Source organism: Rhipicephalus microplus, chromosome 9, assembly GCF_043290135.1.
Source record: "Rhipicephalus microplus isolate Deutch F79 chromosome 9, USDA_Rmic, whole genome shotgun sequence".
NCBI lineage: Eukaryota > Metazoa > Arthropoda > Arachnida > Ixodida > Ixodidae > Rhipicephalus > Rhipicephalus microplus.
The window spans coordinates 84,368,822-84,440,910 of record NC_134708.1 but is presented as its reverse complement, the minus strand read 5'-3'; positions in this window follow the sequence as shown (position 1 = coordinate 84,440,910).

Here is a 72,089-nt window from a genome sequence, read left to right as displayed (position 1 = left end):
TTTCACGTGGTTGCAATTATTTCATTCAGAAATTCCTCCAATTACCGAGAGATCTTGCTGCCTCATATAACAGGTTGAATCAATTTGTTTAGTTGAGTGACAACGCATCATGTAAGGCAGCATAGATGACGCATTTCTACAGCTTCACCTTCTGTAAACTGCTCATGCCACCTTTTAAGACACCAAGTGCGTGAGGTGGGTCACATTATTGCCACCGCTTCTCAACTGGTAGAGAGAACTATGTCAGCCGCAAATGGTGTCTATCGCTGAACATTTATTCATGTTAGATCGATGCAATTAACATCTGCTGACACAAGAGGTTCACTGCAGCGGAAAATGAAGAGACGCCACATGATGGAACATTGGGCGGAGGCTTCTTATTCGTCTTCGCCATTATATGAAGGTTGTTTCCTATTTTTGTTCTAATTCCCACTTGATTTCGGGTGCAAATGTAGTCTTTTTCAATTTGTAACATGAGGACACGTGATCAAAGAGGTTTGTCGTTAGTAGATTTGTCAAAAAATCTACAGCCCACTTCTATACTCTCTTACTTGCTCATATCCTGCTTCGCACAGTAATGTTAGTTTACTTCGCGTCCCCCCTATACTTATTTTCCAAAATGGCTTTTTGTGCAGCTTCATAATCATTTCTGGATGGCGCAATGGGTGTCAACGCCCTGAAATCTGTTGTTGAGGCTATGTCTTTACCCTTTAAAGACCCACAAGCATGCCATCATGGCGGCGTTTTTTTTTTCTTTCTCTGAAAAGGTGTATAGGCAATGGACACAGCAAGAAGGGTTTGCATACGTGTACCACGTCTCTTTTCCCGGTCATTGTCATTTTTCCAGTACGCTCTTTCTGAAACAAGAAAACCTATTACAAAAAACAAGTTGTCGCGCAGAAACGACACATGAGCCTGGCTTATAGCCAAAGTCAGTGAGTGACTGCCTGTGAAAACTTGCAATTTGTGTTGCCATTCAGCGTACTCATCTTATAAAGACATGCCCAAAATGTCGGCTCATGCTGGTCTTCACACAGTACCTCACTGCCACTTTTTTTTGACAGATTCATTGTCATTGTTACGTGGAACCTTGCGTGAAAACAAAAACTTGCCCATAGATACACTAGAATAAACTTCTACGCTAGCGTCTGTGAGAGCTGCAATCCACGCCGCTTCTGCCTGGATGGCAATGATGGGCAGTTTACGCACCTGTCTAATCTCCGTTCTTCTGGCTCCGTTTAGCTTTGCGTGGCCTGGAACTTGTTCAACCGTAAATGTTCAACAGTTACGCTGTCCACGTAAAGTTTATGAGAGAGAACGTCGGGAGGTTGTCAAATAAAAAATAATAAAGATTTCTGAGTCCAAGTAAGGACCGAACAAAGGCCTCTCACATGACAATCAGATGTTCTACCACAAAGCTAAGCGCCTGCTTGGGAACATACTTAAGGTATCTTCCTCTGCTCGGAAATTCTGTGAGAATTTACTAGCCATTCAACAGAATGAAGCCACATGCAAAAGTTTCACTGATACAAGCTGCTTAGTAATTTAGCAGTTACATTGTTGTAACCCGTGATTCAGTGTACTCAATTACCATCATACAATCAAAAGTATGCGCTAAGCGTTATGAAGTATGCACTAGGCACACAATGGTGCAATCATGTTAAGCTCTCAACTGTGAAGCTAATGAGTCTTCGGATTTATTTCTCTACACAGAGAAGTTATACCACTTCAGATTAGCTAAACCATGAAGCCTCGCCCCGAGACGAGGCTTGGTAAACCTAAAGCAAGAAAAAAAAACCACAGCATGTCCACCGACTTGTAATGATGGGTGGGGCAGAGAGCCTGTGCATCCATCTGTTTGGCTGTCACACTAGAGAACGCATCCTAAACGGATGGATGGATATGGCTGTACCCTTTAGATCGGGCGGTGGCTAGCGCCACCAAGCCGTAATACTTAATGAACCAAAAACTAGATTTATTTTTTTTAAGTGAGTTTGAGGAGTCGTACTTTGTAGTGAAGAGTTTAATTTTCACTCGTGCCATGACTTTAGCCACCAATCAGATAACCTCCTTCTAGTTAAGTCTACCCGCTTAAAGTCTATTTTGCCCTCCCGGTCCCTAAACCCCAGTGCCTAAACCCAAACGCAGAGGGCGCCCCCGCGCCATCTAGTGGCGGAATCTTGTACTAGTAATTTGATCTCCATCTAGTGAACACATCGCGTACTAGTAGTGGCTACGATAGATACCACAGTGGTCACGGAGGAAGCAAAGCTAGGAGAGGCCTGACGTCACTCGTTGTCAAGCCGCGATGAAGCCGGAAGTCAGCCATATTGACCGGCCAAATTCTCCTCCCTTGTTTACATCCGAATGTAAAGCAGAAGGCGCGACTCTCTCTCTGGCTCGAAAAGCACGTGCATGGGCTGCGCAGCGTGTGTGTCGTGACGATCCGAAACTAAGGGAACGGGGCTCATCACTCTGAGCTAGCGGGACACCTTCGGTGAATTCATTTAGTCCGAGTAATAACAGGGAGTAACGGCTCGCCGGCAACGAAGCAACTACAAGAGAACGCGCGCTAGATGCACTGACAATGGCGAGTGTTTTCACGTCATTAATTCAGCAACTGTACAGATACACGATCGGTCGTGCGCCTTCTACGGTTATATTCCGTAACGCGGCCGACGCAGCGTCTGGCCACTGTGTCCGTGTTCCACGTGAAACTCACCGGCGTCAGCATTCCGCGACCTTGGTAACTTTGAGCACGGTGCAAGTGGCACTTGAACGCGGTTGCTGTTACGTTGAGACTACATGCAATGCTGGTGGAGAGTGTACGAAGCGGAACAGAAAAGGTGTTTTAATACGCACATGCAAGTTGTTACTGCACACACACACACAAAACTACGTATGTGCGCATGGTCCTCAAGACGTCTTGCTGGGCTCAACAGCGTCGTCCGTTGTCGCAAGCAGGAGTAGTGCTCAACCGTCACTGACCTGCAAGGCGTTTGTCGTCGTTCAGGTTCGTCATGGTGCCCAACGCGATTTCACTGAACACTAACTGCTTCCTCCGCGTCATCCGCCGCACGACACATGAATATGCACTCGTTCTACGCACTGTTGAAACTCCGTGATGGACAAAGAGTTTGTAAACGTTGCTAAGAGTACAGTAACTGCGAGGAGAACACTGCGTAACCAATAACTGGTGCAGAGTACGGATATTGTCCACCACTGCTCCGAACGAAACCTGAAGAGGCACACATGCCGCCGCCAGCCGTGGCCGCTCACTGCTAGACCAGCTCCACTGCGCAACACGTAACCATAGCAACGCCGCCATTGTGCCCAGTGAATATGGGCGCCGTGATGTCAATTCCGCCACACTTTGCACGCCGCGCGCCGGCTGGGCATGCCCTCTTCTACCTTTCCTTCCTCCGTGACAGTGGTAGACAAGCTTGTGCCTCAAAGAGCTTCGTCCTTAAAAAACAAGCCATTGTTGAAGTCACCTATTACGTCACCTCGCCATGACGTAATAGACATTAGGGCTCTCTCGAGGCCTACATAATTATTAGATGGTGAAAATGAAGCTTATTTATCCTCTTCTTTGAATAGACACTGCCGAGATTAAAGAAATCTTGTGGGGCTGTAGTTCGGATCAGTCGTTCTCAGCCATGGATGTGTCGGGGACCCCTTATCGACTGGTGAAAGTGATGGGGGACACCTTGCAGCAGAGAAGTGGATGGAGGGTAGGTAGGTAAATTAACACACCTGGAGCGTAAACAGGTACCTTCTATGCTTTCAAAAACATAAATCAAATGTGCGACATCACTTCATTTTGGGCAGTTCAGTACGTGATTCAGTCGGCGTTAAACAAAGTTTAAGCACGACTTAAAAAAAAAAGCGGGTGAGGATTTCACGTAACCTCTATAGTCAGCGGACCCTCAACAGAATTACCGGTCAGGAAAAACCACAAAAAAACTCTTCTAATTGAAAAATTCACTGTAAGCCCTCCATTTGTCTTTCGCAAAGATCCTATAGTTGTAAAATTAACGAGAATAAAGCGCTCAAGAACAATGTATCACTCAAAAGCAGGGGTCGACAACTTTCGCAGCCAGAGGTCCACTTCGCATAAAAGCCGATTCAGCGGAGGCTGGACGGAAAAGCGGGCGGTGTTGGAGGTGCGGTCGCCTCTAAGGACAAAAAAAAGTATTGTCAGCAGCCCACAGACTCGGAATAAAAGTTATGTTTATTTTCTCACGCATTTAACAAGATTGCAATGTACAAACATAGGTTAAACGTGCAAACCTCATATCTGATGAAACATTTGTTTGGGGCAGTGATGAGGCGGGTGTGGTGCAGGTGTCCTGGCGCGGTGGGGGGGGGGGGGGGTGAGGTGAATATATACCGCATTTATACACATTCTGCGGCACCTTTTTTTTTTGGGGGGGGGGGGGGTTGGGGGGGTCATCTTAGCAAGGACTCGCGTTATAGTCAGGGGCGCGTTGGAATTGGGTAAATACAGTAATACCATAGGCTGTGACCCCTGCTATATGGTGTTTCATTGATTAGCGACTGTTTCAAGCTCACTCTACGCCGGTGGCCAAAGAGCGTGCTCCACGTTATAATTGCGAAGCATACTTCTTAGCGAGCTTCGGCCACTATGAGCGTATCTATCTATCTATCTATCTGTCTATCTATCTATCTATCTATCTATCTATCTATCTATCTATCTATCTATCTATCTATCTATCTATCTATCTATCTATCTATCTATCTATCTATCTATCTATCTATCTATCTATCTATCTATCTATCTATTTAGCCGCTTACGGTTGGGTGCTCTCGTGGTCACCCCCATAAGTTGGCGTTACACGTTAGGGGGCTACAAATTTTTACTTCGGCGAACTCTTCTTGACATGCTGTTCAGACTAGGAAAAGCGCCATTGTGATGTTTTCATCAGCTTTCCTATTTATATTCACTATCATTTGAAAGAGATAGTCAAGAATGTTTCGCCCACCGTGATTTCCAGCCAAAACGAAAGATTGAGTGCCGCATTCACTGGACGTATACAAAGCCTTCTTTTCAGGCCTACGCTATACAGGAGAATGAAGAGAGCAGACTGCTGCGCCGTGTGCTATTGCGGGGATGACTAAAGTTCCCATATATTTCCCTGTTGTTTCTTAAGTATCCACAGCCATTCAAGCTCCATTGTCGAATCTCATTAGGTTTCGCTCGTTTTCAGCAGCCGTGTTCTTCTTAACGATTGGCCAGCACCCGATGAAACTAGATCGCTCACTAACGACAGTGTTCTGTCCGGAGGAGAAAGGCACGTCACGTCTGCTGAAAGATGTGTGAATAATGTGCTTAGACATGCGTGGCGTTGTTTCTTTTTCAATTTGAAAAAAAAAACAGTGGCACATGCCATTCACTTTTCAAAGAGGGCCGGAGAAAAGGCCGTCGCTGGTACCTAGGTGAAAAGAAAAAAAAATCTAGAGGCTTTAGGGTGACATTTAGCCGAATTCCAGGGTTCTGCACAGAAGCATCCCCGAAAGAAATGTTTCCAGAAATTGCGTGCCCTTGATAAATGTACACAAAAAAGGTCCCCATTCGCGTTCTCAAAAAAGAAAACGTCTTCTTAAAGAAGCCTTGCAATAGTTTTTGAGCATGGTCAGAAAACGCTGCCTATCGGTAGTAGAGGCTCCCGACAAATCGCGATCTAAATATTATACCACAGACCGCGGCCTGGAATTCACAATAAATTATCAAAATCAGCTAAAAATTGCTTTGTCTTTTCTCGACAAATGGTGGAATATGGCGAAAAATCATAAGCGAATTACCCATTTATGAGCTATTGCCTGATTTGAACATGGCGCGCTCGCTCATTACAGAGATCACCGCGGGAGGCCGTGACTTGTTCACGCGTTCGCGCGTGATCACTCGGACACAGCGGCGCATTTGAAAAAAAAAAGAAAAAAAGTGCTCAAGGCCACGAGGCGCGTGTGACGTTTTTCTGTGGTCTTGCCGTCCCTCCCTGCTTAGCCTCCAGCGCTTTCGTCGGGACGAGAGAAGACAGAATGCAGTTGCAGCATGCGACAAACCATTGTAACTCTACTCGCACTGGACGGATACTTAAATTTTTTTTCGGTGTTGAATTCATGAGGCAATAAATTTTTCCAGTGAATTCATTCCGTTGTTACTTGAAAAACCGTTTCAGGGCCCCTTTAACAAGGGGCACCACCTCATGTTGCGCCTTCAAGTCACTAATTCTTTATATCTGAATTAAAAAAAAGATGTTCGCAAAGAAAGTGGTTTCTTGAAAGGTTCTAGACGAAGCGCCACAATGAGATACCAACTTTCCCTACTAATCTGTACAAGTGTAAATTCAGATGCAATATCACATACAATGCGCATGTCAAATACATGTCATCCAGCTATGCACACGCCTGAAAAAGACACAAAAGGGGCGGAAGTTCCGCGCCCTTTGTGTGGCGCGGAACTTCGGATCATCTTGTGTTCTTCGACGTACACTGACATGGCACAGTACACGTGCCTCTACCATTTGACCTCCATCGAAATTTGACTTAACGACCAGTATCGAATTGACCGAGGCGGACGAGCGTTGGTGTTCTGTGTTCAGTTCGTGTTTTCTAGGGTGTGAGCACCTGCACTGTGGCTCAGATCTGCTGACAGTTTGTCACGGAGCGCTAGGCTGTGCATATTGCTCTGGAAGAAACGGGACGTCTTTTTGTCGAGAAACCTGTTTTGTGCACTGCAAGGCAAACAAAAGCCTCCCCCCCCCACCCGTTTCAAGGGTGCGTGTTGGCAGGGCCCGCACAATAGGCACTTGTATCTCTATTGACCGAGCTACCCTACCATGTGCGGACGCTGCATGGAGTGTGGAGATGTGCGCCCAGCTGCACCTTTGGGCCTGGGCATACATCAGGCCTTGAGTTTTAGGGACCACTATGAAAAAAAAAACACGCCTGGGAAAAAAATAAGGAATACTAACAGTATACGTGGCAAAAAAAAATCCTAGAGAGAAATGACAAAGATAGCGTGAAAAATAAGGGCAAGACGCCTTGAGCGCCAATAAACTAATCCTGAACTTACATTTTTTAAATATATAGCAAGAGTAATTTATTTGACGTGGACAGGGCATTAGGCCGACTTAAAAAAAAGAACAGAAGTTTTTTTTTCTCCAGCACGTCATCGAGCCATTATGAAGAAACGTTTGCTGGTGATGGCATCGATAGATCCTCTGCAAATAATAAACCTCAAAAGTGGTGCACACTTCTACGGCTAAAGAGGAAGTGCTGCCTTTCTGTACCCTTCGGTGTAAAACCACGAGGGAAGCAGCTGTGCAGTGCTGTCTATGGAAGTCCGGGAAAGAGGGGGAGTGCGCAGGAAATCTCCAGTAGTTTTTCCCCTTTGAATTAGCACGATGCCTTTCAAACACGTTTACCGGGCGGCCAGCCATGAAGACGACTAAGCGAGCATTCCTTCATCGCATTACAATTTACAGCATTCTGACATGCGCCCGGTTATCCATTGTAACAGGATTAGGAAGCCCGTTTTGTCTTGGAGATCAATTCGTTGCGGTTAGCACCTCGTGCCTTGGATAGCCACTGCAGATTCACCTTTCATAGTTCACCTCGCTCTGCAGAGAAAAGAACCTTTCTCTTTTTGGCGTCTTGTCCCACTCATCGAAGAAGGGAAAAAAGACACCAGATATACCACAGTGTGCTGAAGCCCTACGTCAGTTAATCTTGTGCGTGAACTCACATTCGTCGTTGGCAACGGCGTCGGGGGTGTCAACCCTGAAAGCCCCGAACAAACCTGCGACGACGCGACGTGGTATTTGACAGAGGTTTTCTTTGCCGGTGTGTCACCGCTTCCCGAACATGAACCGTGGTCCAAGACGAGACTTCGACTGGGACTATATGGATCAGCTCTTCCCTCCCCGTCTGAGGTGAGGTTTTTCATTTATTGCAATCGCCCATGCTATGTCAGTTCACGAACTGTAACAGGTTTTTAAAGTAATAACGTCGGCCGGCGGGTAATTATCGATCTTATTGGCAACGCATTTCAACTATTCTAAGGTAAATGGTGCTTTTCAGATTTCTTCCAGAAAGAGGTAATGAACGTGTTATTTTCTCGATGGCCACTTCTATTGGCGCTGTTATTGCCACGCTGCTCACTCAGACACTGCCACGTACGTTAACTCTTGCTACGAGTTTTTTTTTTTTTTAACGATGGCGCGAGCCATGAGGGCTGGCCTCTTCAGGTCGGCACACCCAGAAACATGGTGCCGAAATTAACTGTAACGTTTGATGTTTAACTTGTGAAAACCACGATATAATTACGACAGACACGGTGGCTGGACTCTATCAATTTGCACATTCTGGCGTTCTTTAACGTGAACTGTAATCGCAATGGCTTCTGAATATTCTCCTCCATTAAAATGCGACCGCCGCGGCGGCGATCGAACCCACGACCTTCAAGTAGCGGCCAAGCACCATTATCACTGCTCCATAATGGCTGACGAGTAACTGCGCCGCACAATGGTTCACGGCGTAAGTTCCTCGACTCGCATATTCGTGAAATGTCGGCCTAACGCAGTCCTTGCGCAAGGTCCGTGTATCAAAACTCGATGCCGCATCTTATCGTTCAGTAGGTTTTCGTCTCTTGCTTTTGAACGCGCATGTACTATAGAGTTTACCCTTGAAAAAAAAAACTAGACAATTTCTCTGGTTTTACATGACAGAATGGGATTACATCGTGCGGCCCGCCGTACGGGGGCTTCGGATTCAAGTCGGCGACGGCCTCACTCTGGTGGCACGAACAGACAGTTTTTGATACCTTTACAACTGATGGGTCAGCTGTTGTCCTTGTTCTACATAGTTAACTTATATTGGCCTCGATGACATGCCGTGGCGCTTCCTACGTGATGACGTCTCTCATAGAATACCGGGTTGACTTTGTGCGCTAGAACTGTGCATTTCCTGCGCTTTTGCTGTGGGCACCATGCGTGCTTCTCTGTGTTTTGAAGCTCAGTGCCTCAAACAACGTTAAGACCTGATATTACGGGCGAGCAAATTATGAATCAGTGCTCCCGGTGCCTCTCCCTTGTCTAACTTGTATCGTAAAATGGCGACTAAGAACCACTGCAACCATGGGGGACGATCTAAGTGGTGTCGCCACAGCAAAGCTGCATGCCGTATTCCACAACTACGAATACTATCTGTGACGCCAAAAGGATTGCAGCGCTGGCCTCTCAAGGGAGGCCCTCGCGGCCAATATAAGCTTGATCTTAAAGCATTATCTCTGTACATTTCAAATATGTCTAATAAAAAAACTCAGCCATAGCTATTTTGGGATGGACAGGTTAGAATAGGTGCTAGTTACACGGTTTACGCTGACTGTGCCTCAGCTGTGACCATTTTCTTCAAAATCTGCCGCATTTACAACTGTTTTTCTGACAGCACATTACACATATTTGATTTTTGCTAAACGTAGCAACTAGGACTTTTACTTATTGTAGCTCATCTTTCAGAAAACAGCCAACTTCAGCTATTTTATTGGTATACTGTGCTCTTACTAATCCAACGAGCCAGTTCAGTTTTGGAGACCATATAGAAGATGACCCCTTCGGAGTGCTTCATTTCATCAATTCTATGCGTAGTGCTGATTTTATGTGGTGGTTGCAATTGGCCGATGTCCTGAATAATGGATCCACAGTGGTCCACTTTTGTGGAAAACTGCTCAAATTCTGGGGCTGGCTTTGCACATTGTCGAGCTACAGCGTCCGATATAATTTCTCATCGTAACGATTTTTTAATAAAGCGAGACAAAGTGCGATACGAAGCTCGCAAATGGTGTTGACTTATCGTGCTCCAAACAATAAAGAAACTACTGTAGTCTTCAAACTACGTGGATATGTCAGCATGCATAACTCTATATAGAATAGTTGCGGTGTGCTGATATAACTTACACATCACCCACATATTCTGCAGGACCATAGAGAATTTTACATTGCAAACTAACAAAACTAATGTGGTGAGGGGGAGAGCTCTTATTCTCCCAGAAGGTGGCGGGGAAAAAATTACCTTAAAGTTACTGTAGTTGCTACGTTTAGGTAGCGTATCGACTATTTTATAGACAGGATTCAGTTCCCCTTTAGAGAGTGGTTGAGTTTTGTGTGTTGCAACAACTAAACAAAGAGTGTTACGGCCGGCACACGCGTTTGAAAATTGTTGCATTGCGGCGTACCATACTTCACGAATTTATTCGTTGACTTAACAGTCCAACACGGCGGCACCCAGAGGTCTAACTCAAAACAGTCTGTACAGTACATTTACTACAGCAATATAGTGAGCGCCCTTATGCGTAGAGTGGCCCAGATTTCATGTGTGCGCTTTAAAAACACGTTTGAATGTCTTTCCTTAGTAAATCTTTTCAAACCAGAACACTTGTTCCCAGAATGCTTTTCCAGTTGTACCCCTCCACATTCCCGTGAGGGTAGAGGAGCGCCACAAATGCTTTTCAAAGCAGACCTGAGAAATGTCACACCTCACTTCATGTTGATCCCGCGAAACAAAGAAATGGGAAAAGCGGGATAAAGAAAAAAATGTTTGAAAAAAAAAGCTTGCGGGCTAGCGTGTGTGAGAAGCTAAGGTTCCTAGATTTTTCCCTTTTATCTAAATACCAAAATAAAGGTTTTTCATCAATCAAACAAAAGATTTTCATCAATCCATCTAAATACCGACAAACTGCCTTCTCTCTCCGCCCTCTCTACACACAGTGTACGTCTGCCGCCATTTTCTTCCCTACTTCAAAGATTTAGAAAGCTACGTATATTTAAGTAAAATAGCCCCGCCTCTTTCAGAAGACGCGAAGCGCCGTTCTCCACCGGAAAGTGTCCCGCCGCTGGTCAGCGGGGGACTCTATTCACCTGATGCTGGCAAAGCATTAGGAAGAATACTGCTGCCGAAAACAAGCGTTAGCAAATGAGGTTCGTCAATGAGACTTCCATGGTTGTAAACACTTAAAAAAAATGGGGAAAACCTGAGGACTTTAGGTAGCGCCACACTGCCGATGCATAGTTTGCATTCAAGTTACCATGCCCGCAATCTAGGGCATCCAGCTTGTTGAATTTCTGGGTGAGCTTGAACGCTGATTTTAGATTAGCGCATGGTGATTCTTGCGTTCCTTTGGATGCTCCCGTGCCGTGGAATGAGAAAAGACTAAAATGGGAGAGCATGAAAAAAAAAATAAACAACGCCTGGACCGATTGAATCCGTGTCCTCCTCTGAACCGACATGCTGTAACGAGATAAAAAAGACACGTTTACCGCCATTCTACGGCGCCCACCATAGGGAAGATGTCTGTGACATTACGTTAACAATGTATACAGAGACAGGTGTCAATACACGCCGTTTCATACATAAGGTGGAACGCGATCGAAGCTAACGGGGCTTATTGCAGCATATATTCTCGCCTAAAGAAATAGTTTAGCGAGTTTCAGAAAAGCGATACGGGGGGGGGGGAAGCATTTGTTACCTCATACCCTCCGCTTGCGCCGACCCTGGTCCTTCCCACGCTGTTTTTTTTAGCTAAAAGTACGTTCACCGCTCCACATTCTAGTGAAGGTGTGGACGAAACAAAAAGCCGTTTGAAGTCACAATAAAGCATTGGGATGCCTAGTTGTCTCTTCGTCCTCGTGCAAAAAAAAACAAACAAAATGATGAAAACAAAAGTGTCAATGGCGAACGAAAAAAAAATTGCAGTCTAGCTTATGGTGAAGCCTATCTGGTGGAAAGATCTTGCATTCGCAATAGCTATTTTGCAAACGGTCCACTAGAAACAGTATATACTAAGAAAGCGTTAACCTATAGCTAGCGAGCGTGTTTTTGCTGTCTGTGACTAGTTCGTACTTTCTTTTTGTTTTTTTGTGTACCGTGCTTTCCAAAATTACTTAATATCAGCCCTATCGATGCGGCATAGGTTTGCTGACCGATTATCACATCAGAATCTAAATATTTTAGCGATGTTTCATAATCCCTCGCCACACACAGTCACACATGCTTCCATTGAAGAAACACATATCAGACACAGTGCTCACAACCAACTGTGTAATATGCGTGACTGGCCATCTCATACGGATAGCTTGCACTTACGTCACTGAGAGCGCATGCGGGAGCCCCTTTGTGTGTGGATGCCACACTTTCAATGTGACATTATTGTCGTCAGAACATAACATGCGCATTATTTCATTGTTGAAGCGAAGAGACGTCACCTTCACACAAACAAAACGCTTTTCTAATCCAAGCTGCTTTTGTGGAGTCTTAGTTCCTTTCATAAGCCGCATCCATGACCTCACGTGCAAGCCATCCATACGCGCGATTGTTTTGAGGAATTACCAAGATGCACCAAACTACTTTCCTTATGATGAGCCACTAAACCCAAGTTTTGATAGGTTACCACAGATCGCACCACCCTTCCTATTTTGATAAAAAAACTTCGCCACATTCCTAGGGCAATCATGAGGAAATGCGAATGCATTTGTTTGGAGTCCCTAACGTCGTTTCGTACGTGAGAATCCAGCGTTAGAAGAATAGTGTTTTTTTTTTCTTACATCATGCAGGCAATAGCGCCATTCCCCTCACGGGGAGTTGTCATCTATCGTGAAAAACGCAGTATGCTTTCCTGGACCGTTGCCGTCACCCATGCGCCAATAATCAGGAGAGTGCCGCCTACAGAGGTCAGGAAATGGGGAAGGGGGTTCAGAAAATCTCCAGTACTTTTTTTTTTTCTTTCAGTAAACACAATGCCACTGAAACATTTTTAACGCGCTCCCATTGGAAAAGCGTGGGGACGAAAACACCAGCATTCCCTTGTAGTTAGGCTGCTGGGTACATGCTTCACAAAAGTTGCTGACGCGCCCCGTTATTCATTGTAACCGGTTTCAGAAGCCCGTTTAGTCTTAGAGATCGATTCGCGTCGGTTAGCACCACGTGCCTTGGATGGTCACTGTAGATTTACCTGTCATAGTTAACCTGGCTTGGCAGAGCAAAAAACCTTGTTTTCTTCAGCGTCTTGCCCCCGTGCATCAAGGAAGGAGGAAAGATACCAGATATACCATAGTGACCGAAGTCCAACTTCGGTCTATCTTGTCCGTGAACTCACACTCGTCGTTAGCAATGTAGTCGGAGGTGTGCACCCCGAAAGCCCTGAAAACTAACGAAGACGCGACGTGGTACATGACAGAGATCTTCTTCGCCGTTGTGTCACCGCTTTCCGAACATGAACCGTGGTCCAAGACGAGACTTCGACTGGGACTATATAAATCAGCTCTTCCCTTCCCGTCTGAGGTGAGATTTTTCATAGATTGCCGTCACCCATGCTATATGAGTTCACAAACTGTAACAGATTTTAAAAATAATAACAGTGGCCGGCGGGTAATTATCGACTTTTTTGGCAACACATTTGGATTCTTCCGAGGTGAAAGGTACTTTGAATTGCATATAAATTTGTTTTTGTGTTTGCCTTCCGGTTTCCTCCAGCAAGAGGTAGTACGCATGCGCAAGTTGTTTTCTCAACGGCCAGCGCAACAAAGTGTGGCCGCCGCACGTCAGCACATCTAGAAACAACGTGCCGAAATTACCGATACTGTCTGGTGTCTAACGTTCCAAAAATACAGTATAATTATGAGAGCTGCTATGTGGTGGGTGGCTGAGGCAGTTTTGTTTCGCCGCTTTTTTTTTTTTTGAGTTGCATTGAAAATGCACATAGCCAAAATGTGACCATTGCAGCCACGATGAAACCGGCGACGTCCGGGTCAGCAGCCGAGAACCATGGCCACTGCTCCACCACGGCGGACGACTAACTGCGCAGCAAAAGTGGTTGCCTGGGGAGTGTGTCAGATTGCATTTTAGTGAAGATTTTGTCCCACGAGTGAGGCTAAGCTGAGAGAGATCACAAGGCGAGACGCTTGCCGTCGTTGAGTGAGGCGCCTCGTGTTCTTTGCTACTGAAAATATTAGGTAACGCATGTCCTTGCAAAATGTGCGTGCATTTAAACTCGGTGCTCGTTATTATTGTTATAGTTTGATAGCTCTTGCCTTTGAAATAGCTCGTAGTGTCGCCTTTTGCGCTTAGGGACTTTTTGCACTCGAGGAAGGGAAGTCGGCTGAACTAAGGCAAGTTGTTGTACATGCATAGGCGAGGTTAAGGTAGTATTACTCGTGTCACTGGTATTTCTGCGGTTCTCACTGACGAGCTCCATACGGCACGCCGTATAGGGGGTTCGGATGAAGTTCCATGACGTGGGTTATTAACGTACGCTTAAGAAGAACTTTTAGCAAGTTATGGCACTTCGCACCACCCGTAGAAATTCGCACCACACAGCGGATAGAGAGAGAAATGTTTCGAGCAGAACAGAGGACGACGCGGCGCTTTCAAGTGGCTGATGCAGCCCCTGCCATGCAAGCACAAAGTTTTTTCTTAGCATTTTGCACGATCGAATGGCATGTACCGGGGCAGAAACCAGGCTATTCGTTAAAATATTCTCCCATTTATCCGAAAGTAGAATGCGTGATGATTAGATGTGTGAGAATTTATAGGCAAGTCTTCACGGATTCAATACGGTTAATTTTGTGTTATTCACAGAAGCGGGAGAGAGAGAAAAAGAAAGCAGGAACTGTAATCGTGCACATAGAAAACTAAGGAACATGCGCTACATTAAACCATTTTAGTGCCATCTCTGGATTCTTAGCACCGTTCAGTTAATAGCTTTACAATATTTCGAGGTCAATTAGGTTGAGTATTGCGAGATTTAGGATTAAAGCCACCATGCGTTTACAATCACGCACGTCATCCTTAATCAAATAAACATCTATGTTTCTCTAAACAAACTGCAACATTTAAAAACCACCGACACCGGTGCATGGTATGTTTCACAACCTTAATGCTTAATAAAAGTTATTTAAACCTTGGCATTTCTTTCACGTGGTTGCAATTATTTCATTCAGAAATTCCTCCAATTACCGAGAGATCTTGCTCCCTCATATAACAGGTTGAATCAATTTGTTTTGTTGAGTGACAACGCATCATGTAAGGCAGCATAGATGACGCATTTCTACAGCTTCACCATCTGTAAACTGCTCATGCCACCTTTTAAGACACCAAGTGCGTGAGGTGAGTCACATTATTGCCACCGCTGCTCAACTGGTAGAGAGAACTATGTCAGCCGCAAATGGTGTCTATTGCTGAACATTTATTCATGTTAGATCGATGCAATTAACATCTGCTGACACAAGAGGTTCACTGCAGCGGAAAATGAAGAGACGCCACATGATGGAACATTGGGCGGAGGCTTCTTATTCGTCTTCGCCATTATATGAAGGTTGTTTCCTATTTTTGTTCTCATTCCCACTTGATTTCTGGTGCAAATGTAGTCTTTTTTATTTGTAACATGAGGACACGTGATCAAAGTGGTTTGTCGTTATTAGATTTGTCAAAAAATCTACAGCCCACTTCCATACTCTCTTACTTGCTCATATCCTGCTTCGCACAGTAATGTTAGTTTAACTTCGCGTGCCCCCTATACTTATTTTCCAATATGGCTTTTTGTGCAGCTTCATAATCATTTCTGGATGGCGCAATGGGTGTCAACGCCCTGAAATCTGTTGTTGAGGCTATGTCTTTACCCTTTAAAGACCCACAAGCAGGCCATCATGGCGGCGTTTTTTTTTCTTTCTCTGAAAAGGTGTATAGGCAATGGACACAGCAAGAAGGGTTTGCATACATGTACCACGTCTCTTTTCCCGGTCATTGTCATTTTTCCAGTACGCTCTTTCTAAAACAAGAAAACCTATTACAACAAACAAGTTGTCGCGCAGAAACGACACGTGAGCCTGCATGAAATACTTATAGCCAAAGTCAGTGAGTGACTGCCTGTGAAAACTTGCAATTTGTGTTGCCATTCAGCGTACTCATCTTATAAAGACATGCCCAAAATGTCGGCTTATGCTGGTCTTCACACAGTACCTCACTGCCGCTTCTTTTTTTGACAGATTCATTGTCATTGTTACGTGGAACCTTGCGTGAAAACAAAAACTTGCCCATAGATACACTAGGATAAACTTCTACGCTAGCGTCTGTGAGAGCTGTAATACACGCCGCTTCTGCCTGGATGGCAATGATGGGCAGTTTACGCACCTGTCTAATCTCCGTTCTTCTGGCTCCGTTTAGCTTTGCGTGGCTTGGAACTTGTTCAACCGTAAATGTTCAACAGTTACGCTGTCCACGTAAAGTTTATGACAGAGAAGGTCGAGAGGTTGTCAAATAAAAAATAATAAAGATTTCTGGGTCCAAGTAAGGACCGAACAAAGGCCTCTCACATGACAATCAGATGTTCTACCACAAAGCTAAGCGCCTGCTTGGGAACATACTTAAGGTATCTTCCTCTGCTCGGAAATTCTGTGAGAATTTACTAGCCATTCAACAGAATGAAGCCACATGCAAAAGTTTCACTGACACAAGCTGCTTAGTAATTTAGCAGTTACATTGTTGTAACCCGTGATTCAGTGTACTCAATTACCATCATATAATCAAAAGTATGCGCTAAGCGTTATGAAGTATGCACTAGGCACACAATGGTGCAATCATGTTAAGCTCTCAACTGTGAAGCTAATGAGTCTTCGGATTTATTTCCCGTACACAGACAAGTTATACCACTCCAGATTAGCTAAACCCTGAAGCCTCGGCCCGAGACGAGGCTTGGTAAACGTAAACCAAGAAAAAAAACCACAGCATGTCCACCGACTTGTAATGATGGGTGGGGCAGAAAGCCTGTGCATCCATCTGTTTGGCTGTCACACTAGAGAACGCATCCTAAACGTATGGATGGATATGGCTGTACCCTTTACATCGGGTGGTGGCTAGCGCCACCAAGCCGTAATACTTAATGAACCAAAAACTAGATTTATTTTTTCTAAAGTGAGTTTGAGGATTCGTACTTTGTAGTGAAGATTTTAATTTTCACTCGTGCCATGACTTTAGCCACCAATCAGATAACCTCCTTCTAGTTAAGTCTACCCGCTTAAAGTCTATTTTGCCCTCCCGGTCCCTAAACCCCAGTGCCTAAACCCATACGCAGAGGGCGCGCCCGCGCCATCTAGTGGCGGAATCGAGTACTAGTAATTTGATCTCCATCTAGTGAACACATCGCGTACTAGTAGTGGCTACGATAGACACCACAATGGTCACGGAGAAAGCAAAGGTAGGAGAGGCCCTGACGTCACTCGTTGTGAAGCCGCGATGAAGCCGGAAGTCAGCCATATTGACCGGCCAAATTCTCCTCTCTTGTTTACCTCCGAATGTAAAGCAGAAGGCGCGACTCTCTCTCTGGCTCGAAAAGCACGTGGGCTGCGCAGCGCGTGTGTCGTGACGATCCGAAACTAAGGGAACGGGGCTCATCACTCTGAGCTAGCGGGACACCTTCGGTGAATTCATTTCGTCCGAGTAATAACAGGGAGTAACGGCTCACCGGCAACGAAGCAACCACAAGAGAACGCGCGCTAGATGCACTGACAATGGCGAGTGTTTTCACGTCATTAATTCAGCAACTGTACAGACAACACGATCGGTCGTGCGCCTTCTACGGTTACATTCCGCCACGCGGCCGACGCAGCGTCCGGCCGCTGTGTCAGTGTTCGACGTGAAACTCACCGGCGTCAGCATTCGGCGACCATGGTAACTTTGAGCACGGTGCAAGTGACACTTGAACGCGGTTGCTGTTACGTTGAGACTACATGCAATGCTGGTGGGGGGTCTACGAAGCGGAACAGAAAAGGGGTTTTAATACGCACATGCAAGTTGTTACTACACACACAATACACAAAACTACGTATGTGCACATGGTCCTCATGACGTCTTGCTGGGCTCAACACCGTCGTCCGTTGTGACAAGCAGGAGCACTGCTCAACCGACACTGACCTGCAAGGCGTTCGTCGTCGTTCAGCTTCGTCATGGTGTTCAACGCAATTTCGCTGAACAGTAACTGCTGCATCCGCGTCATCCGCCACACGACACATCAATATGCACTCGTTCTACGCGCTGTTCAAACCCCGTGATGGACAAAGGGATTTGTAAACGTTGCTAAGAGTACAGTAACTGCCAGGAGAACACTGCGAAACCAATAACGGAAGCAGAGTACGGATATTGTCCGCCACTGCTCAGAACAAGTCCTGGGGAGGCACACATGCCACCACCAGCCGTGGCCGCTCACTGCTAGACCAGCTCCACTGCGCAACACGTAACCATAACAAAGCCGCCATTGTGCCCAGTGAATATGGCCGCCGTGATGTCAATTCCGCCACACTTTGCACGCCACGCGCCGGCTGGGCATGCCCTCTTCTACCTTTCCTTCCTCCGTGACAGTGGTAGACAAGCTTGTGCCTTAAAGAGCTTCGTCCTTAAAAAACAAGCCAGTGTTGAAGTCACCTATTACGTCACTTAGCCATGACGTAATAGACATTAAGGCCTCTCTCGAGGCCTACATAATTATTGGATGGTGAAAATGAAGCTTATTTATGCTCTTATTTGAATAGACACTGCCGAGATTAAAGAAATCTTGTGGGGCTGTAGTTTGGACCAGTCATTCTCAGCCATGGTTGTGTCGGGGACCCCTTATCGACTGGTGAAAGTGATGGGGGACACCTTGCAGCAGAGAACAGGGAGGGGGTAGGTAGGTAAATTAACACACCTGGAGCGTGAAACAGGTACCTTCTATGCTTTCAAAAACATAAAATAAATGTGCCACATCACTTCATTTTGGGCAGTTCAGCATGTGATGCAGTCGGCGTTAAACAAAGTTTAAACACGACTTTTGAAAAAAAAAGCGGGTGAGGATTTCACCTAACCCCTATAGTCAGCGGACCCTCAACAGAATTACCGGTCAGGAAAAACCACACAAAAAAACTTTTCTAATTGAAGAACTCGCTCTAAGCCTTCCATTTTCTTTCGCAAAGATCCTATAGTTGTAGAATTAACGAGAATAAAGCACTCAAGAACAATGTATCACTCAAAAGCAGGGGTCGAGAACTTTCGCAGCCAGAGGACCACTACGCATAAAAGCCGATTCAGCGGAGTTTGGACGGGAAAGCGGGCAGTGTTGTAGGTGCGGTCGCCTCTAAGGACAAAAAAAAATATTGTCAGCAGTCCACAGACTCGGATTAAAAGTTATGTTTATTTTCTCACGCATTTCACAAGATTGGAATGTACAATGATAGGTTAAACGTGCAAACCTCATTTCTTATGAAACATTTGTTTGCGGCAGTGATAAGGCGGGTGTAGTGCAGGTGTCCTGGCGCTGTGGGAGGAGTGCATATGCCGTATTTATCCACATTCTGCGGCACCTTCTTTTTAGGGGCGAAGCTCCTTAGGGCGTGGGCTGTGCGTCCCCTGTAGCCTGTATGTAGCCACCTCTAGTTTAGTTCTTGCAGCGTTCACTAGATGGCGGTGCCGTCCCCTGTATGTAGCCACCTCTAGTTTAGTTCTTGCAGTGTTCACTAGATGGCGGTACCGTCTCCTGTATGTAGCCACCTCTCGTTTAGTTCTTGTAGTGTTTACTTGATGGTGGTACTTGTAGCTGATGATGAAAAGATGCAAGATGTTATAAACTAGAAAGCGGTACTTGTAGTTGATGAAAGACGCGAGATCTTATAAAATAGGAATGATGTCACATATGGCGCGTGTCATTGGTTGAAGGCAATCGTTCGATTTAGTGCGGCGACGTACGCTAGGGGGAGCGTTGTAATAAAATCCGTTCGCTGTTGGCGCGCGCTCGGAGTCACCAGATGGATAAGGCTGCACAGCGGAGAGAGCGCAAGGCGGAAGCAGCGCGCGCTCGCAGACAGAATCCCAATGTGCGAGCGCGCGAGGCAAGGGACATCGCAAGCCATCCATCGTCTAAGAACAAATAAAAGTTGATTTGTGTATATACGCACACAGCGTTTCTCACGTCTTTACATGATGATCGACTGGGCGAATTACACGGAAGATTCAGAGTTTACCGATGAATCCCTCCGGAGCTTCGCCCATTCATCATCATTCACCCCGTGAATATGCCGTAATTTTTTTCTTTTTTTCTCCACCCTCTTAGAACATTCTGAATCACTACCACCCAACTTGAAATAAAGCAAGGACTGCACTCCTCTGCTTTAGAGTTTTTTTTTTTCAGGCTACGATTGCCAACAGGGACACATGCCACCACCAGGAGATGACGTCTTTACTAACCCCCTTGAAACTAATATGCCAAGGATGAGAAGGCTAGGCACTTTTGACGAAGATAGGTTCTCCTATCGAAACTTTGGTCAGCCTATCTGAGGCATTTCCACCTGTCGGCTCTCATTTTGATTTTGTTATGAAGAGTGTGTTTTTGAGAAATGGATGCTGTCTGTATTACCTAGAAAGATGCTGAAAAATAAAACTTGAAATTTTAATATGTCGTGAAGCTTCATGGGGTGAGGGCTGATCTGTTAATAATCTTTCTTCAGCCACTGACCTTACGTGTTCGAATATTGGTGGCAAACTGCTCTAACTGTAGTATGTATGAAATATAATAAATGTGTTTGCTTCCAGTTGAGAGAAAACCTGTGTTGTGGTACATGTACTTGACATTTATCGTACGCCAATATATATGTCTACTGAATATGCCGTAATTTTTTTTATTTGGGGGGAGGGGGGTCATCTCAGCAAGGATTCGCGTTATGGTCAGGGGCGCGTTGGAAATGGTAAATACAGTAATACCATAAGTTGGGACCCCTGCTATATGATGTTTCAGTTATTAGCGACTGTTTACAGCTCTCTGCATGCTGGTGACCAAAGAGCGTGATCCAAGTTATAATTGTGAAGCATATTTCTTAGCGAACTTCGGTCACTATGAGCGTATCTATCTATCTATCTATCTATTTAGCCGAGCCGCTTACGGTTCGGTGCTCTCGTGGTCACCTCCATAAGTTGGCGTGAACCAAAATTAGCATGGGAGGGCAAGATGTTTAGATAAATATGACGCGCTGACATGAATAAGTTCACAATCTCGTTGCGTACGTCGTCAAACACTTCCCGCCAGACAGCGGCACATACCCATGCGCGGTAGGTGCCACTGGTGTGCGTGTATGTGCCGCATGTGTTTGACACTTAGTATCTATTCAGGAACGATGAGAATCAGACTCGGTCCATTTTAACGCGCGAGCATTAAGCAATACACGCCATAGGGAACGTCAAGCCAACAAAAACATGGAATAAATGTCAAGGTTCCAGCTGGTATCGAACCCGAGCATTTTGCGCGGCAATGAAGCATTCTACCCCAGAGCTACGCCAGGTGTCCGAACTGCTTTTCAAATACACGCTAGTCTTCGTGAAATGCCAAGAAGGTTGCAGTGCTGCCCACATAATTTTATAAACATTACGTATGTACTCCTTTGATACAGCCATCATGTCGGGTTAACGACAATTGTGATTACTCGCCATACACTGAAGTCGATTTATGTAGAAGTGTCCAGGGTCCGATCCTCGCGAGCATCAGTGCTTCAAACAGCTTCTGGTGATGCAATTACGCATGTTCCAGTTGGCATCGTTGCACAAGTGCAAACAACTGGTTCTATAAACATCTGCAACTCTTTGACATATGTCTGTGCGTTCAACAGTTATACATATATTCAGCGTCATTTCATGACGTTTCGCTAAAAAAATTGCAACATGGTCACATTCCTTTCGTATACTTCGCATAACGTCGATTTTCAGGTACGTGGGATCTGCCGAATTTTTTTTCGTGGGGGGGGAGGGGGGAGCTTTTTTGGTATTGCTGCTTCACGAATATGCAGAATGAAGTAATAAATCGTTAGAATTATAATGAAGGAATGATGATAACAAAAGGAAACAGCAAGCATCATCGCAGAGTAAGGCACCACGAGATCGGCGCTCGAGCTCCTCCATCTTCCTCGTCCTGTCGCTATCTCCAATCTCCGACCTGCCCGTTTGGTTCGCCCAATAAACCTCTTTACATTTGGTGGATCGTGCTGGGTAACCACATCGCCTACAACCTGGAACTCCGATCTCGCACCCTGCCGTCGACCATGCAAGTTGACGCTGCCCAACAAACAATACCTCTCGCGGCCACTACTTGCCCCGGCCCGGTTCATCAGCGAGACCCCCCGATCTTTGCCGGCACCGAAGACCAGGACGTCGAGGACTGGCTGTCGTAATACGAGAAAGTCATTGGACCCAACAGGTGGGATGACGCTGCTAAGCTAGGCACTGTCAATTTTTATCTCACCGACGTGGCCAAGCTGTGGTATACGAACCACGAAACCGAGTTCGCGAATTGGTCCGCCTTCAAGGAGGCAATACGTGCCGTTTTTGGTCGTCCTGCCTTACGGAAGCTACGCGCCGAACAACGTCTGCGCACACGGGCACAGGAGCGAGGTGAAACTTTCACATCATATATAGAAGATGTGATTGATCTCTGCCGGCGCGTCGATGATTCTATGAGCGAGAGTGCGAAGATACAGCACATTATGAAGGGCGTCGACGATGACGTTTTCCAGATGCTTCTCGCGAAGTCTCCAAGCACTGTGGCAGAAGTAGTGACTTTGTGCCAAAGCTATGATGAATTGCAGAGGCAACGAGCTCAGACGCGACGCTCATTCCAGACAATCCAACCAGTGACCGCACTGGACGCTATGGCTGACCAGGCAAACCTTCTCGCACAAATGAAAGACTTCGTGCGAGAGGAAGTGGCTCGGCAGCTTTCTCTGTTGCCTTTTGCTCAACGCCAGGAGCTCTCGCACCAACAGCCACTGCGACACCCACCACCATTGGCTCCCATGCTCCGACATGTGGTCCAGGAGCAGATTTCCGAGGCTATGCCGGTGCCCTTGCAGCAGCCCACCGTCACCGCGCCTCTTACTTACGCTGAGGCACTAAAGCGGCAGCAGCGACACCACCCCCCGTCGTTCCAGGGACAGCCGTATACCTCAGCCCGGACTCAGCCGTCCACCGCCTGGGTTCCTCCCATTGCCACCACAGCCTCGACACACCCGTCTGCCGCATGGACTGGTCCCCTCGTCGCCAGTACTTGGAGAACGCGCGATAACCGGCCCATCTGTTTTGCGTGCGGCGGCCCTGGCCATATCGCCCGTTACTGCCGTCGTCGCGTGCCGGGATACACAGACGCCAGGACACAGAACAGCTTCATGGACCTTTCTCCATCCCGTCTGGAAAATTCTGACCCTCAGTCAAGCTCGTCTTCACGGGAATGTCCGCGTACTATGTCTGGTCGCTCACCTTCACCCCGTCGTCGCTCCCTGTCACCCATGCGTCGTCGGCCAGCTCCTGAACACGAGGGAAACTAACCGCCGCAGTTCAGGAGGCAAGAACTGCGCTGTCGAAATGCTCAAGTCCTCGGACATTGCCGTCGAATATTGTCGAAGTTTTTGTAGAAGGTACTCGAGCATATGCTCTAGTGGATACTGGTGCTGCCGTTTCCGTGATAGACGCTAAACTTTGCCGCAAGCTCCGTAAAGTGACGACGCCTCTTAACATGATGTCCTTGCAAACAGCGAATGGGGACCCGGTTCAGCCTGTAGCCGCCTGTACTGTCCGACTGATGATCGCGAATGACCACTACACTGTTGAGTTTATTGTCCTGTCGTCATGCTCACACGACATCATACTTGGATGAGATTTTTTATCGCGTAACCATGCCGTTATTGATTGTGCAAGATCGGAGCTTGAACTTTTCCCGTTTTACGACCAACCAACCAGCCACATTCAGCCCGCCGTACACAAACTCGTCGTCAAAGAAGGCACTGAAATTCCTCCGACAGCAGCTGTGTTGCTCCCCGTGTTCTGTGACGGCATTAGGAACGAAGCTGCATTCTTTGAGCCATCAAGCCTCTTCCTTAGTCGAAGATCACTTCTTCTGCCTTATTCAACCCTCTCTATTTCTGAAGGAAACAGTGCTCTTTGCCTCATCAATCCCCTTCCGTATCCCGTTGAACTGTTTCAAGGTGAATCTCTTGGACACGTGCATGCCATTGATAAAGAACAAATTTTTACCATGCCGCCAGATTGTTCCGGTGACTACGACGCCATAAGTGCTCTCAACCCTTCCAATATACCACCTTGCGAGCTTTTCGATTCATCGATTGCCGACGGACTATCGCCATCTGAACGCGCTGAGCTCCTTCAGCTGCTCTACCAGTTTCGTGAATCCTTTGACGTTGCTCAACCTACCCTTGGCTGAACTCCCAGTTTTTTCCACCGCATCGACACAGGTTCCAACGCGCCAGTACGACAGCGACCATACCGTGTTTCCGCCACAGAACGTCAGGTTATCACCGAACACGTTGACGATATGCTCAAGCGCGACGTTATCCGACCTTCCCAAAGTCCATGGGCATCACCTGTCGTTCTTGTTAAGAAGAAGGATGGTGCAATTCGCTTCTGCGTTGATTACAGGCGCTTAAATAAGATCACTCGCAAAGACGTATACCCTTTGCCCAGGATTGATGACGCCCTTGATTGCTTACAAGGTGCCGAGTTTTTTTCGTCGTTAGATTTGCGTTCTGGGTATTGGCAGGTGCCCTTAGCAGATGGTGATCGTCCAAAAACAGCATTCGTGACACCGGACGGGCTATATGAGTTCAATGTCATGCCCTTCGGCCTCTGCAATGCACCGGCCACATTCGAGCGCATGATGGACTCGGTTCTGCGGGGTTTGAAATGGAACATATGCCTCTGCTACCTCGACGATATCGTCGTCTTTGCACCCGATTTCGCAACACACCTTGTACGCCTGAAACATGTCCTCACGTGTCTGAAGAATGCGCAGCTCCAACTGAATCTAAAGAAATGCCACTTCGCTGCTCGGACGCTCACCATTCTCGATCACGTCGTATCAAAGGATGGTGTTCTTCCCGACCCGGCTAAACTACGCGCTGTTGCTGAATTCCCCAAACCAACGACTGTAAAACAGTTACGCAGCTTCGTAGGATTGTGCTCCTACTTTCGTCGGTTTGTGCGCAACTTTGCCTCCATAATTGCCCATTTGACCCAACTTTTAAGCAGTGCCAACGACATCTCATCATGGTCTTCCGAATGTGATCACGCATTTACCACTCTTCGCCGTCTCCTGACATCACCGCCTATATTGCGCCACTATGATCCCACGGCTGCAACTGAAATCCATACAGACGCCAGCGGTGTCGGTCTCGGTGCAGTTCTCGCTCAACGCAAGCCTGGATCCCCTGAGTATGTCGTCGCCTACGCCAGCAGAACGCTCAACAAGGCTGAGGTAAACTACAGTGTTACCGAAAAAGAGTGCTTAGCCATACTTTGGGCAATTGTGAAATTTCGCCCATACTTATATGGCCGCACCTTTGCTGTAGTTACAGACCATCATGCCTTATGTTGGTTGTCGTCGCTGAAGGATCCATCAGGTCGCCTTGCTCGTTGGGCTCTGCGACTTCAAGAGTATGACATCCGCGTCGTGTACCGTTCCGGCCGCCAACATGCTGATGCTGATGCGCTCTCGCGATCACCACTGTCGACTGAGGCTGCCTCTATATCTTCTATGGAACACGCGCTGTCCGCTCTTGACATCGACACAATGACCTCTGCACAGTGCGACGATCCATGGATAACTTCGCTTCTGGACGTCTTATCTGGGGTACCGACACTTCCCATCACTCGAGCAATGCGACGCCAGGCTTCGCACTTCACCATTCGAGGTGGCCTCTTGTACCGGCGCAATTACTCACCAGACGGCAGGAAGTGGCTGCTCGTTATTCCCCGAAAGCTGCGCTCTACAATCTGTGCATCATTTCACTCCGACCCGCAATGCGCTCACGCCGGTGTCTTCAAGACCTACGAGCGTTTAAGGAAGCGGTACTACTGGCGTGGGATGTTTACTTTCGTTCGACAGTTTATTCGCGGCTGCCACGAGTGTCAGCGACGAAAACAGCCACCGAATGCAGAAGCAGCTCCACTACAGCCGCTTGCGTGCCCTGACCGCCCATTCGATCGCGTCGGAATCGACCTTTATGGACCACTGCCATTGACCACAGCAGGTAACCGGTGGGCTATCGTTGCTGTAGATCACCTGACACGGTACGCCGAAACCGCTGCTCTTCCTACGGCGACCGCTCAGGACGTCGCATCTTTCATCCTCCATCGGTTTGTGTTGCGTCACGGCCCTCCTCGCGAGCTCCTCAGTGACCGGGGCCGTGTATTTCTATCCGACGTAATCCAAGCACTTCTCCGTCAGTGCCATATTGTACACCGGATGAGTACTGCTTACCACCCTCAGACTAATGGCCTGACTGAGCGGTTTAATCGGACCCTGGGTGACATGCTCGCGACGCATGTGGCATCTGACCAAACGAACTGGGACCTGGTTCTTCCGTTTGCGACCTACGCGTACAACACCGCTACCCAAGTCACCACCGGCTTTTCTCCATTCTACCTTCTATACGGACGTAACCATCGCACACAATTGACACTTTGCTGCCATACGCACCAGATGTATCTGAGTGCACGACCGTGTCTGAAGCCGCCCGTCACGCCGAAGAATGCCGCCAACTAGCGAAGCAGTTTACTACGGCTGACCAGCAACGCCAGAAAAAGGCCCGCGATGACGACCACCTTCCTGCCGCCAAGTTCGCCCCTGGAACCCTTGTATGGCTGTATGTACCACCCTGTGCACCTGGTTTGTCTACCAAGCTACTTTCAAATTACCATGGCCCATACCGCGTGGTAGAGCGCACATCGCCCGTCAATTACGCCATCGAACCGCTTACGCCACCCGGTGACCATCGTCGGCGTGGACACGATATTGTTCACGTGGACCGCTTGAAGCCGTACTTCGACCCGCTCGTTCCTACTTGTTAGATCGCCAGGATGGCTTGATCTTTCTCGACGGGGGCAATTATAATGAAGGAATGATGATAACAAAAGGAAACAGCAAGCATCATCGCAGAGTAAGGCACCACGAGATCGGCGCTCGAGCTCCTCCATCTTCCTCGTCCTGTCGCTATCTCCAATCTCCGACCTGCCCGTTTGGTTCGCCCAATAAACCTCTTTACAGAATGAACTTTGCATAGTTTTGTTTGCCTCGCAACTTTGTGCTTGCAGAGTTCGTGGGTTAAAATTTTAAATAATGGCTACGAAGCACCAGAAAGGGGGGTAGTAATAAGGTTCTTTTGAATGGCATTGCAACATTCCAGCTTCTGAAATAATTTATCCATTGTGGCGACAAGTTATGCGTAGACCTAAACAATTTTCTCATTCATGCAGTGGGTATTTACCGTTTTTTGTTTTCTGATATTTCGCTACATCTTTCCCAATGTCCCGTAGCAGATGAAGAATACTGCACAATTATCGCAAGTAATCTACGTTCAGCCTTGAACAGCGTACGCCTTTTCATCGTTTGCGCCCCGCCGCGGTGGTCTAGTGGCTAAGGTACTCGGCTGCTGACCTGAAAGTCGCGGGATCGAATCCTGGCTTCGGTGGCTGCATTTTCGATGGAGGCGGAAGTGTTGTAGGCCCGTGTGCTCAGATTTGGGTGCATGCTAAAAAACTCCAAGTAGTCAAAATTTTCGAAGCCCTCCACTACAGCGTCTCTCATAATCATACGATGGTTTTGGGACGTTAAACCCCACATATCAATCAATCAATTTTTCATTGTTGTGAGCGTGCGTCACGTTCAATTCATGTATGCGCTGGGGAAAGTATAAATGAACCCTTACCGCATCTTAAAAGTGCCACTCGAAGCAGTAAGGCAGCGAATGTCTTAGAAAAAAATTAAATGATGGAGCTTGAAAGGGAAACATGTGACTCTGCATGCGGTGGCTGCATTTGTGTGCACGACGTTTTACCTGTAGAGCAACTACAAAATGCGATATGGAGTAAGGATCTGGTTATGAGACTATTTTCATGTTCTAGTGGCATGAGCTGACATGCGGTCAGAGGTATCGGTGTCGATGCCACGTTGAAGAATGTCGTCGACACTATTCTGCGTGGCGCTCATGCCACTGCATTCATAGGTCTTGCTTTGGGCGATACGCGCGCCCTGTTCGAAGTAATTGAAATCAGCTTCTTGCTAGCCTGTACACATAGTTTTCTATCGTTTCTTCTATTTTATTAGTCCATGCATTTTCGAATCATATGAGGTACTTCAATCCTAAACGGTGCTGTACAAGCCAACACAGAGATGAATGTAGTCGCCGAAGCTATCAGATTTCTTGAATGAATGGTCTATTTCATTTCAACTCATTGTCGGAAGTAAGGAAGAAAATCGTAGCAGTGCAAAGGATGTTGGTTCGGCTGCTTTCGTTTTAAAATCATTTGAGTATTGCGTGAGATGCTAGCAGCTCACCTGAGAAATTCGTGCGACAGGGCTTCCACATATTCATATGTTTCCGGAAACGATCGAGTCTGGCTTTAGGCTGAAAGCACGTAATGGCTCACAATCGCGGCTTCCAACCATGCTTCCGTCCGTGCTCTGGAATGACGCCAGTCATGGCCTTTTTCTTCAGAAGACCAATGGGAAAATCCTAACTAATGTTTCTGCCAATTTTCGCACATGCACGCATACATGCTTATTCACTCCCTGTCTCACTCACTCACTCCCTCACTCACCTGTCACTCGTATATACTTGAACCACGGCATGGCACCGTGTTCATGTGTCCGGCAGACGGTGCTTGGTGTGGTCCCTAGAATTCGTCGATGAAAAGCGCACTGATTTCTATGTTAGCGGTTTTTTATTGCTGACTCAGATCAGCTGGTTTGAGGATACCGCCTACGCTGGCAGTTGTAAAGCTATTCGTACGCCTTTTTGATTCCAAGGCTGATTTTGGTGCTTGGAAATTAGGGCGCCTAGCGACAGATATGGTTTCTCATTGCGGAAAGCGGTGACGGCACACTACTAATGCAGCTTCCGTCACGCTTCGTACGGGTTTTCAATCAACATAATTTATAGAGCCCATCTCTATATCGGCGTCGTGATGCCGAAAGTGCTGAAAAAGAACTCTTTTCGAGGTTGCAGAACACATTCTTTGCATACCTGATATTTTTGTAAACTCCGATAACCTGGTCGTCAATGTAAGCTTCTGTAATGCGTGCGTTGTCTTCTGTCTGCTCCCTCCGAAAGGGTTCTTGGGGAGAAACAAGTGGTCTATATGTGACGTGACCTAAAGTAATATGGCACTTGGCTGCTTATTGACACTTGGTAGCCACTGGTTTTCAAGTTGAGCTTCTTTTCTTATAATAACGCGGTGGCCACCGCTGTTTCGTGATCTGATAGCGCCGCAGACAGGCACAGTAAGGCTGAGTGTTTCGGAACAGCATCTCCAACAGTGTTATATTCTTCCTCTTTGCGCAGCGAGGAGTATGGTGCCTTTCAACAGCCGAATCGGGAAGGTGCGGGCCGCGATGAAGGAGATTCGGGAAGACATCCTCTCTTCAAGGCCCCTGTCAAGGTAGGTTACGTATAGAACGACCAAACATGGTTGTGGTCGGTACCACTGTACGACTGAACGGTGACTGTGCGAGGAGACTCAGTAAGTTTTCCAAGAGTGCACGAGCATAATTTTATTTGGGAGACAGTCTTCATAGTAATCGGTAGGTGCTAGAAGTACTGGGTTCATGAAGAGTTGGGAATCAAATTCTGAAGATGCATGACTTCTCGTTGTGCTTACTGAGAAGGTTTAGCTTTAGCTGCTGCATTGTCACAAAAAATATTAAAATCAATAATACTACATAACGGGGAAAGTGTGTTGAAACCAAAAAAGGCAGCGATGTCACAAATCTACGCCACATTAGTAAAACACAGTACACATATGATAGGATCATGAAAACGACATGGCAGTACCGTTTTACGATGTGTTGGGCTGGCGGAACTCCTGAAAGCTTGACATGGCCAGCATCAGTAAAGCTTTCGAGTTGAAGGGGGATGTTGCGTGTGACATCACAAGAAAATGGTAGCTTGCATTTAGTCCCTTATGGGAAGACATGATAAAAGAGTCTGCAACCAGTTTTTGATAATTCATTTTCAAAAAAACTAGCTGAATAAAAATGTATGGTTTGAAAAATATCACTAGGAAAGAAAAAATATCGTGTATAGAAGTTTACATTAAAAAAACAAAAGAAAAAGTGCTATAAGGAAAAGTTGAGGCTGGATATGATGAGGGCTCCTCGGACAAGCTAAGCACTGACTACCTTGTCGAAGGCCGGTTAGCTTATGACTAGGTTTATTTCACTTGTTACCATTAGGTACATAAAAGATTTACAAGGCTGATAAAACAACAGGGTATGGCAGTCTTTTTAACATTGCTGTTCACAGTGACACATTTTTTTTTTGTTTTATTTCCCATAGTTTTGGTAGCATTTTTTGCACATGTTTGGCGCAGCAGCAGTTGTATGAGCGATGTTTTAGTGGCTTCCACTCGTAATTGCTGTAGTATATTGTGCTTGGGGGCCGGTATGCGACCACCTTGAGACGTCTTCCTTCAAAAGCTACCAATGATACTCGTGTAAGCAGTAGGCAGAAAGATGAAACACGAATACAAAATAAGTGTTGTAGCTATAAAATTTATTATCGGTTTCCCTAAAATGAGCAACTTTAGTTTCGTTTTCTAGGCAACGAGTTAGCCAGGTACGAAGTAGTTTAGGTTACTTGCTCAAGTCATCACACGAACATGTGACGCACGTCATGCTGAGTAGAGTCTGCTCTCGCACACACGTTCCACAGAAGTATGAGCAAAACACAACACGTCGGCAGTTGCCATCACTAGGGATCACTGGTGATACTTTGCCAGTATGTTCGCGACTGAGCTCCGGAGGTCACTTACGTCACTACATATTTGGTATGGCGTCAGTACACCTTTCGCTGCCATTTTTATGGAACTACATCAGTGTCGGGCGTCCTAGCGATGAGTCTTGATCGGAAGAATGAGCACGCCCCGTGGCAGAGGTGTAGTGGGTAAGGTACTCGGCTGCCGACCTGCTGGTCGCGGGATCGAATCCCGGCTGCGGCGGCTGCCGTTCCCATGGAGTTGAAAATGCTATAGGCCTGTGTGATCAGATTTGGGTGCACGTTAAAGAACCCCAGGTGGTCAAAATTTGCGGAGCTCTCCACTACAGTGTCTCTCATAATCACAAAATGGTTTTGGAACATTAAACCCCACATATCCATCCATCAAGAATGAGCACTCAAATACACTTTGAAAGGGAAGAAAAAAAACCTATTCTTAGCGTTTGCCGTGTCCGACATTTTGTATGGGGGCTCTTTCATCGCAAGTAAATCCACAAGGGGCTTGCTATAGCCTCAAATTTGTATGGCATAACCCCTTATTTTGGTTTGTGCTTGCAGGTGGCCCCAGACCGGGAAGACGATGTATCCCGACGCCTCAAGGAAACGCTGGGTGAAGTCGACAAGGCGCTGTGGATCTTCTCGTACTACCCCGACCACGTGTATGGCATCGCGGGTACCAAGGTGGCCCCGCCGACTCCGACCCCACCTTCTGTTAGCGAACCCGCCAATGGTAGTAGCAACACATCTTCCGTGCAAAATGACAGCGCCACAGGTGGGTGTAGCTTGCCACTTTTCAAAACTTGCCTGCAAAAGGGGACAGGGCAAGAAGAGGGGCAGCAGCTTGCTGTCATATTGTACTTTTTAATGAATCCAGCATTGTGCAAACGAATGTATAAACGGAGCTAAATCATGAAAGATGTATTATTTCTTGTACCTGAGATTTGCTGGCCACAGTCTGATGCTGTGCGAACGAGGGAATTCTCCACAGGGCACCCACCCGAACCTCAAGTGTGAACCCGCAAGAAATGCTGGTTGGATGGAATGTAAAAGCTTAGCTAAGATTTCTCGGAACCATCGTCAAATTTAACCTTAGGATTATTGGCCCCAGCAGACGTTCATCGCATTGATCTTCTTGGGGGGGGGCAGAATTTAAACTTGAAATTAATTTTACGAAGACTCTGTTTGACCGGTAGTATGGTCAGCGTCGTGTAGCAGCGCTATTGAAGAATACCAGGAAAGCACTTCACCTAAAAGTCGCAGCCGTTTGTTATCATTAACCATCCCATCCTAACTTGAAGCCTTGGTGACCAACAACCTCTTGACATGTTTCTGTTGAACCTCACAATGCAATTTAGCAAAATATGATATGCAAATTTAGAACACAGCTAAAAACAGTCCGACGAGTTTCCTCGAAGGATTCGACGTGTGAATGAAATCTGCATGAGTTTTCTCACATTTAAATTAATCTTCAGTCTGTGTGACCTTGCCGATTGATGTTGCGTCGTGTGGGCCTTTTCGTTCTAGCATTGCAGACTCGCATGAGCAATATGAGTGCACAATGACTATGTGCAAAAAATCTACCAAAGCATGTTGCTGTATGATTAAAAGGCATGTTGAATTGTTGTGACAAACGGTGGTAAGGCCGTTCGTGACTTTTAAATATTTAGGTTCGTTTTCTTTCTCGAGAAATCTTCTTGTGTTTCATGATCTTTAGTGAAATGTATGTACTATAAATCAAAGAGAAGAAAATTTTCTGAGCTATACTGGTAGTAAATGTGAAGTCGACTTTTCATCGATCTTGTAAGTTGTGTTTGTGCAACTTAATCCTTTGTGTCTCAGGAAACATGGTGTCATTAGGATACAAGACCGTCACGTTCCTTTATTTATTGCTCTAAAGATTTTGAGACCTTTTTCAATTGTTTTATGCCTTGCTAACGCTTCCAGGGTGCCAAGAAGATCCAATACCAAATCCCAAGCCAACGTGTTTGCCAGCTTCGCGTGCGGCTTCGAGCACAGCGTCCACCACGAACCCCCTCTTGGAACCATCAAGCCAAGAACTTCCGAATGGTCTTGACGTTCGACATCCCAGTTCTCATGCACCCTTCAAAGATGTCAACAATGAGAACAGTTCCGTCTCAGCACAGAAGCAGTCGTCTGTCGATTCTTCATTCCTAGCAATGCACACAGATACCAAGGACCCAGAAGCAGAAAGCACCAAGTTTTCTTTGGCGCCAAAGAGCCAAGGACTTCCAAATGGTCTTGTCGCTCGACAACCCGCTGCCCATGCACCCTCCGAAGATGTAAACAAAGACAACAGTTCCATCTCAGCACAGAAGCAGTCTTCTGCCGATTCTTTGTCACTGACGGTGCAAACAGAAACCAAGGACGTAGAAACAGGCATCACCAAGTTTTCTTTGGTGCCAAAGAGCCAAGGACTTACGAGTGGTCGTGTCGCTCGACAATCTACTTCCCGTGCACCTTCCAATGATGCGAACAAAGAAAACATTTCCGGCTCAGCGCAACAGGAGTCGTCTTCCAGTTCTTCATCACTGACGGTGCATGAGGAAACCAAGAGCCCAAAAGCAGGCTTGTCCATTCTTTCAGTGGTGCCAAAGAGCCAAGGACTTCCGAGTGGTCTTGTCGTTCGACCACCTACTGCCCGTGCACCCTTCAAAGATGTAAGCAAAGAGAACAGTTCCGTCTCAAAACAGAAGCAGTTGTCTGCCCATTATTCATCAGTGGGGAAGCACACAGAAACCAAGGACTCAGAAGCAGACAGGACCAGGTTTTCTTCAGTGCCAAAGGGCCAAGGACTTCCGAGTGGTCTTGTCGTTCGACCACCTACTGGCCGTGCACCCTTCAAAGATGTCAGCAAACAGAACAGTTCCGTCTTAGCACAGAAGCAGTCGTCTGCCGATTCTTCGTCACCGATGGTGCACACAGAAACCAACGACCCAAAAGCAGACAGGACGAAAATTTCTTTGGTGCCAAAGAGCCAAGGACTTTCGAGTATACTTGTCACTCCAGCACCCACTGCCGGTACACCCTTCATGAATGCGAACAAAGAAAACCATTCCGCCTCAGCACAGCACGAGTCGTACACCAGAAAATCATCACCTACGGTGCACTCAGAACGCAAAAGCCCAGAACCAGGCAGCACAGAATGTTCTTCGATGTCAACCAGCTCTGCATCAATTGGACAGAGTGGAGTAAGGTAAGGTTTTCTCGTGAAGTTTCTAAAAGCGATCCTTTCTGCTCAGGTGTGTCTCCAGTGCCACTCGCTATCTCGTCTGCTCTTTTTCCATTCATTTACACTTCCAGTTAACTAACTCTTCAGAAAAGCAATTTTCGTTTGATTCACTGTGTTATTGCTGCTTGTGGACCTTTGCATTAACGACGTTAGCTAGGGGAGGAGGCTTGCTAAAAACAGAGGAATTATTTATCTTCCGCTAATTTCTGCCCCAGAACCATATTGTATTGTGCTCGCACTTAGACTCAATGTCAGCAGCATATTTTTTCTTCAGACACTGAACTGCCGCTCTTCAAGTTTCATTTCCGAAGGGTTCGCTTACACGAGGAGGCAAGTTTTGTCAGTGACTATATTTGCTCACGGATGTCGTCAAAAGCTCTTTGCACATCAGGGATTCTCACAGAATGCAGTGCGCTCTCTCTGGGTTGACCGGGCTGCACGTTGGCTGACATGCTTTACCTGAGTGCAAATTGAGAACTTCTTGGCAACGGCGCAGGAAGTGGCACACATGCCAAGCTCTGTCGTTAACGTCTTCGTAGCCTTATTACGCCGTTTGTTTTGTTCCTCTTCTTGTATCTTCGACGCGCTGCTTGCATTATAACGGGAGCGTATCGAGAAATTCTTTGATGCACCATAATCTTATGTAGCTTTCAGTCTCTGCACTGTGCACTCACTAACTAATTCACAATAATCAACATCGGCTTTTGTTAACGTTTGCTGCGAAACACGAGGACGAAGAAATGCAGTCGACCAGAGGAGCGCTCAACATAAAACTGCATTTTACGGCTCAAACCATGCTGCATTTAGAGTCAAGCCTGCCATGTAAGAATGCCATCTAAAGTTTCAAAGAAAGACATGACATGTATTTCAAAACTACAAGTGTGGCACTCGGACACTTAAGCAGAAGGCAAAGAAGCAGAAACGGATTATGACAATGTGTACAGCAGCAGCAAAAATTCAATGAGCCAAACTTCATGGATCTTAAGAAGAGAAACTGGCGAACAAGCCACAACACACTCTGTTACCGCGATAACAAGTCATGTTGGTAAATCAATGAAAAAATTTCGAAGAATCATAATGGTGAAAGGACGCTTAAATGAAACCACTGAGGTATTGTAGCTTCGTGTCAGTTAGCAAAATAGATGGCTTGCAAGTGCCACTGTTTCCCGCGGTTATGATTATTTTATTGATTTATTCAATACTGCAGACTCAAGGTCCACGCAAGGTGGTTAATACAGATACAAATAAAATAAAAAACAGGTTTTAATGAATTAGCAATAGCAAGACTGAAGCAATAAAGGGCGAAGAAGATTGTCTGGTAAGGCGAGTCATTCATCGCAAGTATTAAGGCAGTTATATTTACAAATGCTTCGAATATTTGAAGTTCTGTCTTCTACCCTGTCTATTTGAAATTTTGGAGTTTTGTAAAACGGGAAAATATTCACATTGTTCGCTGTGATTTGTCAGGAAGCTTACCACTGCCTTTCGCACATCTAAATCTTGTTTCAATCCCCGTTGCGTCCACTAGCGATCTATTTCGCTCACTGACACTGAGGACTTACACCGGAAGGAATTTATTAAACGCCTTCTTTTACTGTGTTTATTCTTGGTCACTTGTTTATTGACTCACTCATTTGAATTATTTTTGCAACGTCACTGCCTGCTTTGCATTGTTGGCTAGTTTCGCTTGTTGAGTTTCATGAAAATTGGCCTATTGAAGCTTAGCTGTTATTGTCATATTTGTCAGCATCCGTTGTGTTAACCAGTGGTGTAACCTGTCAATGTTTTAACCAGTCGCTCGTACCTGATAAACAATGTCGCAACATTCGTATGTGTCCTGCGGTACGGCCAGTGCGTTGTCCCTCGAATACTTTCGATATAAAGTGAGGCAGCTTGCCAGTGTAGGGTTATTCCCTGCTGCGACATTGTAGTAGGAATTCGTCTAAGATTTCGTTGTGAAGCTCCTGGCATTACTTTTGCCTTCGAACACTGACATTGGTGCTGAGCAGTCGGGGCGTCCAGCGAGCAAGTGGTATCTCTTGGTCCAAAAAGGTAATGGCGTACTCTTGGAGCGCCTTTCGTACTAATTCAAGCGTGTTTTGCATTAACGTGATTTGAGGCGCGCATTTTTATATAGGTTTGTGTCGTGATGCCGACGGTGTTGACAAGTAACACTTTTCAAGGTTATCGAACGCGTTCCTTTCCACCTGCTGTTTTTTTTGTAAAACCTCATGGCCATCGAAATATGTAAGCTTTTGTATTGTGCGCGCTCATATGCACATTCTCGCTGAGAGGGATCTTAGAGAGAAAAAGATGGTGACGTGGCCCAAAATGTTGTGACACTTCAGTCTTGACTGAAACTTGGTAGTCACTCGTTTTCACATTAAACCGCATGTGGGCAAAAACTGCGGAGTCCACGACTGGCTTGGGATCTGATAGTGTCATTGACAAGCAAAACCGAAGGCTAAGCATATCAGAGCAGTGTCCCTAACAGTACTATCTTCTTGCTCTTCGCGTAGCGCCGAACGTGCAGCCCTTCGGGAGCAGGCGCGAAAGGCTCGCGCCCTTCGCGTGCGTGGTCTGGGTGGAGGAGATCCAGGAGAATGTCCCCCCCTCATGAGCCCCGTCAAGGTAAGATACACTCCGGTCAACTAAGCACACGTGGAGGGGGGTGTGTGGCGTTACTGTTGTGGACAATACGCATTGTCATGCTGTCTTTCTCTTAATTTCTCATTGCTTTGACGCGATACTGTGCGTTGAGCTCCGATAATTCATCGCTAGAAATAAACGAGCGATAATTTCATCGGCAATGACGCGACTGCGTTTTTCGACCTCTACATCAGAGCACCATCTTGGCCATCCAGCAAATCGAAATCGTTTCCATGTGCAAGAATGACCTTTATCCCCTAAAATTTATGAACAACTATGAAGGCAGGTAAAAGCTTGAGACAATGGTAGCAAACTGCGCCGCAGAGGACAAACATCTCAGAACGGCGTACTGAGTGCACTAGGCATTGGACAGGTAGAGGAGAAGTAGCCTGTGAAACGTCACGAAGTTCTGAGAGAGCACTTTATTGGACATTGTTGACGGTGCTGCAGTTATAAAATATCGAGATAGTTTGTACACATGGGAACAATTCCTTCCCAAACGGCGTGGCTCAAAACAGCACAGCTGAGATTTAAATACTTCTTGCCGGTTCAATAATTAGCGTACCAAGTTTACTTAATATAAAGTCAACCTGTTCTCAATGAACCCAGCCATGTATATTAGCACCAGATATACAAGAGAACACCACGATGCGAAAAGAAGTATAAACAACGTGCAATTCGGCACAACTCGTGTATGATTTGCAGCAGCTCTTCTGCCGTAATATTGATGGTGAGCGCACCCAGTATTGCATAGAGAAAATCAACGCAGAAGGATCATTACTTAACGCCGTATGCGAAGAATGGCACATGGCCACGGTTGTACAGGAGCGGCTGTAACTAAGCAGCAGCGGCGGCGCACCACCCACTCGAACGCAAACTGCAAGCTCGTGGCGCGTTACAGGGGCGTCACTGTCGCAAGCGAAGGGAAAAAAAAGTACGCACCGAAGAAGAGGCGGGAAGGGAGAGAGCAGATGGCAGTACTATTACGAAGTATAGGGGCTTCAGACTTTAGTGCTGAATATTTTTAGCGAAACGTTACGAAGTGACTCTAAATATATGGAAAAAGGTAAACACACAAACATGATTGTTGAACAGTTGCATGTACTTTATGCACCCAGTTTTTTTTACATTTGAGTTAGGATGGCAAGAAAAACAAGAGTATTATCAAAAGCTGAAGTGGTAAACCAAAATGTAGCTTCAGTGAGTCTGAAGATGGTAACCCTGCTCCTACGTAGACAAACAGCAGTGGTCAGTACTTAAGTATGATGGTCGCTGCCATGACGTTACTGCTGTATCATGTGTATTTTAGAAAAGTTAGATGGGTGGCAGTGGAAAGAGAATTGACGTTTCATCAATCTTATGCCTGCACGGGGTGTTTTTCCGAAACAGTTCCGAGACCTGGCGTGGTTTTGTGGGAGAATACATACTGCCAGGTACAATACTTGAATCACAATACTGCTGGCACCGTAAAATAAATTCTTTGCAATCGTCGAGCCTGCGGTGCCAACGCCGTCTTCTCTTAATGCTATCGCACTGAATTTACCAATGTGGGTACTCGCTGTTCCTCGCTGGGTATATACTCTTATAAACCGGTGGCATGGATGGATGGCTGGATGGCTGGATGGCTGGATGGATGAATGGATGAATGGATGAATGGATGAATGGATGGATGGATGGATGGATGGATGGATGGATGGATGGATGGATGGATGGATGGATGGATGGATGGATGGATGGATGGATGGATGGATGGATGGATGGATATGGCTGTACCCTATAGAACGGGCGGTGGCGAGCGGCACCAAGCCGTCATTCAACGCAGATGAATAAGATGAAGCACATAGCCGCATACAGTGCTCCGTTGTGGCGAATATGTCCCAAACATGTCAGGAGCAAAGGGTTTGACATTGTATGCGATCAGATTTTCAAATTGTTCATGTCATGTCCAGAAAGTGAGAATCGCCAAGGCCTTATAAGTTCCCATACCTATTTTGGTCTACCCTAAGTCATTAGGTGATCATTGTGAGCACTAAGACGTTGGCATCTAGATAGATAGATAGATAACTAAATAAATATTCAGAAAGATAGATAGATCGACAGATAGAAAGATAGATAGATAGATAGATAGATAGATAGATAGATAGATAGATAGATAGATAGATAGATAGATAGATAGATAGATAGATAGATGGATAGATAGATAGATAGATAGATAGTAACTTTGCAGCGGAAGATGTCCGCACGGTGCCCACCTCACTATAGTTACGGGGTGCCATTACATTTTTCGCGGTCCTTCATATGGGGCTACGTGAATGCTGGATGCGCTAAAGTAATTGGCCTCGATTGGTGAATTTATTATTGACGTGCATTTCGGAAGTGACTATTTTAAACGTTTCCCGTGTCCCACTATTCGTGTGTTGTCTTTGTGTACAGAAAAATTCACACGAGGCTTGCCATACCTTGAAATTTGATGGCACCATCCGTTTCGTTGTTTTGTGCTTACAGGTGCTTCCTGAGCACCCCTCGTCTACCATTTATTCATCACTGATGGTGCACAAGGAAGCCAGGGACGCAGAAGCAGGCAGCACCAAGTTTTCTTCGGTACCAAAGAGCCAAAGGCTTCCGAGTGGTCTTGCCGTTCGACCACCTATTGCCCGTTCACCTTCCAAAGATGCGAACAAAGAAAGCATTTCTGGCTCAGCACAGCACCACTCGTCTATCAATTATTCATCACCGATGGTGCACAAGGAAACCATAAGCACAGAAGCGGGCACGACCAAATTTTCATCAGTGCCAAAGAGCCAAGGACTTCCGAGTGGTCTTGTCGTTCGACCACCCACTGCCCGTGCACCTTGCGAAGATGTGAACAAAGAAAGCAGTTCCGTCTCAGCACAGAAGCAGTTGTCTGCCGATTATTCATCAGTGGGGAAGCACACAGAAACCGAGGACTTAGAAGCAGACAGGACCTGGTTTTCTTCAGTGCCAAAGGACCAAGGACTACCGAGTGGTCTTGTCGTTCGACCACCTACTGGCCGTGCACCCTTCAAAGATGTGAGCAAAGAGAACAGTTCCGTCTTAGCACAGAAGCAGTCGTCTGCCAATTCTTCGTCACCGATGGTGCACACAGAAACCAACGACCCAAAAGCAGACAGGATGAAAATTTCTTTGGTGCCAAAGAGCCAAGGAGTTTCGAGTATACTTGTCACTCCAGCACCCACTGCCGGCGCACCCTTCATGAATGCGAACAAAGAAAACCATTCCGCCTCAGCACAGCACGAGTCGTACACCAGCAAATCATCACCTACGGTGCACTCAGAACGCAAAAGCCCGGAACCAGGCAGCACAGAATGTTCTTCGATGTCAACTAGCTCTGCATCGTTTGGACAGAGTGGAGTAAGGTAAGGTTTTATTGTGAAGTTTCTAGAAACGATCCTTTCTGCTCGGGTGTGTCTCCAGTGCCACTCGCTGTCTCGTCTGTTCTTTTTCCATTCATTTACACTTCCAGTTAACTAACTCTTGAGAAAAGCATTATTCGTTTGATGCACAGCGTTATTGCTGCTTGTGAACCCTCGCACTAACGACGTTAGCTAGGGGAGTAGGCTTGCTAAATAGAAACAGGGGAATTATTTTTCTTCCGCCGATTTCTGCCCTAGAACCATATTGTATTGTGCTCGTACTTAGACTCAGAATGTCAGCAGCATATCTTTTTTTCAGCCACTGAACTGCCGGTCTTTTAGTTTCATTTCCGAAGGGTTCGCTTAGACGAGGAGGCAAGTTTGGTCAGTGACTATATATGCTGACGGATGTCGTCAAAGCTCTGTGCACATCAGGGCTTCTCACAGAATGCAGTGCGCTCTCTCAGGGTTGACCGGGCTGCACGTCGGCTGACATGCTTTACCTGAGTGCAAATTGAGAACTTATCGGCAATTGCTCAGAAAGCTCTGTCGTTAACGTCTTCGTGGCCTTATCATGCCGTTTCTTTTGTTCCTCTTCTTGTGTCATCGACGCGCTGCTGGAGCGTAACTGGAGCATATCGAGAAATTTCTTGATGCACCATCATCATAAGTAGCTTTCAGTCTCTGCACTGTGCACTCACTCATACACAATATTCAACATTGGCTTTTGTTAATGTTAGCTGGGAAACACAGCGAAACACGAGGACGAAGAAAGGCAGTCAACCAGAGGAGCACTCAACCTAAAACTGAATTTCGCGGCTTAAACCATGCTGCATTTAGAGTCAAACCTGCCATGTCAGAATGCCATCTAAAGTTTCAAAGAATGACATGACGTCTATTTCGAAACTATAGGTATGGCACTCGGACACTTAAGCAGAAGGCAAAGAAGCAGAAACGGTTTATGACAAGGTGTACAGCAGCAGCAAAAATTCATTAAGCCAAACTTCATGAATCTTAAGAAGCGAAACTGGCGAACAAGGCACAACACACTGGGTCACCGCAATAAAAATTCATGTTGGGAAATCAACGAAAAAATTACCTAGAATAATAATGGTAAAAAGATGCAAATAATGAAACCACTGAGGTATTGCAGCTTCGCGTCAGTTAGCAAAATAGATGGCTTGCAAGTGCCACTGTTTCCCGCGGTTATTATTATATTATTTATTTATTCAATACTGCAGATTCAAGGTCCCAGCAAGGTGGGTAATACAGATACACATAAAATAAAAAAACAGATTTAAATGAATCAGCAATAACAAAACTAAAGCAATTAAAAGCGAAGAAGATTGTCTGGTAAGGCGAGTCATTCATCGCAAGTATAAGGCAGTTACATTTACAAATGCTTCGAATATTTGGAGTTCTGTCTTCTGCAATCTCTATTTGAAAATTTGGAGTTTTTTAAAACAGGAAAATATCCACATTGTTCGCTGTGATTTGTCGGGAAGCTTACCACTGCGTTTCGCACATCTAAATTGTGTTTCAATCCCCGTTGCGTCGGCTAGCGATCTATTTCGCTCACTGACACTGAAGACTTACACCGGAAGGAATTTATTTAACGCCTTCTTCTACTGTGTTAAATATTGGTCCCTTGTTCGTTGATTCACTCATATGAATGATTTTCGCAACGTCACTGCCTGTTTTGCCTTGTTGGCTGGCTTTGCTTGTTGAGTTTCATGAAAGTTGGCCTATTGAAGTTAGCTGTTATTGTCATATTTGTCAGCATCTGTTGTGTTAACCAGTGGTGTAACCTGTCAATGTTTTAACCAGTCGCTCGTACCTGATAAAAAATGTTGCAACGTTCGTATGTGTCCTGCGGGACGCCCAGTGCGTTGTCCCTTGCATACATTCAATGTAAAGTGAGGCAGCTTGCCAGTGTAAGGTTATTCCCTGCTGTGACATGGTAGGATGTCGTCTAAGATTTTGTTGTAAGGCTACAGGCATTACTTTTGCCTTCGAACACTGACATTGGTGCTGAGCAGTCGGGGCGTAAGTGAGCAAGTGGTATCTCTTTGCCCGAAAAGGTAATGTCGTACTCTTGGAGTGCCTTTCGTACTGATTCAAGCGTGTTTTGCAACAACGTGATTTGAGGCGCGCAATTTTATATCGGTTTGTGTCGTGATGCCGACGGTGTTGACAAGTAACACTTTTCAAGGTTATCGAACACATTATTTTTCCGCCTGCTGTTTTTTTTAACCTCATGGCCATCAAAATATGTAAGCTTTTGTACTGTGCGCGCTCATATGCACATTCTCGCTGAAAGAGTTCTTAGAGAGAAAAAGATGGTGACGTGGCCCTAAATATTGTGACACTTAAGTCTTGACTGAAACTTGGTAGTCACTCGTTTTCACGTTAAACCGCATGTGGGCGAAAACTGCGGAGTCCACGACTGCTTTTGGATCTGATAGTGTCATTGACAAGCAGAACCAAAGGCTCAGCATATCAGAGCAGTGTCCCTAACAGTACTATCTTCTTGCTCTTTGCGTAGCGCCGAGCGTGCAGCCCTTCGAGAGCAGGCGCGAAAGGCTCGGGCCCTTCGCGTGCGTGGTCTGGGTGGAGGAGATCCAGGAGAATGTCCCCACCTCTTGAGCCCCGTCAAGGTATGATACACTCCAATCAACTAAGCACAAGTTGAAGGGGGGGGGGGGGTGTGGCGTTACTGTTGTGGACATTACGCAATGTCATGCTGTGCTTCTCTTAATTTCTCATTGCTTTGACGCGATACTGTGCGTTGAGCTCAGATAATACATCGCTAGAAATAATCGAGCGATAATTTCATCGGTAATGACGCGACTGCGTTTTTCGACCTCTACATCAGAGCACCATCTTGGCCATCCAGCAAATTGAAATAGTTTCCATGTGGAAGAACGACTTTTTGTCACCTAAATTATCTGCAACACATAATGCCACCTAGAGTTGTGAGCCGGCAAGCCCTAGCGAGCCGAAAAGGGCAAGGAGAACGAAGAAGAAGTGTGGTTAGCGCCTCGTTTCGAAGATACACGCTCGTGTCTTTCTGCCCCGCTGTTCCTGTCCCTTCTCTACGGCTCTTGGTACGTGACAAACTGGTGGAAGTGCTGGGTGATCTATGCACCGTACCCCTCCACATACCAGGAACACAAGCGTCGTACCGGTGGTCACTCCTGTGCACCGCGCCAGCAGAAGGATCCGAGGGCAATCCCCTGAGTTTGGACTGCTCGCAAACAACATGGCAGCTCCGACCAGCCATGCCGACACCAACCCAACCGGTACGAACGGCACAACGCCGCTCAATTGCACATTACTCACACCGCGAACGCCAAATCCTTTTCATGGCACTGCACTTGAGGATGTGGAAGATTGGCTTGTCCATTACGAGTTCGTTGCCGTGCACAACCAGTGGGACGACGCAGACAAGCTGAAGGCATGTAAAAGCTCAAGACAATGGTAGCAAACTGCGCCTCAGAGGACAAACATCTCAGTTCGGCGTACTGAGTGCACTAGTAATTCGACAGGCAGAGGAGAGGTAGCAAGTGAAACGTCAAGAAGTTCTGAGATAGCACTTTAATGAACATTGTTGATGGTGCTGCAATTATAAAATATCGAGATAATTTGTACACATGGGAACAATTCCTTCCCAAACGGCGTGGCTTAAAACAGCACAGCTGAGATTTAAATATTTCTTGACGGTTCAATAACTAGCGTACCAAGTTTACTTAATTTATTTCAACCTGTTCTCAATAAACCCAGCCATGGATATTAGCGCCAGCTATACAAAAGAACACCATGATGCAAAAGAAGTATAAACAACGTGAAATTCGCTAGAACTCGTGTATTACTTGCAGCAGCTCTTCTGCCGTAATATTGATGGTGAGCGCACCCAGTATTGCTGAGAAAATCAACGCGGAAGGATCATTACTTAACGCCGTATGCGAAGAATGGCACACGGCCACGGTTGTACAGAAGCGGCTGTAACTAAGCAGCAGCGGCGGCGCACCACCCACTCGAAAGCAAACTGCAAACTTGTGGCGCGTTACAGGGTGCGTCACTGTCGCAAGCGAAGGAAAAAAAGTACGCACCGAAGAGGAGACGGTGAGGGAGAGAGCAGATGGCAGTACTATTACGAAGTATAGGGGCTTATGACCGTAGTGTTGAATATAATGAGCGAAACGTTACAAAGTGACCTTAAATATTTGGAAAAGGTAAACGCACAAACATGTTTTTTAACAGTGGCATGTACTTTACACACCCAGTTTTTTTATAGTGGAGTTAGGATTGCAAGAAAAACAAGGGTGTTATCAAAAGCTGAAGTGGTAAGCCAAAATGTAGCGTGAGTGAGTCCGAAGATGGTAACCCTGGTCCTACGTAGACAAACAGCAGTGGTCAGTACTTAGGTGTAATGGTCGCTGCCACGACGTTACGGCTGTATCATGTGTATTTTAGAAAAGTTAGACGGGTGGCAGTGGAAACAGATTTGACGTTTCATCAAACTTATGCCTGCACGGGGTGTCTTTCCAAAACAGTTCCGAGACCTGTCGTGGTTCTGTGGGAGTATACATACTGCCAGGTACAATACTTCAATCACAATACTACTGCTGGCACCGTAAAATAAATTCTTTGCAATTGTCGAGCCTGCGGGGCCAACGCCGTCTTCTCTTAATGCTATCGCACTGAATTTACCAATGTGTCTACTCGCTGTCCCTCGCTAGGTATATACTGTCATAAACTGGTGGCATGGATGGATGGATGGATGGATGGATGGATGGATGGATGGATGGATGGATGGATGGATGGATGGATGGATGGATGGATGGATGGATCGATGGATGGATGGATGGATGGATGGATGGATGGATGGATGGATGGATGGATGGATTGATGGATGGATTGATGGGTGGATTGATGGGTGGATTGATGGGTGGATTGATGGATGGATGGATTGATGGGTGGATTGATGGGTGGATTGATGGATGGATGGATTGATGGATGGATTGATGGATGGATGGATTGATGGATGGATGGATTGATGCATGGATGGATGGATGGATGGATGGATATGGCTGTACCCTATAGATCGGGCGGTGGCCAGCGCCACCAAGTTGTGATTCAACGCAGATGAATCAGATGAAGCACATAGCCGCATATAGCGCCCCGTGGTAGCGAATATGTCCCAAACATGTCAGGAGCAAAGGGTTTGACATTGTATGCGACCAGATTTTCAAATTGTTCATGTCATGTCCAGAAAGTGAGAATCGCCAAGACCTTATAAGTTCCCATACCTATTTTGGTCTACCCGAAGTCATTGAGTGATCATGTGAGCACTAAGACGTTGGCATGTAGATAGATAGATAGATAACTAAATAAATATTTTAAAAAATGGATAGATAGATAGATAGATAGATAGATAGATAGATAGATAGATAGATAGATAGATAGATAGATAGATAGATAGATAGATAGATAGATAGGTAGATAGATAGATAGATAGATAGATAGATAGATAGATAGATAGATAGATAGATAGATAGATAGATAGATAGATAGATAGATAGATAGATAGATAGATAGATAGATAGATAGTAACTTTGCAGCAGAAGATGTCAGCACGGTGCCCACCTCACTATAGTTACAGGGTGGCGTTACGACATTTTTCGCGGCCCTTCATATGGAGCTACGTGAATGCTGAATGCGCTAAAGTAATTGGCCTCGATTGGTGAATTTAGTATTAACGTGCACTTTGGAAGTGACTATTTTAAACGTTCGCCATGTCCCACTATTCTTGTGTTGTCCTTGCATTAAGAAAAATTCACACGAGGCTTGTCATACCTGGAAATTCGATGGAATCACCCGTTTCGTGGTTTTGTGCTTACAGGTGCTTCCTGGCCAGGAAGACACGCTGGCGCGACGCGTCCAGGACGCCTTGGGTGACGTCAACGTGGCGCTGTGGCTCTTTGCAAACCACCGCGACCACCTGTATGGTCTCGCGGGCAACAAAGTGGCCCAGCAGTCTCGGGCCCCGCCTCCCGTTGGCAAACCCGTCAATGGCAGAAGCAGCACTTCCTCGATGAGGAATGACAACGCCATGGGTGGGTGTTGCTTGCAACTTTTCGAAATTTGCACTTAAATAGGACTGCGCTTTTTTAATTACGCACAGTGTAAATAAGGAAATACATTTAGATTATTTTCTTCAATAACATTATCTTTAGACAGTTGAGAAGCTAAATTGTACACACTCATGGTTTATTTTCTTTTGATTGTCAAAAGCATATTTGGCTATATTAGAGGGAAAGTTGTCTCTACCACTGTATGCATCCTTTCTAGGCCGCTCATGAATTGTTTTGGCCTAATTCATAGGATTTTTATATACTGTGTGTTTAACAGCAGAGAAATGAGTATTATGGCGAAATTACTAAATTTCTCGTAATATTCATAATAGTATAGTTAATGGCCTTGTACAATATACTATTGCTCCCATTAGTGATGAGGACTGAGTAACACTGCACCAGTCGTCATCACTGATTAAAGCTCGACATTTTAGATAAAGGGAGGAGGTAGCCAGCAGTTAAGAGTGCCCAGATATCTGTGTTCTAATGATTTGGGCATCGGTTTATCTTTGCGCAGATCCTGGAGGAACAAGAAGTAGCAGTAGCAATAGGAGCAGCTCGCTAATTACTGAGAAACACCATAGTCATCGCACGAGCAGCAGCGGTTGCCATGTCAGCAGTGGTGGCAGCACGCATCCAGCTAGCCAGTCCGGCACACGCAATAAACAGCAGAGCTCTGCTTACGGCCCCAGCTCAAGCCATCTTTCACGCCACGACAGCAGTCGCCACTCTCAAAATGATCACCTGAGGCAGCAGCAGCCCCACCCTCCTCAATCACATATGGTCGGCCAGTACAAGCCATCGACTGCTTACTCGTCTTCCGCGACAGGCAGCAAGAACAGCAGGCACTCGGCCCAGCCTCTGCAGGGCTCATGGCTTGAACCCCACCAGTCCAGGGGCAGCTCCTCTAAGCAAGGTGAGGACCACACCAGTCTAGCTCTTTTTCCTGGTTTTCAGAAAGGGCCGTGAACGAGCCGAGTGAATATAAAGGAACCCTTATTTCATGTGCTGCCAAGTTGTCTGAAAATATTTTACTTCGCACTCACACCACTCATAAAGAAACTCCTAAGTGACATTTTTGGAGCTCCGCATGAATTCTAATAATTTTATGTTGCTAATAGTTCTTTATCTCATCGCCATTCCCTCAAAACGTATCCGACGAAATCATAAAGCCATAGTGGTTAGTATTGGAAGAAACTTCACATAAAAATCCAACCACAAGTCTTGTGTTTTTTTTTATTTTTTCAGAGCACAACCAGGACGGAAAGGCATTAAAAAGATTGTGTTTGTTCTGCTACTGTTTGGAGTACGGATGCAAAATATATTGGTGGAAGCTTTGAATTTTTGCGACTTTTCGTTTCCATCTACCATCTAATTCAAGTTAGGGCACTGCTGACAAACATCCTGTATATTGACACTTGTTGAAAATATATTTATAACCCATTTAGTGAACGTGGAGGCTACCGGTATTGCGGTTGGGTGGTTGAGCATTGAACGTGCTATTCGAAAGTACGAAGTTCTAATACAGCTTTTAGCAAGTAATTTTTTACCACTTTTTTTTCTGCGCATTTACATTAGAATTTGTGTTTAGACTATTCACTCTACTATTGTAGGCACATTTGTGTGTCAGTTTTCATTACTACGTTGTTTAAAAAGGAAAAAACAACGAGCCCTAATGCGTCTTTTTTCAATTAGAACTATTCTTGCAAATTTTTTGGGCTACGTTGTTTACAGTGATGGTTAATTTCTAATTTGATTGTCAAGAGGCATATTTGGCTATTGTATTTATTAGAAAAGTAGTCGCTGGAACTGCATGTATGTTTTTTGGGCCCTCATGGTTTTTGGCACTATTCGTGAAATCTATATAAATTCCAAGAATATTGCCAAAGCTATGTTTAAAACAATAGAATGAATAATACTGTGGAATATTACTTTTTGTATCAATGGAAATAGTATTGGTAGAAGGCTTGTACAACATAATATTGTCCCTACTAGTGAATAAGACTAATACAATGTAACACTGTACGAGTCCTCATCACTGCTTGAAAGCTTAAATTTCAAGAGAAAGGGAGGATCGAGGCAGCATTTAAGAGTGGCCCCATATCCGTTTTATAACGTTCTCCGCATTGATTTATCTTTGTACAGATCCTGGAGAAACAAGGAGTAGCAGTAGCAATAGGAGCAGCTCTCTGTCTATCGACCAACACTATAGTAATCATGTGAGCAGCAGTGGTCGCAGCGCCCATGCTGCTAGCCATCCCAGCACACGCAATCAACTGCAGAGCTCCAGTTACAACCCCAGCTTAAGCCACCTTTCACGCCATGACAGCAGTCACCACTCTGGCAATCATCATACGAAGCAGCAGCTGCCGCACCACCCTCAATTGCAAACGGTCGGCCATTACAAGCCCTCGCCTACTGCCTTGTCCTCCTCGGCAGCCATTAAAAACAGTAGGCACTCCGCCCAGCCTATGCAGGGCTCATTGTACCAACCTCACCAGTCCAGGGGCAGCTCTTCGGAGCAAGGTGAGGACCACACCGGCCTAGCTCTTTTTGCTTATTCTACTTAAAGGGCGCTGAATGAGCCACGTGGCTATAAAAGAACACTCATTGCAGGTGCTGCCAAGTTGTCTAAAGATAATTTTTTTGCAGTCACTCGCCGCATAAAAACTTCCTCTGTGGCACATCTGAAGCCACGCAGTACTCTTTACATCATGTTGACCGTTTTTTTAAGGAGTATAATTTCTTTGTCGGGCTTTGTCAGGCGTCCTTCGGGATCTGTCCTCCACCCTTTACCATAGCAGTAACTGCGGGCGCGCACGTCTCTGAATACCGGAGCTTCTACCATGTCACGTATTGGTGTCTGTAGCTGCCCACAGCAGCAGCGGGCGAGCGCGCTTTTTCTCGCCCCTAGCAAATGGAGCCCCTACGTTCTTGAATTGAACGTGACTTGCCACCACCTGATTGCAGTGCGTTTGAAACGCGTTTGTGCTGCCAACGTTGGTGTATACGCAATACGCAATTTCCTCATACGTCCTTTCGGGGAGGTGGTTTTTTGTGTGTAGAGGATATTTCCTTAAATAATATTATCAAGTCAAACTGGTTATTATTGGAAAAGAATTCTGCAAACAAAACAGCGTTATTCCTAAAACTCTAAGCACAAATCTTGTGTGCTTTTAAATCTTTCAGAACACAGCCACAGCTGGGAGTCATTAAAAGTTACGTTTGGCATGTAGTATGGCCAGATAATATTAGGCGTACCAATGCTGAATATATTATTGAAAGCTACTAAATATTGTGGCTTTTTTTCATCTCAAGCGAAGTTGGGGAACTGCTTACAAACAACCTTTATATTGATGCATTTTGAGTGTCCGGCCTCTCCATGCAGTTCTGTGAATTATGATGGTGCAAGTGTTGCAGGCAGCTGAGCACAATGTAACTAGTTTCTTCAAAGGATTCCAACAATGCAATCAAAATGGGTACTAACACTGAGTGCGCCAGCTTTCACTGAATAATTAGCCTCTGTGAACTTCTCAAATGTTATAGGTCTGTATATGTTTCTTCCGACTAGATTGAGTATGTGTGTGAGCAATATGAGTGCACAATGATTACATGCAGGGAAGTTCAGCAAAGCATGTTGTAGTGTGATTATCAGGCCTTAAGAAATACTTTGACGAACAGAAGAATTGTCAATAATGTCTTGATTGTTTAGTTTTGCATGCTTTTTCAAGATGACTAATTTTGTTTTATTTCTATTAATAAGAAAGCTGTACTATAAATAAAAAAGAAGCCAACACTCTGACTTCTATCGGTGGTACACATGAACATAGCTTTTCCTTCCTCTTGTTCTTGTGTTTGTTTGAGCTTATATGTTCTCTCAAAAAACATGGCCTTGTTATGACGAAAGAGTGGTAGATTTCATTTTTGTTGCACTATGAATTTTCAGATCTTCTTTCACTGTTTTATTCCTTGCTCCTACTTACAGGCTTGCTAGGGAATGCAACGTCAAATCCCAAGAAAAGACCTTTGCCATCTTCAAGTGGGGCCTCGAGTGCAGCCTCCACCACGAATTCCCCCGTGCCTTCGTCGAACCAAGAACCTCGGAATGATCTTGGCGTTCGACCACCAGCCAAGCGTGCACGACGGTTTTGAACAACAGAAACAGTTGCCCCTCAGCACAGGACTATTCACCTACAACTTCATCATTCATAATGTGCACAGAAATCCTAGAAATCCCAGGAACCTGTAATATCCCAGAAACCTGTATCACCAACCATATGGTGGGGCATATAATCGCCGCATATGACCCATGCATCTGAAATAATGGCCGCGTGTGCGAGCATTTTACGCGTGAAAGAAAAGCAAGAAATGAGGAAGCTCTGACAAACTTTTCTTCAACGAAATTTGATTCCGTGTGCTCACACAGTATATATACCGAGAAGTCTGTTGTTGCAAGAATCCCGAGCTTGATAATTGTATTCACAAACACCGTTGTGCTTTCATTTCATTTTCTTGTTTTTCTTATATTTTGTAAAAATTTCGCATAATCGTCTTAACTGTCTTTTGTATACATTCTTACTCCATGTCTGCGCTATGTGTGTTTTTCCGTTATCATCTCTTTCATGCCTGGTATTACTACTATGTAACACGTTCGGCCTTTTTGTTGCTTGCCGGTTGCTGTGACACATGCCACTGATTGCTTAGGCAGGCCTCACAAGATATTCTGTTTCATCCTTTCAGTCTGTAAATGAGTCATTGACATAGCATGAACATCATTGTATAGTGCACTCAATATCCGATTTATCGAAAATGGCCAGATGTTACGCTGGTTTATGCACATTATGGCGACTAGTTCTATGGCACTGCGAATAAATATGTACTTATCATGAAGTCATTGATGATCTTTTTCTACATGAATACAATCAAATCTCAGCCGTGAAATACATTGGAAGCTCGTTTGCAACGCCAACATGCAGTTTCGTCTTGGTTCGGGAAAAGTGGCAGGTTGCACTATTCGTTGAGCATGCTAATCCTTCTGTAGCGTTTCTACATTCAAAAGTACTAAAAGAAATTAACTCAAGAAAACTTTATTAAGAGGTCAGTGTATGTCGAGGTAACTATTTCAGTATTTACTTTAATAGTTAACGCAGTACATCCTATTAAATATAACATTTCTTCTAATTCTTGCGCATGCATGTTTGGTATTCCTGCGTTGTTTTTTTTTCAACCTAGCGCTTCTAAAACGACTTCGCGTTTGTACACTTGTGACGGTTCGCTGATGCATTCCTGGCTTCTTTTTTTACATTGAAGGCTTCTAGAGCTTTAACGCCGCTTTGTATCGACTCATATTTCCATCAAGGATGGGCTTTAAACGAGAAGTCATTCGCTGGCTCTACAAGGAAGCAGTTTTTCAGTGCACAAAACAACTTGGGCAGAGAAAGAAAGGACAGGCGCTAACTTGCAGCAATGTTTAATCTGGAAAAAGATAACCATACATAGGCACCATCGCTTTTATATCATCATGATTGAACGCACATCGTGAACTCACATATCGTTACGTAGATAGGCTAACTCCTTACACGAAATGGCAATTGACGGTTTAGAAACAGTTATCTGCTGGTCTATCAGTCATCTCAGCCTAGATTGTTTTGAGGGTCAGCTCACCTCTGCTTGTACCAACAACTGAACTCGATAGAACTCGCCGTGCACATCGTACGGAAATCGACACTTGAATGGTCATTTCGAAGATAGGCTGGTCGACAACTGTGTTTTTATAACGTGTGTTGCGCTTTCGTGTATGAAGTTCGCTTATCTACGTAAAGTTATGTGAATGTGCAATTTGCGTCTGATAACGATGAATGAAAAGCACTGGTGCCTGCATATATGCTTATCCTTTTTTGGCATAAACAATCTGATGAGTTAGCACCTGTTCCGTCTTTCCCTGTCCGTGTTTTTTCCCTGCGCTAAAGAAACACAGTATGACGCACCAACACACCCAAACAAAACGCTGAGTTAGTAAGCTTCGTCTCTACTCTACAATAAATTGCAAGCTGAACCCAGTCTCTCAGCCGTTCGTTTCAACACACTGTTTGTCCTATGTATACCCTACTACATGTAGATGGGATGTGATACGCCCCACATTTTTATCGCTCATGACAAACTGTTTCATCAAACATAAGCGTGGTGACAGAAAGCTAACACTGACGGCTCGACTATTTCGGCATACCGTTGCCGACCGTTGTGAAGTAATGTAACAAAAAGAACAATTACTAAATAATCGCTATGTCCTTTTCCAAGTTTTGATCGCTTCATTGAATATTCATTATTTCTTTGCTCTACTCTAGAAAGAAATGACTACATCAATGCTAAACCAGAATGAAAGCACCCACGGCAGGCAGTAGCCACTGGTTTCAAGGCGTGCCCCACCGCCAAAGCGCGCCCCGCTACACACGGCACAGTTCACCGTTGTCGCAGCTGGCAGGCGGGCAATCATGGCACGTAGCCTCTCTCCGCACACGCAGATGAACTCTTTCAAACACCTTGCCCCGCCGTGGGGGTCTAGCGGCTAAGGTACTCGGCTGCTGACTCGCAGGTTGCGGGTTCGAATCCCGGCTGCGGCGGCTGAATTTCCGATGGAGGCGGAAATGTTGTAGGCCCGTGTACAGAGATTTGGGTGCACGTTAAAGAACCCCAGGTGGTCGAAATTTCCGGAGCCCTCCACTACGGCGTCTCTCATAATCATATAGTGGTTTTGGGACGTTAAAACCCACAAATCAATCATCATCAATCGTTCAAAGACCTTTCAAGTAACACATGAGCATAAGACACTGCTGTATGCCAGCTAAGAAAGATAGCTTGCACAGCGAAGACCTTGGACACTTCTCTGACGACACGTGGACAGTGAAGACGGAGAGCGCGCACAGAATGTATACCGGTGCTGCACTCACGAAGTTGTGAATGGCCGAACCGCTAAGATGGCCTGGCTGCCTGGCGATGCTATTGCTCCATTATCTCCACCTCGAGGGTCGTGGTTCTGTGCACACCCCCGATGCTTTAACGCATGTCATAGAAATTCGATATACCATCCCCGTCGAGCACTCGGTGAAATGAGTGGCATGGCTCTTATGGCGAGTTTCATTGAGACGTGAGGAGCACTCGAAAGCACATTGAAAAGGCTTTCTTTTCAGAGCCATAATAATATAATAAATAAATCACTAATAAATATTGCCCCTATCGCAAATTCAAAGTGTGCGTTAAAAATTTTGGTGCCGCTTCCACTTATAATTTTCTACGTATACAAGTCTGATGGGGTGCCATCTCTCCTTTACTTTTACTTTAAAGAGCCAGAAAACATCGATACTTTTTTATTATTTCCCGATGTTCCACAAGCCACAGAAAGAAATATTCAGAAACTATAGTTCGAAAACTAAACAATAATATCAATTCTGGAAATATCCTTTCCTTTGGGGCTTCTTCTCTGGGTCACAGCAACAGGAGTGTCATTGTCGGTTTGCTTGTCAACTTTTACTCTTTTCTAGAAGTATTAAAATTGCAGTTCTTTAGAATTGCCATATAATTATTCATTTCAAATATTAGCTGTTTACCTACTTTATTTTTAACTCACCCAATGATTATTCACATTACAATACCCGCAAGTTTAATGGCCAATCATTCATAGTGGGCACAAGCCAAAGCATATAGGAACAAGCAAGCAACACTTTTACCTACATAGAGCAAGTCAAGCGCTGTCTCCTCTTTGTCTCATCGCTTTGTAAAAAGGAGGCTACAATTACCCATAATTTTATCCTGTTGCGTGTACACATCGGTCGGGAGAAAATTTCCAGCACCACCTCTTCAAAACTTGGGTCTGGAAATATCCGAATCAGTTGTTCCTTCGTTTGGCGCCTTTTTACTCTAGGCTATAGTCAGAGGAATGCTTACTACGCCACAGAGGAATTAATCAGTCAAACAAAAAAATATTTACCTAATTTCATCATTTTTATACGTACAAATTCTAATATTGTTTAATTAGTTTGTTGTAATATCCATTCCAAGCTCAATCGAGGAGTATTGCAAAGAAGCACTTAAAAACAACAAAATAAAGTTCATTTAACACTCTGAATCCCCTGCAGTGGCTAATAGCCATGAGAAGAAGAGAAGAAAAAGAAAACTTTCCTCACGTGCGTGCCAGCTAATGCTCATAATTTTACAAGAAACTTGGCTGTCTGCTGATCAAAACTTCTATCTAAAAGACTATCAGTGCTTTCGACTGGACCGAGACTCACGTGGTGGAGGATTAATGTTTTTCATTTCATCCAAAATTTGCCATAAAGCACACTTAGTTTACCAACAAATATCAGGCGATTATGAAGTATTGGTTCTGGAAATTCACTTTCCCGGATGCGCGCCACTATCTATAGTCAACAACTACTTTCCGGCTGGAATACCAGATGAAAGAGCCCTTGACGTGACTGCGAGTTTTTGCAGAAACAGTATGCTATTTGCGGGAGACTTCAATTCCCATCACGTTTCATGGGGATTCCGCACTGATTCATCAGGAAAACGGTTGTGGGACTGGACTAATCGGAATAACCTTATTTGTTGGAACTCCAGAGTTCCGACATTCGTTCGATGTAATTCGAGGTCCGTCTTAGATTTGACATTTGCTAGCTCAAGTGTGACAATATCGTTTTGGACTGTTCTTGATACTGCTACAAGTAGTGATCACTGCCCCCTGGTATTTGATGTCAGCATTCCTTTAGTGACGGTAGATCGCCAGGTGCAAAGTTTTGTAAACTACTCTAAATTTAAAAAGAACTTACAGTCAACGCTGTCTTCCTTGCCCATTATGGAAGCAAATATGAAAGCTATGAGCCTTTGTTCCACCCTGAAGTGTACAATTAAAAAATCACAGCTCACTACATCTTCAACAAAGGCAAAATTCATATCTGCCTGGTGGAATGCAGATTGCGCCAGAGATTATAGACGCCGCAACGCTGCATGGAAAAAACTCCTCACCAACCAATGTCCGACTGATTGGAGAAATTATTTATTTGCTAAAGCTACCTTTAGGAGAACAGTTTCATTAGCGAAAGACGATTATGAAGAAAAACGGTACAGCTACTTATCCAAGAGTGGCAACAAGAAAGCTCTATTCAGATTTCTCCGTAATCGTAAAGCTATTACAGCACACGTAAATATTGACTGAGTTATTTTTTCTCCAACTGATTTGGAAGATACATTAACGGAAATTGCAATAGAATTGGAGAAGCGATTTACATCACAAACCAAAATAAAGTGTGCAAAACCGTCATTCGGAAATGATTTCATTGAAGTAAGTAGGGATGAACTTGTGCACGTCGTTCGTATTCTGCCAAACACAGGTGCTGGACCAGATGGCGTCACTTCATAAATGTTAAAAATATTATTCGACATCTCTCCCGAAGACCTCCTTAACGTTGTCAACTATTCACTTGAAAATAGTTGGATACCTTCTGACTGGAGACTTGCAAAAATAATACCGCTTCTTCAAAAACAGGGACTAGGAATGCAGATAGATAACAATAGGACAATCACTTTAACATCACACGTAGTTAAGTTAATAGAAAGAATACTTTACATTAGAGTTACGAAGTTCATAACAGATAATGCGATACTCAGTGCGTGCCAGATTGGATTTAGACCAGGTTACTCTATATGGTGGGCGCATGTTGATTTAGAGCTCGTATAAAGCTTGCTCGGCACAGACGACAATATGCGGCCCTAGTAACCCTTGATTTAGCCAAGGCATATGACAGTGTTGAACATGCTATTCTTATCAATGTCCTAAAAGAGCTTACGTTCCCGCAGTACATAACAAATTGGATATACGAATTTTTTTAAGACAGACAATTTTATTGCTTCCAACGAGGTGTTTCCACGCCGAAGTATAGCCAAACGAGAGGTGTTCCTCAAGGCTCTGTTCTATCGCCTGTGCTATTTAACATTTTGTTAAGTTCAATACCACAGAGTGATAAGGTACACGTATATGTATATGCAGATGATATCGCGTTTTTTGCATCTGACAACGATATTTATTCACTACATTCGACTTTACAATGTTATTTGGCAACATTGGAAACCTGGTTTCAGAAAATTCATATGAACCTGAACGTAACTAAAAGTGCTATAATAGTTTTTCCGTTGGACGCACCAGTTACTATTTCTCTTCAGTATCATCAAGAAATAATACCCCAGGGTAATTGTATTACATATCTGGGTGTACTGTACGATCAAAAACTGAGCTGGCGTGACCACATTGAATATATTAAAATTAAGGCTGCACCCGCTGTTGGAATGATAAGTAGGCTTAGCCGCCTCCGTTTCGGTCTTCGCAGAGATACGATGATCATGATTTATCGCATGTACGTTCGTCCGATTCTTGATTTCGGATGTGTACTATTCTCTGGTGGACCAGCATACAAAATAAACCCCCTCATTCTCTTAGAGCGGGAAGCCCTACGTAGTTGTTTAGGTGTGCCAAAATTCACAGCTAACAATGTTTTGTATCAAGAAGCTCGGATACCCACCCTTGCTTCCAGATTTCGTATTTTAACAGTAAACACCTATTTAAAATTTTCGGAATCCACTTTAAGAAGGCGACAATTTGTATTCTTTGCCGAGCCTGGTGTCTTTTTCAATGAGCAATGGTCCCGTGTATATAAACCCCAAGTGCTATTTGTTCAAACACTTCTAGATGCTTTAAATGTTAATATACTCGAGATCACACCATCTGTCAAACCAATCGGCCAAGTGCAAATAGAATTTGACGATATCTTCCCCATAATAACGCTAAACACTTGCCCTCTAAATATTTGATTGGTTTATTAGAACAACACCTGTCTCAATTAGGTACTAATACAGTAATTGCAACGGATGCATCTATGAGTGGCGAGAAGGCAGGTGTGGGTATTTTTTCTCTCTCATTATTCTGGTCATTTTCATTACGCCTCCCAGATTATACACCAATATTTGAAGCGGAATTAACGGCCGTTATACTAGCTATTCGTAAACTTCCTGCGACTCATTCGACAGCTGTGATAGGGACTGACCCGTATTCCGTGTGTTCATTTTTATCATCGTCGTCGATATCAGCAGTACTAGAGACTTTTAAATCATTAATCCCAGCAAACATTCGTCTAGTGCGAATGATAAGGGTGCCAGGCCATCGTAGTATATTTAAAAACGAGATGGCTGACAAACTTGCGCGAACATCTCTTGATCTTCCGATTGTGCCAATCATGCCTCCTACAGCCTATGTAACAGCAGCGAGGTTTAGAAAACTTTCCCTTCTTGAAGACTCATCAAAAACCGAATCCAGATTTCTCGCACCTGCACTTCACATGGAATAATAAATGGTGTCCCACGCGTAAATTGGAAGTCTTGGTAACAAAATTACGTTGCCGTGTACCACCTCTTAATTTCTACTTAAACAGGTCTGGTCTGGTGCCATCCCCTCTGTGCTCAAGCTGTAACGAACCTGAACATATCGACCATTTTCTTATCACATGTCACCGATTCAAATATCAAAGAAAAAACTGCTTCGAAATTTTATTCAGAAAATTAGGAATATCACTTAATACTCCCAATATTTTGTCTTTTGGGGCCATTTCATTGGGACACAGCGACAGGAACATCTGCGGGGCTCTCTGCGAATTCATATATAACACAAGAAGATTACCTTGCTGAGTCAGCGATCAGCTCTCGAATTTTACTAGTCACACTACCACTTATTATTTAGCTGATACACTGCAATGATTCAACTTTCAGGAGAATTTCATATAACGATTCCACCACAGATATTCAAAAAATTCTATTATTTCTCTCCCCCCTTTTTTTCTTTTTTTTTCTGACATTGCGCCAAATTAATTTCACAGTCAAAACACAGTAATCATATTCCCCTAATCTAGAAAATCTATAGGTATTTACTTGCATTAACCACCGGCTTCTTGGCCAATCCCCCTTAGTGGGTGAGAGCCACAAAAGAAAGAAACAAGCAAGCAAGCAAGTAATGCTCCGTAAGAGTGGCTGTGGTCCATCGAACGGTGCTTCCTGAGGCCTCAGCGTCCGGTTTCAATTTGGGATCTACCCCCGCTGCTACTTCTAGGGTACCTTCGTGCTTCCTCCTGTGGGGGAGCGGCCGGATCGGGCGGTGTTGTTAAGCCTATTAACCTGAAGTCTCTTTCCCCTCCCGGCCAGGCATATTCTGCCTGGTCGGCTTCCCTTCCTAACAGTGATTTGCCAATCGATCGATTTTTGCGCAGTGGTCTGAAGAGCGTTTCTGTGGCACTGGTTCCAACCAACGGCGAGCCTATTCGCATGAAAAACCCGAAACTAATTCAGGAAGAACTCCGGATGATTTCCGATTATTACCAAATGATTACTGAGGTGCGTCAATTTGGGCGTGGAGGCATCCTGTGCTGCTCGCCGGACCAGGCCTGCATTACAGATCTTCTAAAATGCACAACGTTTGCCTCTAATTCGGTGAGCTGTTTCGTACCTGCCCATTTGGCCTGTGTGAAGGGACTGGTTCGAGGAGTGGACTTGAGCCTTACACCACCCGAAATACTTGAAATGTTTGCGGCCGCAGGAGCAGTCTCTGTATTTCGATGCTCGCGAAACGTGGAGAACAAAAAGGTCCCCACAGAATCAGTGATTGTGACTTTTGTCGGCACGGCTCGACCAACCGAAACTAAGGCATGTCCACTAATTTATCGTGTGGATGCACTATCCCCTCGTCCACTGCAGTGCAAAAAATGCTGAAGGTATGGGCATACCATCAAGGGATGTAGATCGGATGTGAGGTGTCGCACATGTACTCACCAATATAAACCCGACAAATGTTCAAGCCAAGAGGTGAGATGCTGTCTATGCAGAGGAAATCACGCGGCTGACGATGAAACTTGCCCCATAAGGACATGTGAGTTGCAACTTCTAGAGATCATGGAACAACAACGATGCTCCCGGCGTGAGGCCCGATCTCTTCTTTCTGAGCGCTCACATGGCTATGCCTCCGTTGCCAACCGGGCAAACCAGATGCTTGAGTCGTCGTTGCCTGATTTAATAACATCAACGGTGGAAAAGGCCATGACGAAACTTATTGAATCTCTATTCGTGAGCCTAACGGAGTCATTGGCACAAATAGTGAGCACTCAGTTGAATCAAATATTGCAGGGAGGTAACCAACCTACCGTGCCCCCTTCTCTACCTTAACCAGTTAAGGTTACTGATATTCCATCGTAACCAGGCCCTTCGAAGTCAAAGCCAGACACGCCGAACACTGGCCGTAGAATAATTATGCCTCTTGTACAGGACCTAGATTGGAGCTCGGACTCCGATTCTCATGTCTCACAACCAGAACAAATGGACTCTGACTCAAGAAATATGAAACGACGTGCTTCTCCTGAGGCACAATGGTCCTCAATTAGTCCTGAATCAAGAAACACGAGATATCAGAAGGAAAACCCATCAAAAAAAGATTTTTTAAAGGATAGCATCTAGAGAAAGTAGTGAGTGCTGCGGGTATCTCTTCAAAATAGAGAATTTAAAAGTACTACAGTGGAATTGCCGCTCCATTTCTCCAGCAGCTACAGACTTACTTACACTTTGCGATAATTACTCCCCTGATATTGTCGCTTTACAAGAAACTTGGCTTGCAGAAAAGAAGTATTTTAGGATTAAAAATTACCGCACATTTCTTCTAGACCGCCCAACTCGGAGTGGAGGTGTGGCAATATTTATCTCAGCTAAAATCGCCCATTGAGCTAAAATTATTTATCAGTCATTGGCTTCAGAAAGCGAGATTTTAGCAATAAGCATTACTATTCCTGGGTCCTTCCCATTCTCATTTTTAATGCTTATTTTCCTGCGGGTGTTCTAAATTCTTCCGTCCTAGATACCGCAGTTCAATATTTCCAAAAAGATATTGTATTAGTAGGTGACTTCAATTCTCATCATACATCTTGGGGTTTGAAAACTGATCTGAATGGCAAACGTTTATGGGATTGGGTGAACAATAATAACTTTATATGCACAAACACAAAAACTCCTACTTTTATAAGTAATCAGTCCTCCTCGGTACTCGATCTAACTTTTTCTAACGCTAACCTCTCCATCTTATCATGGTCTGCGATTAACTCGGGAACAAGTAGTGACCATATGCCAATATTGTTCGAGGTGGTGTCTCCAACAACCTCCAAGAATAGATCTTCCGTAACACATGTAAACTTTAATACTTTCGAGAAATTCTTACGAGGCGCGTTATCTAACCAAACGAATGATGCAGAACTAGACGCCATCAGATTAAGCGACATTTTAAAAAAGTCGTTAAATAAATAAAAATTCACCATTGAAAGCGCTAAACCGTCTACCAACCCTTGGTGGAAGGCGGACTGTTCGCGGGCTTATAGACTAAGAGAGGCTGCATGGAAAAAATTAATCTTCAACCAGTGTCCCAGGAACTGGAGTGATTGAGTGATTATAAGTATGCAGCCGCTATTTTTAAGAGAACCATCGCTAATGCGAGGGACAAATTTAACAACGACCGATGTGAGTTCCTGTCAAAGCCGGTCAATAGAAAAGCACTTTTTCGCTTTCTGAGAACTAAGAAAGTTCTTCCGGTACAAACAAGTATAGAATCTGTACTATCATCACCAGTTGAACTGAAGGCCCTTCTAGAAGATATAGCTCAGGGCCTAGAAAGTCGCTTTACGACACTTCTCTCATACCAAGCCCCGTTCCCCCAAACGGCTGAGGACTTTGAAGAAGTTATGCCTGCAGAATTAGCAAACGTAGTCAGAACACTACCCCATTTGGCTCCTGGTCCTGATTGCATGACGACATCGGTGATAAAATCAGTGCATCAAATATACCCACTTGGCCTACTCGAAATTAATAATCACTCAATTAGAAGCTCTTGGATGCCACCTGATTGGAGAATGACAAAAGTGATTCCATTATTAAAAAAGCAAGGCGCTGGGTTTACCTTAAATAATATCAGGCCCATTTCACTTACAACAAACCTAGTAAAACTTGTTAAAAGAATCTTATATAGACGTATAGTTCCATGGATGTCAGAAAAACTGACACTGAGCCCATGTCAGATTGGATTCAGGCGTGGTTGCTCCATTTGGTGTGCGCACGTGGATTTCGAAAGCAGAATTCAACTTGCTCGACATCAGAAACAATACTCCGCTTTGGTAACCTTAGATATCACAAAAGCCTATGATAGCATGGAGCATGTTAAACTGCTAGATTCACTTCAGAATTTAGGACTGCCTCAATACTTTGTGGCCTGTATCCATGCTATCTTAGGTGATAGAGAATTTTACTGCTCGCAATCTGGTGTTAACTCTTCAGTATACAGGCAAATGAGAGGTATACCGCAAGGGTCACTACTATCGCCCTTATTATTTAATGCTCTACTATGTTCCATTCCCATACAGCAAGATGTACAGGTCTATGTGTATGCCGATGATATTGCATTTTTTGCTGCGTCGGCGGACATTCACACACTGCACCTGATTCTGCAGACATACATGAAGAGTCTGGAAACGTGGCTGGAGGATATCAACCTATGCCTCAATACAAACAAAAGTACAATCATAGTTTTTGCACAAAATGCCCCAGAGCGAATTTCACTAGTGTACCGACAGGACGCCATACCACAGGTCGAGTCAGTTAGGTACTTGCGGGTAACCTACACCGAAACACTAAACTGGAGTCCCCACATAGAAAACATGGCTGCTAAAGGAGCGCGTGCCGTAGGGATGCTTCGCAGGCTCAGTAATTATCGTGCCGGTTTGCGAGAGACGTGCTCGTTATGATATATTGCATGTACATTCGACCGATACTAGAATTCGGCTGTGTTTTGTTTTCTGGCGCTCCGGCCTACAAAGTTCGACCACTGATTCTGCTAGAACGCGAATGTTTACGCTTATGCCTAGAGCTACTCAAATATGTTGCCAGCAATATCCTATACGAAGAATCCCACCTGTCTTCTCTTATTAAAAGATTTCGTATTCTAACAGTACGTACATTCCTTAAAATCTATGCATCACCTCAGCGGAGGGCACAGCATGTGTTCATTAACCAGCAGACCTCATTCTTCAATCACCAATGGCCTAAATTAAGGGTTCCTCAAGTAATATTTACTCAGAAACTTTTGGAGCCCTTAAGAGTTAACCTTTGGAAAACACTTGTGCTCAACACTGTAGATGCAATTAGGATAGAATTTGACAATACATATCCCAAGAATGCAAAAAATTTACCATATCAGTATATAAATGGCATTTTGGAAGATTATTTGGCCAATCTAGAAACATTTATTGTGATAGCGACTGACGCTTCGGTTTATGAAGAGAAGGCTGGCGTAGAAATCGTATCATCTTCTCTAGATTGGGCTTTCTCAATTCGATTACCTGACTTTACACCTATTTACCAAGCTGAACTACTGGCAATAGTCCTTGCATTGCGTAAAGTGCCGCAAGATCTATCAGCGGTGATTGTTCTAACAGACCGTCTCTCGGTCTGTACTGCCTTAATCTCACCAACTTTTTCGCGTACCTTAGAAACTTTCTACTCGCTCATTCCTACACATGTGCGACTCGTCCGACTAGTTTGGGTACCAGGCCATGGAGGTTTAGCTCTGAATGAGCATGCTGATGCACTAGCTGTATCTTCCCTTGATTGTCCTGTTTTATCTATTTTGCCTAGTTCGGATTATATCACTGCAGCACGCTTTCAAAAACGCACAACGGCCAATAACCTTGAAAATTCCCCTTTGTTTGTATCAGACTTCACACAGCTAAAGTTCCCTTGGAAGAACAAGTGGTGTTCATCAAGAAAGGAAGAAATAGTAATTACCAGGCTGCGTTGTCGAGTCCCCTCATTGAACTTTTACCTTCACAGGTCGGGTCTGGCACACTCGCCTTTGTGCCTTTATTGTTATGAGAGGGAATCTTTGGAGCACTTCTTTTTGTCATGCCGAAAATTCAAAACTCAACGGGAAAATCTACTAGAAGAACTCCTACGAAAGTTGGGCTTAACCTTCACACTTCTGGTGATTCTTTCATTTGGCGCAGTCGCATTTGCATTCAGCCACAGGAGCGTTTTTACCGCTGTTACAAATTTCTTACGAGAATCTAAAAGAATGGAATGCTAAAAATAGGTAACTTCAGTTGTGTTATGTATATTTTTTTCTTTTTTGTATGTTTATATGTTTTCTTTTCAAGGTTTTTTTTTAGAAATTTAACACCTTTTTATTATTACCTATATTACCTAATTATTCTAACCCTCTCTTGCAAGAAGTGAAATTATTTAAAAAGCAAGGCACCGTCCCATTCATGGCCTATCGCCCTAGGTGGTTTGCGCCAAGGTGTTGAGGAACAAACCAAACCAAACTAATGCTCGCGCAGCGCACGTAGTGCACGCTCAGGATCTGGGCGTCATTTCGAAGCTACGCAGCAGAACCGACATGGGTCACCGCTGCCCAAGACCTCGGCTTGTGCCGCACTCGGATGGCCGACGACTGCGCAGGCGCTCGTTTCATGGCAGACGCCAGCACACCCCGCCGGGGTTTGACAGACTGAAGGACGCCGCCTACCTGCAGGAGCTGTTCGGCCTTCCGTCGACGTTCCCCTGGACACCGGGGCCCACACTGCCTACGGAGCCCATGCCGTACTACTACGTCCAGTGTCCATACCCAGTACTCCCACTTTTCCCATTCTTGCCACCGTGAATGGTGCCAGCGATTTCTTACGAGGTGGCTCCGAACCAAGGCTCACCACGGCGACCGGGTGCGAGCCCGGACGTCACCAGGAATAGCGCCCCGCCACGTCCACCAAAAAGGCAGGTAGTCAAGTGCCGCAGGTCCCTGCCACCTTCTGAACAAAGCACCGAGGTGGTGAGATCTCATGTTACCAGGGCGCGGACTTGTAAAAGCACTGTCCCTTCAAGGAAGGAGACGTCTCGAAGCAGCCCGTCAAAGGAAGGGAAAGAATAATACATCGATCTGGTGCTTTCGCGACTGCAGCGCACTGCGGCAGACCTCGGGCTCGGCGTGCCCGCTAAAAAAGAAGCGCCAAGGTGCACCGCACATAAGTTCATCTACAGCGCCGCAATGCTGAGAAGCTTGAACGTGCACAGCCAAGCCTCGACGCCTGCCTCGTGATCGGAGCACCGGGACGAAAACCCTGAGGGGAGTGGCACGTCCGACAGCAACGTCCATAACAGCAACACCTCAGGCGAGGTCCAACATCCTGGACGTCACTGCACCGGTTCGGCACCGCTTATGCGCTAGATGACAGCTTGGTCGGACTCCGGAAGCAGTCCGCACACCTCAGGGTTTTTTTATGCTTACAGCCATGTTCGTGCGCGTTTGATTTATATATATATATATATATATATATATATATATATATATATATATATATATATATATATATATATATATATATATATATATATATATATATTCAGAAGTTTATTCAGATGGTCATGGTCTGGGATGAAGGGGCTAAAGGCAGATGCAACTGCCTGACAAAGGCCCCCTACCCATACATTGCTGAGGGGTGGAAAGCCGCGGTACATGCGCAAATACAGGTAACAAGAAAATGCAAAAAAACAAAACAAAAAAGAACAGGCGCACAGGCGATCAAAACACAATAGGTAGAATAGTTACCTTCGGTACACACTAATGATGCGTGACATGAAAATGTTTATACAAGCCCTGATGATGATCAATGTTACAAAACAATATAGAACAAAATAGGAAAAAATCAAAAACAGCAAATGCACAATATAAAGAGAAGATCAGGAGCTAAACAAGAGGTAATCTTCAACTTTTTTCTGTAGGTTGTATGTCGAACAGTTGTCCTGGATCATATTGGCGATTTCTCGATTAATATTCAGAAAATGTGGCATTAAATAGGCTAGTGTCTGAGTACCATATTTAGATCGGAATATAGGTGTTCTGAGTCTATTTTGCCTTAGGTGATATTGTGAATGTACAGATAACGATGATGAGGGCAGAATTTGGGGGTCATGCAAATTTGCCTATGTGTATGCATAGCAAGTCTTAGTTGGAATAGCTGATCTATTCGGAGTATATTAAGCTTTGAAAAGGATGGCGCTGTGTGGTCATTTCGCTTAAAATTTTCAATGCAACGGACAGTTTTTTTTTGTAAAACTAATAATCTATCAAAATTTGTTTGAGTAGTGGTACCCCAGATTAGGAGACAGTATTGCAAATGAGAGTGAACGAGGGCATAATATAACTGCAGTTTCAACCGTTTAGGCACCAAGGAGCTAACTTTATACAGTATTGAAATTGACCAGCACATATTTGCATGAATCTTGTTTACTTGAGGTGTCCAGCTCATATTCTCTTCAAAAACATCACCTAGAAATTTAAAACTAGGAATCTGTTCGATAGCGCAGTTTTGAAAATTATACAGGCATTATGATCATTATGATCATTATGAGGCATTATACAGGATTTGATAATAATGGATAGGGTTCTGCGTCCCAACACTACTATATGATGATGAAACACGCCGAAATGAATGCCTCCGGAATGTTAGCTCTGTGCGCCCAAATGTACACTGATGAAGCATTTCAATCACATTCGAAAATATAGATGCCGCGGCGGCGGTGTGATACCGCAGTTGCACCGTCGAGCACCATAGCCTTAGACAACCACGCCTGCGTTTTAGTAGTGTTTTAGGGGTTCGGAAATGGCATATTTGCACAGCGCAAGACTACGAGTAGTTACGACGTAACTACAGAAGAAGAGACAAGGACAGAGAGATCACAGCGATCGTTTTGTCCTTGTCTCATTCAGTAGCTACGTCGTAACTACTCGTAATCTTGCGCTGTGCAAATATGTTGATTCCCAATCCCCAACTAGCCCAAGCATCTGTCTTATCGGAATTGGCAATACGCGCGGGACGTAGCGGGTCTCATTAGCGCACGCAATATAGCTGTAAAAGTTAATACTTTTTTCGTAAATGCAATAATGATACCTACGAAGGGAGAATAAGCCGGAAGCTTGCCGATTTCCGCTGTTGTTTTAGAAGACAAAGTGTCAACATGTGTGGATCCTGGGAACGCATGTTACACTAGGTTCATCATGCTTTGGGATATAGAACACATCCACTGAAGGCTGTTTTTAGACCCATTATTCGTATAATCATCATTACGTGTAGCATAATCAACGCCTTCATCATCCATTCGACACGATTGTCATTCTGTCAACATCATTTCTGCCAACTTACTATGCGAGCTTACAGAAACACAAGTTGACTGAATGCTAAAGTCACCTCTCTTAAAAACCTAAACAAAAAGAAATTTCCGTAATTTTGGTTCCTATGTCCTATATATCTCACGAAGAGAAAGTGTCGAAATTTATTATAAGAATATTATAGGAATATTGCCCGAAACTCAATTCTTGGACAGTCCCCCAATGTGGGTATTAGCCACAAGGGATTCCTTACGTGATTCATTACGTGATTCGTTACCCGACATGAAGCCCGCATAGGGTCAGTTTGCAACGTAGTATTCAAGCACTAGCATAACTATGTGATAGACTACTGGACTGACATGCAGAGGGGCCGACATCGGCTTCTATTCCATCCTCTATAATTTGCGTCGTTTTCCTTATTTCACACGATGGTGGTGGCGGAGACCGGAGGTGTGGGGGCGGACAACTACGTTGCTAGAATTTGCCATCGTTATTCCCTCATCATGTATTTTATGCAAATATACAATTGGGAATTGTCCGGCATGTGCATTCGAACCTAGTTCTGTAATGGCATGCTAGGCTGGAAGCGATTTCTGGTGTTCTGTTTCACTTTCTTAGCACTGTAGAATATTACCTGACCGCCTATCAACTCCAGACTTTACCTGATTCGTAGTTCACCTGGCCTTCTTCTCATAACTTTTTTAAAATTAATTTTGTCTTAAAAAGGCTTCTTTCTGTCTCGCTAAGTTGTGACAGTGTTAGCTCAGAGTGTCCGCCATGTCCGGGTTTTCCTGATATCAGGTGGTCTCACTCCTACTTCGATGTTTCCTCTCAACTGACGAGTTGCGCGCACTTGTTTTGCGATGAATCAGCTACTTCCATGTGATTCTTACGTTGAGCGTATACGTCATGGTTGGTTGGAGTGCATAAAAAATAAACGCGAAGAGTTTATAACTGTTACAGAATAGACAAGTGCTGACTCTAAGGCTGTATCCTATTTTGTTGATATTTTGGGGTACTAATTAAAAACTGGGGTAAATAGACATAGAAGTACACAGTGGCCTTCAGTCAAGAGTCAGATATTCTATTATTAATTACACCCACGGTTAGCCTAATAACGCAAATTAGTGAAGGAAAGGTAATGAGAGAATTATCTTTATTATGAATCAACATTTATTGAGCCCAACCTTGTTGGTAGTGCGCGCAGGCACCAGACGTGGCGGTTTCTTAGTTGTGGGACCCGTATGTATCCAGCAGCTCCTGGCCCCTTTACGTCAGTGCACGCTGAGTCGGTGGGGCGGGGCTGAAAAACAAAGTCTGTCATCGCTCAATAGGTTGAGGATTCAGGGTGAGGGGAGAAGGGAGGGGAGGAGCTGAAGTTCTGTGCACTCTGCCAAGGTGTGCCGCAGGTTGCCATTTTCTATTTTAAAAAAAACGGACAGATCATGTTCCGCAGCGTACGTGCGGTTCAGCAGTAGGGGATGCTCAGGCGATCGTGCCTGTGCTCGGCGCAATATCGTCTGTTGTTTCCTGGTCAGGTCGGGGAGTGGTTCTTGTAGTCTGCACCTTCCCTCTCGGTACATCTGGGTAATGTCTCGAAAGCTAGTAACCGGGTGTGGTAGCTCTTCCGGCTCATGCTCGGCCCGGATTGACATTTTTCGGGAATGGTATTCGGCAATAGTGTTGCCTGCTTCCTACCAGTGCGCCGGAACCCACACGAGGCGTACGGCTCTTCCTGGAGGCTTGCACTTGGATAGAATAGCTCGTGCCGCGAATGAGATTACCCCCTTGAAGAAGCTTCCATAGTCTGTCTTTGAGTCGGTGACCACCACGTCCACGCTCGGCTGTAGCAGTGCGAGGGCCACGACCACTTCCTCGGCTATCAGGGTCTTTTGTTCTCAGGGACGCACTGACGATTAGCCTTTCAATGGACGTAACCACTACCACAGCATGGTAACTGTGTTTTCGGAGTGAGGCGTCCGCGTACATGACCCTGGGGTTTTCTTCCGACTTCCGGGCTATGGCTTCGGCCCATGCGGTGCGCCTCTAGTCATCCTTGCCCTGCGTTATGTTCCGGGGAAGGGGATTCGTTTGAATTGTTGTCTTCCAGTCCTTCAGAAAAACCGCCTTTGTGGGTACTGGCTCGATCTGCCATTCTATCTTCCGCAGGACAGCTCGACCGTGCTCCGTGTGACTGAGCCGGATTCTCTGATTAGAGAGATGGGCTTCTATGAGCTCCTCCGCCGTGTTGTGGGCGTCCATGTCTAGCAATCTTAGCGTAGACGAGTATATCGGCACGCCCAGTGCTTGCTTCGTAGCCTTGCGAAGCATCGTGTTGAGGGTGTCCCTGTTCACATACGTCAGCTGGAGATACGGGGCGCAATAGGTAACCCGCGACAAGACGAACGCACGTACCAAGCGCATGACATCATCCTCTTTCAGGCGTCAGTTTCTGTTAGATACCCTTCGATTAACGCCAAGAATCTGTATGGTTGTAGTCTTGATCTTTGTGACGGCGGCTTGTGCCTTCCCATCACTCTGAAGCAGTAGACCGGAAATCCTAATTTGCTGTGTTGGTTTGGTGGCCATTCCGTCGATGGTGATAGTCACGTTAGGCGGTGGCTCCTTATTGGGTTTTCCTGGTTTGATGATGAGCAGCTCCAATTTTCGGGGAGCGCAGCTTAGTCCACACGACTTGGCATACTCGTGAACGGTCATCGCTGCCCACTGCAAAGCTTCCTCTGCGAATGCATCAGACCCGGCTTGGGCCGTCCACAACGTGAAGTCATCGGCGCAAAACGCGTGGTCCACACCTTCGATTTGCTTTAGCAGACCGGGTAGAGGCAGCAGGGCCAGATTGAAGAGCAGGGGCGACAAGAACGACCCCTGAGGGGTGCCGTTTTCGCCGAGCTCGACAGGGTCTGATTTCTCCTCCCCTATACTGATGGTCGCCATTCGGTTTTACAGAAAGTCGCTTATGTAGCCGAATGTCTTGCGACCACATCTGGTTTTGTTTTGAGCAAGATTGAAATGCTAGTGAGTAATGGCAGCTCGGCAAATACAAAACCCCAAAACAATACTATGGCAGTAAACAACGCCGCAGGCTTGAGCAACGTGCCGCGAAGAGACTTTCCCTCAACCCGCCTAGGTTGTATGACGGGAGAGATTGAGGCCTCGCAACGGGCATCGAATAACCAAGAGGCAATGGACGCTGATGAAAGCCGTGTGACAGCAGAGACCGCGACCACGGCAATGACGCAGATCCCGCGAGAAGGAGAGCTCATGGCATATTTGGCTGCAATCACCCAAAGTAACCTAAGGCTAGGCAATACGAATGCCCGACTCGAAGCTGTCGAGAGTCAGCGTCACACGGTGCCGGTGAAGCGCGACCGCCTAGCAACAAAAGTAGCCTCAACGTCTGTACTGAACCGCTTCACATCCCTGAAAAAGAAAAAGGAGTGGGCCGAAAGAATTAAGGACGTGATCGCGAAAAGGCGCGGTCAACACGAGACGTCCGGAAAGGATGATGCAGAAGCTGAGTAAGAAGCATAGAAGCCCGGGGAGACATCATAATTTACCAATAGAACTTACGCGGCATTCGCAATAAAGAAGCGGAGCTACCGTTACACATTGACGGGCAAGAAAACAAGCCTGATATAATTGCTCTACAAGAAACGAATGGGAAACCAAGACTCCCGGGGTACGTCACGTACACTGACCCCATGGAGAATAGAACGGCGGTACTCGTACGAAGCAACAAGGCGGGTATTCAGCACGTCACGGTGCAGGGTGGATGCGAACACACGCTGGTCGAAATTCATGCCAGAAAAACTAAGAGCTCGGGCAATTTATTCGTAATGAGCGTGTACTGCCAATCGTCACAACGTCAGAGCGAATTTGACCGCATCGTGGGACAGGCGAAAGGGTCGACGGGAACTAGGCCACTCCAGATCCTCGGTGACTTTAACGCCCCTCTAACAAGGTGGGGATATAGGTTCCAGTTCAAGAGACAGAAAGCGTTGGCCAGAGTGATGGAGGATCACGAGATGGCCCTCTTTAATGAGCTGGACGTAACCACCAGAAGAGGCGACATTGTCGCGAAGATACTACGCCAGACCTGACGTGGTTGTCAGGCACACAAGACGTTGCCTGGACAAAGGAAGACGTGGACTTGAGGTCTGACCGCAGCGGGATCGTCATTACGATCAGAGGTTCCCGGTACCGGGCTGTACTGCAGAAGGACCGTATCACAGATTGGGACAAGACGAGGAAGTTTACTCAAGAACAAGAAAAGGCGTTCGAGCAAGACTCGAAGCCAGCTGAAAGAAAACAGACCTGCACTGAATGGGCGAGGGACCAGAAGAATGCCCTACGAAAATTCACCCAAGAAATCGCAACGACGTCGCAGACACCGTACGTGGATGCTAGATTAACCAACACGCGGGCGGCCCGGCACTCGTTAATGTGGCAGTGGAAGCGTCAGAGACACAACAAAAAACTAGCCCAGCGCATAGCAGTCTTGAACAAACAAATCGCCGAGCACGCGGCCAAGCTCTGCAGGGAAAATTAGCTGAAGACCTGCGACGGCCTGCAGGACAAGCGCTCGGCGCGAAAGACGTGGTGCCTCTTGAGGCATCTCATCGACCCACTGAGTAGTCAAACTACGACCAATCGCAACCTTGCCAAAGTATTGAACATGTACAAGGGAGACGGCCGCAGACTCCTGGAAGATTTGAAGGTGAAGTACCTAAAAACAAAGAAGGGCCAGTACCCGGTGCCCGAGAGGTACGAGGGAACCCATAACGAAAAGCTCGATCAGCCGTTTACCATGATAGAAATGTTAACAGCCATAGACGAAAGCAACAAGAGTAGCGCACCCGGCAGGGACGCCCTAACTTACAAACTTCTTGGTAATATGAGCCATGCAGCAGCCCGCGGCCTCCTGGAGAACATCAACGAAGCCTCAGAGAGCTTGCGGTTGCCGAAGGAATGGAAGGAAGCCGAGGTCCACTTTATTCCAAAGCCCGGCAAGGCCTTCACGATAGAACACATGCGGCCATCTCCTTCACGTTTTGTGTAGCAAAGGTGATGGAGCGCATGGTCCTTCACAGGCTGCTGAAGCACCTTGAAGAAACAGATCAGATGCCGGAGACGATGTACGGTTTCAGGCAACATCTCAGCACCCAAGACATGATGATCCAACTCCACGAGCTGGTCGTCAAGCAAGCAAAGAAGCACGCACCATGTGGGATACTCGCCCTCGACTTGAAAGGAGCCTTTGACAACGTGTCACACGCGAAAAAGATATGAAATTTCGTACGGAAGCAATGACTTGTTTGCATCGCCCACCACAAAGCGCCTGCTTGGATTGCTAAACCCTGTCGAATCTTGGTTCTTTAGACAAAGATATGATTGATGTTGTCACGGGGTCGTGACGTCGACGAAGAAGGAGAAAGTAAGTTGAACATTGAACTGTTTATTTGCACGAACATGTGCCAGATTAACGGAAAGTCG